We start from the raw sequence: 72,089 nt of genomic DNA, 5'->3' as shown, positions 1-72,089 counted from the left end.
GGACAATTACCTTCCGTGTTGTTGATCTTGATAGCACCGGAACGATATACTTCCTCAACAAGATAGGGACCTTCCCGTTTAGAGAGAAGCTTGTGTGCAAAGAATCTTAAACGAGAGTTATATAGCAAGACATGATCACCTACATTGAACTCACGCTTTTATATCCTCTTATCATGCCACCTCTTAACCTTCTCTTTGAACAACTTGGCATTCTCATATACCTGAGTTCTCCATTCATCAAGCGAGCTAATATCAAATAACCTCTTCTCACCGACAAGTTTGAAATCAAAGTTGAGCTCTTTGATTGCCCAATAAGCTTTATGCTCTAGCTCAAGAGGTAAATGATATGCTTTATCGTACACCATTTTGTACGGAGACATGCCCATGGGATTCTTATAAGCAGTTCTATAAGCCCACAGTGCATCATCGAGCTTCTTAGACCAATTCTTTCTAGACCTTTGACAGTCTTTTGCAGATTTAGTTTAATTTCTCTATTGCTTAGCTCTACTTGACCACTGGACTGAGGGTGGTAGGGAGACGCAATTCTATGGTTGACATCGTACTTAGCAAGCGTTTTACGGAAAGCACCATGAATGAAGTGTGAACCACCGTCGGTCATTAGATATCTAGGGACTCCAAATCTAGGGAAGATAACTTCTTTCAGCATCCTGATAGAGGTGTTGTGATCAGCACTACTAGTGGGGATAGCTTCTACCCACTTAGTGACGTAATCAACAGCAACTAGGATATGAGTATACCCATTGGATTTGGGAAAAGGTCCCATATAATCAAAGCCCCAGACATCAAATGGTTCAATGACAAGTGAATAGTTCATAGGCATTTCTTGACGTTTGCTAATATTACCTATTCTCTGACATTCGTCACAAGACAAGACAAACTTACGGGCATCCTTGAAGAGAGTGGGCCAATAGAAACCTGATTGCAATACCTGGGGTGCAGTTCTATCTCCCGCATGGTGTCCTCCATAGGCCTCGGAGTAACACTTTTGTAGGATCTGTCATTGTTCATGTTCAGGTACACAACGTCTAATAACACCATCTACTCCTTCCTTATAAAGGTGAGGATCTTCCCAAAAGTAGTGTCTCAAGTCAAAGAAGAATTTCTTATTTTGCTAGTACGTGAAACTAGGTGGTATATATTTAGCAACGATATAGTTTGCATAATCAGCATAACACGGTGCACTACGTGAAGCATTGATGACATTCAATTGGTCACCAGGAAATCTATCATCAATAGGTTGTGGGTCATTAAGAACGTTCTCCAACCTAGACAAGTTATCTGCTACGGGGTTATCAGCACCCTTTTTGTCGACAACGTGCAAATAAAATTCCTGTAGCAAGAGAACCCATCTAATAAGTCTAGGTTTAGCGTCCTTCTTCTCCATGAGGTACTTAATAGCAGCATGATCAGTGTGAATAGTGACTTTAGAATCAACTATGTAAGACCTGAACTTTTGACATGCAAACACGACTGCTAAAAATTCCTTTTCGTAGTATCATAGTTTCTTTGGGCACTGTCTAGAGTTTTACTAGCGTAGTGAATAGCATTCAACTTCTTATCGATTCTTTCCACTAGAACAAGACCAACGACATAATCACTAGCGTCACACATGATCTCAAAAGGCAAGTTCTAATCAGGTGGTTGACCAATAGGTGTAGTTATCAAATCCCTCTTAAGTATTTCGAAGGCTTCCTCACAATCATCATCAAAGACAAAAGCAATATCCTTTTGTAAGAGATTGGTAAGAGGCCTAGAAATCTTAGAGAAGTCTTTAATAAACCTTCTATAGAAACCAGCCTGACCAAGGAAACTTCTTATACCTTTGATATCTATGGGGTATGGCATTTTCTCGATTGCATCAACCTTAGCCTTATCGACTTCAATACCTCTTTCGGAAATTTTATATCCTAAGACGATGCCTTCATTAACCATAAAGTGGCACTTCTCCCAATTCAAGACAAGATTGGTGTCTTTACATCTCTGTAAGACTCGATCAAGGTTGCTGAGGCAATCATCAAAAGAAGACCCATAAACGTAAAAGTCATCCATGAAAACCTCGACAATCTTTTCACAGAAGTCAGAGAATATAGCCATCATACATCTTTGAAAGGTGGCAGGTGCATTACATAAGCCAAAATGCATACGTCTATAAGGAAAGGTACCGAAAGGACAGGTGAAAGTGGTTTTCTCCTGATGAGATTGTGCAACTGGTATTTGGTCTAGAAAGCAGAAGTGTGTATTTTTAGACAACCTTTCTAGCATTTGGTCGATAAAAGGCAAAGGGTAATGATCTTTCCTAGTGGCCTTATTCAATTTCCTAAACTCGATCACCATTCTATAGCCAGTCATAATCCTCTGTGGGATCAATTCATCCTTATCATTAGGGACAACGGTAAGGCCTCTCTTCTTAGGGACGCAATGCACCGGACTCACCCAATCGCTATGAGCAACAGGATAGATAATACCCGCTTCCAGGCGCTTTAGTATTTCTTTTCTTACTACCTCTTTCATCTTAGGATTTAATCTCCTTTGATGATCAGAAATTGTTTTGAAATCAGGATCAGTTTTAATCTTGTGTTGGCATAGAGTGAGACTAATGCCCTTAAGATCATCAAGAGTATATCCAATAGCAGCACGGTGCTTCCTTAGAGTTTTTAGTAACTTCTTTTCTTCATGCTTTAAGAGGCTAGCACTAATGATAACAGAATATATCTCTTTTTCATCAAGATAGGCATACTTAAGAGTATCAGGCAACTGTTTAAGCTCGAACACAGGATCACCCTTTGGTGGGGGTGGATCCCCAAGCAGTTCAGCAGGCAAGTTATTCTTAAGGATAGGATATTGTTCTAAGACAACTCTATCTATTTCATCCCTTTCATCCATATGCATATAATTTTCATGATCAAGCAAGTATTGCTCTAAGGGATCAGTAGGAGGCACAGCAATAGAAGCTAAGGCAATAGTTTCATCCTTACTAGGCAACTACTTTTCATGAGGTTGTCTACCAAACTTGGAGAGATTGAGCTCATGTGACACGCCTTCAAAGCCAACAGTGACAGTTTGCTTCTCACAATCAATATGAGCATTGATAGTATTGAGGAAGGGTCTTCCAAATATGATGGGACAAAAGCTATCTTGTGCGGTAGCAAGAACGAGGAAATCAGCAGGATACTTCAGTTTACCACACAAGACTTCAACATCCCTAACAATGCCCACAGGGCAAATAGTATCTCTATTGGCAAGCTGAATAGTGACATCAATAGGCTCTATATCAACAGGTGCAATCTCGTCTTTAATTTCATTGTATAAGGATTGAGGTATTGCACTAACACTAGCACCCACATCACAGAAACCACATGCATGCCAACAACAGGCCTATGTTTGTCTCTAACGTGAGGTTTAGCAATTCTAGCAGCGTCTTCAGAGAAGTGAATATTATGTCCCTCAACATCGTCAGACAGAAGATCTTTGATAATAGCAATGCTAGGTTCAACTCTAATTTTCTCACGGGGTGTAGGTGTTCTAATATAGCCTCTACGTATCACAATTGAAGCTTTAGACTGATCCTTTATCCTAACAGGGAAAGGTGGTTTCTCAATGTAAGCACTGGGAACAAGAGGATCATTATAGGCAATGACTTTCTCTTCAACTAGAGTGAGTTTAACTACATTTACTTCTAATGGAGAATGATATTTAAACCACTTATCTTTGGGAGATCAATATGAGCAACAAAGGATTCACAAATGAAGCTACTATCTCAGAGTCAAGTCCATACTTAGCGCTAAAGTCACAAAAAGTATTTGTCTCAACAAAGGATTTAACGCAATCAAACGTAAAATTCATACCTGACTCCTTACCTTCTTCAATCTCCCAATCTTCAGAGTTGCGTTTAATTCTCTCCAATAAATTCCACTTGAAGTCAATATCTCTCTTCATAAAAGAACCGGTACAAGAAGTGTCGAGCATGGTGCGATCATCATGGGAACGCCGCGCATAGAAGTTCTGAATGATAATTTCTCTTGAGAGCTCATGACTGGGGCGTGAATATAGCATTGATTTAAGCCTCCCCAAGCTTGAGGGATTCTTTCTCTGTCACGAGGCCAAAAATTGTAAGTATAATTCCGATCACGATGTTGTAAATGCATAGGATAAAACTTTTGATGAAATTCCAATTTCAACCGATTGTAGTCCCATGATCCAGTATCATCACATAGCCTATACCATGTCAACGCATTATCCTTCAAAGATAAAGGAAAGACCTTCTTCTTGACCTCGTCCTCGGGCAAACCTGCAAGCTTAAATAAACCACAAACTTCATCTACATAGATCAGATGCAAGTCTGGATGTGATGTTCCATCTCGTGTAAAAGGATTAGCCAACAGTTTCTCAAGAATACCCGAAGGAAATTCAAAGAAAATATTTTCAGTAGGTGCAGAAGGTTGAGGAGCAACTCTTTGTGCTTCCTTTCGAGGTGAAGATACCCCGAACAAGCCCCTCAAAGGATTAGTATCCATAGTGACAAGTGACAACAAATTTCAGCACACTATATGAATGTTTCCTTACCAAGTTCCACTTACCAAAGGCGCTTCACTCCCCGGCAACGACACCGGAAAAGAGTCTTGATGACCCACAAGTATAGGGGATCAATCGTAGTCCTTTTGATAAGTAAGAGTGTCGAACCCAACGAGGAGCAGAAGGATCTGACAAGTGGTTTTCAGCAAAGGTAAAATCTGGAGGCACTGAAATTGTCGGTAACAAGTGATTGTGTGGTGAGATGATTCGTAGCAAGCAACTAGTAACAAAAGTAGGAACTAGCAAAAAAGTGTCCCAATACCTTTTGTAGCAAGTAACAAGCCTAGACAAAGTCTTATAGGAGGAAAAACGCTCCCGAGGACACACGGGAATTTCTGTCATGCTAGTTTCATCATGTTCATATGATTCGCATTCGTTACTTTAATAGTTTGATATGTCGGTGGACCAGCGCTTGGGTACTGCCCTTACTTGGACAAGCATCCCACTTATGATTAACCCCTCTCGCAAGCATTTGCAACTACGAAAGAAGAATTAAGACAAAGCCTAACCATAGCATTAAACTAGTGGATCCAAATCAGCCCCTTATGAAGCAACACATAAACTAGGGTTTAAGCTTCTGTCACTCTAGCAACCCATCATCTACTTACTACTTCCCAATGCCTTCCTCTAGGCCCAAATAATAGTGAAGTGTTATGCAGTCGACGTTCACATAACACCACTAGAGGAAAAACAACATACGACACATCAAATTACCGAACGAATACCAAATTCACATGACTACTACGAGCATGACTTATCCCATGTCCTCAGGAACAAAAGTAACTACTCACAAAGCATAATCATATTCATGACCAGACAGGTAATGAGTAGTATCAAGGATCTGAACGTAAACTCTTCCACCAAGTAATCCAACTAGCATCAACAACAAAGAGTAATCAACACTACTAGCAACCTTACAAGTACCAATCGGAGTCGCGAGACGGAGATTGGTTACAAGTGATGAACTAGGGTTTGGAGATGAGATGGTGCTGATGAAGATGTTGATGGTGACGAGCCCCCTTCGATGAGAGGATTGTTGGTGATGACGATGGCGACGATTTCCCCCTCAGGGAGGGAAGTTTCCCCGGCAGGATCGTCCTGCCGGAGCTCTAGATTGGTTCTGCTCAAGTTCCGCCTCGTGGCGGCGATGAATCCACGAAAAAGCTCCTCTCTGATTTTTTTTCCAGACGAAACCCTTCATATAGCAGAAGAGGGGGGCCAGTGGGCCAGCAGGCTGCCCACAAGACCTCATGGCGTGACCTGGGGGTGGCCCCGCCGTGCAGGCTTGTGGGCACCTGCACGCGCCCCTCTGGCACTTCTTCTGCCCAATATTTTTTATAAATCCGGAAAAAAATCCTCGTTGATTTTTACGGTGTTTGGAGTTGTGCAGAATAGGTATCTCAAACTTGCTCCACTTTCAGGCCAGAATTCCTGCTGCCGGCATTCTCCCTCTTCATGTAAACCTTGCAAAATAAGGGAGAAAAGGCATAAGAATTGTACCGTGAAGTGAAATAACAGCCCAAGAAACGATAAAAGCACCAATTAGAGAGCACCTCTGTCATTTTTATGCTTTGCTTTTAACTGTGATTGAGTATGACTGTGACTGGATCTTCTTTGCCATGAATTACAATGTTTAGTCAGCCCTTGGTCTTTGAAGGTGCTCTGCATTTATGTTTTGCGGTCTCATAAAGAGCTAGCGAGATACCATCTGTTCGTACTGATTCATGATTGTTTTGATTGAAGTGTTGACGTTTTAGACTTATTTTTATTTGCTTGCTAATTGATTATGCCATTGATATGAGTTTACCGTGAGACCTAGATGTCATTTGCTTATATGGTTAGCTTGTGATCTTGCTGAAATTCTGGTTATGAGTTAGACATAGTTGCAACAACAAGATCAAACAAAGTTCGTAAAAGTTTTTCTTTTGTCTCTTTAAGTTTGTCAACTGAATTGCTTGATGACAAGCAAGGTTTTAAGCTTGGGGGAGTTGATACGTCTCCATCGTATCTACTTTTCCAAACTCTTTTGCCCTTGTATTGGACTCTAATTTGCATGATTAGAATGGAACTAACCCGGACCAACGTTGTTTTCAGCAGAATTGCCATGGTGTTGTTTTTGCGCAGAAATAAAAGTTCTCGGAATGACCTAAAAATTTACGGAGATTTTTTGTCGAATATATAAAAAATACTGGCGCAAGAATCAGCGGAGGAAGTGGAGCGTGGAGCCCACAAGCCCACCAGGCGCGCCCCCTGGCCACGCCTGACAGGCTTGTGGGGCCCACAAAACTCCACCGCCTCCAAGTCCAGCTCTATTTAGTCCGTTTCGCCCGGAAAAAAACAGAGAGAAGAGTTCATCGCGTTTTACGATACGGAGGCGCCGCCAACCCTGTTCTTCCTCTGGAGGGTAGATCTGGAGTCCGTTCTGGGCTCCGGAGAGGGGAGATCGTCGCCATCGTCATCACCAACCTTCCTTCATCGCCAATTCCATGATGCTCTTCACCGTTCGTGAGTAATCTCATCGTAGGCTTGCTGGACGGTGATGGGTTGGATGAGATCTATCATGTAATCGAGTTAGTTTTGACGGGGATTGGTCCCTAGTATCGTTCTGAGATTTATGTTGCTACTACTTTGCCATGCTTAATGAATGTCACTAGGGCACGAGTGCCATTATTTCAGATCTGAACCTATTATGTTGTCGCCAATATATGTGTGTTCTTGATCCTATCTTGCAAGTTGTAGTCACCTACTATGTGTTATGACCCGGCAACCCCGGAGTGACAATAGCCGGAACCACTCCTGGAGATGACCATAGTATGAGGAGTTCATGTATTCACCAAGTGTTAATGCGCTGGTCCGGTTCTTTATTAAAAGGAGAACCTTAATATCCCGTAGTTTCCATTAGGTCCCCGCTGCCTCGGGAGGGATGGACAATAGATGTCATGCAAGTTCTTTTCCCTAAGCACGTATGACTACATACGGAATACATGCCTACATTAGATTGACGAACTAGAGCTAGTTACATATCTCTCCGTGTTATAACTGTTGCATGATGAATAGCATCCGGCATAATCATCCATCAACGATCCAATGCCTACGAGTCTTTTACTATTGGTCCTTGCTATGTTACTTTGTTGCTACTGTTGTCACCGCTGCTACTGTTACTGTGTTGCTACTGCCGTTACATTGCTGCTTCTGGTTACTGTTGCTACTGCTTCTATCATACTACCTTGCTACTGATACTTCGCTGCAGATACTAAATCTTTCACGTGTGGTTGAATTGACAACTCAACTGCTAATACTTGAGAATATTCTTTGGCTTCCCCTTGAGTCGAATCAATAAATTTGGGTTGAATACTCTACTCTTGAAAACTGTTGCGATCCCCTATACTTGTGGGTTATCAAGACTATTTTCTGGTGCCGTTGCCGGGGAAGCACAACTATATTGTCTGAGTCACTTGGGATTTACGTCTGCTGGTCACTATGAGGTAGCCGAAAGATCCAAGAACTAAATTCTTGCCCTCAACTACGAGGACAGGTAAGGAACTGCCATCTAGCTCTTCACTTGATTCAACTTGAGTTATGAGTAAGTTTGCGACACCACCACCTGCTAGAAATCTTGATATGTCGCCTGTGCTTGATGATGCTACTTCTTCTGCCCATGATGCTTATGATGATGCTATGCTTGATACTGCTTTGCCACTAGGTGCATTCCATGATGCACAAATTGCTAGAGTTGCTGCTAGATGTGATGATACTTCTGAAACTACTGATACTATTGATGTAGAACCTGCTATTTTGCCTGCTAGAACTAGCTCTGCTAGATATGAATTGCCTGATATGCCTGAGTGTTATGTTATGGAGGAGAGATAACTGAGGACTTTCTTGCTTGTAAGGATAGCTATGATGTTGAGGAATTACTGCTCAAGTGGAAAGAAAAATCTCTGAACACTAGGATGAAATACGACCCGAAGTTTGCTACTTCGCCTATCTTTGTGACCGATAAGGATTATGAATTCTCTGTCGACCCTGAGTAAATCACTCTTGTCGAATCTGATCCTTTTCACGGCTATCAGTATGAAACGATTGTAGCCCATCTTACCAAACTGCACGATACAGCCACCCTATTCACGAGTGAGGAAAAGATCCACCACTACTATATCCTCAAGTTGTTTCCTTTATCGCTAAAGGATGATGCTAAGACTTGGTTCACTTCTCTTACTCCTGGTTGTGTGCGTAGCCCCCAGGATATGGTCTACTACTTCTCTGAAAAATATTTCCGTGTCCTTAATAAGCAAGCTGCCTTGCAGGAAATATACAACTTTGCGCAAGTTGAGGATGAGAGTCTCCCACAAGCTTGGGGGAGGCTAGTCCAACTACGGAATGCTTTGCGTGATCACCCTTTTGAGAAGAATGAAATACTTGATATCTTCTATAATGGACTTACCGATGCTTCTAGAGACCACCTAGATAGTTGTGCTGGTTGTGTTTTTAGGGAACGAACTGTAAAACAAGTTGAGATCCTATTGAATAATATCTTGTGCAATGAGAATTCTTGGACCATTTTCGAACCACCTCCGAAGCCAACTCCGATGAAAAGAGGTATTCTATTCCTCAGTCCTGAAGATATGCAAGAAGCTAAGAAATCTATGAAAGAGAAAGGCATTAAATCTGAAGATGTCAAAAATCTACCACCTATCGAAGAGATCCATGGTCTTGATAACCCGATACAAGTAGTAGAAGTAAATTCTCTGCGTAGATTCGATGAGAGTGATATTCCTTTTGATAAACCTGCTAGCTTATGCTTGGATGAATTTGATAACTTCGTTGCCAAACAACAAAGTTTCAATGATTATGTTAGCAGACAATTGGAACAGAATGCTCGTATGCTTAGTCATTTAAGTGCTTGTGTGGACAGAAATGTCAATGATCTTAAGCTTCTGAGTAAACATGCCTCTATGGTTACTACTCAGGTAGAACAAGTACTTAAGGCTCAGAATGACTTACTCAATGAGTTGAACGATAATTCTATCAGAGTCATCACTAGAGGCGGTAGAATGACTCAGGAACCTTTGTAACTTGAGGGTCATCCTAAGAGAATTGAACAAGATTCTCAAGGAGTTAGCACTTATGCACCTAGTCATCCTAGGAAGAAGAAGAAAGATGATAGGGATTTGCACGCTAGCAACCCTGTTGCTGCTACACCTGAGAGTTCAAACGATGTCTTTGTCTCTGATGCTGAAATGTAATCTGGTGATGAACATGAGCCTAATGATAATATCGATAGTGATGTTCACGATGATGCTCAACCTAGCAATGATAAGGATGTGGAGATTGAACCTATTGATCTTGATAACCTACAACCAAAGAATAGAAGATACGATAAGAATGACTTCATTGCTAGGAATCATGGTAAAGAAAGGGAACCATGGGTTCAGAAACCCATGCTCTTTCCTCCCAAACCATCCAAGAAAAAGGATGATGATGATTTTTAGCAATTTATTGAAATGATTAGACCTGTATTCATGCAAATGCATTTGACGGATATGCTCAAAATGTCTCCGTATGCTAAGTACATGAAGGCTATTGTGACTAATAAAAGGAGGATACCTGAGGTTGAGATTTCCACCATGCTCGCTAATTATACCTTCAAGGGTGGAACTCCTAAGAAACTAGGTGATCCCGGAGTGCCACTATACCTTGCTCCATTATAGGCAACTACGTTAGAACTGCTTTATGCGACCTTGGAGCCGGTGTTAGTGTTATGCCTCTCTCTCTTTATCGTAGGCTTGAATTGGATAAGTTGACACCCACTGAAATCTCTCTGCAAATGGCCGACAAATCAACTGCTTTCCCTATCAGCATTTGCGATGATGTGCCAGTTGTGGTTGCGAATGTCACTATCTTAACAGACTTTGTTATTCTAGATACCCCTGAGGATGATGCCATGGCAGTCATCCTTGGAAGACCCTTTTTAAACACTGCAGGGGTTGTTATAGATTGCAACAAAGGAAATGTCATTTTCCATGTCAATGTTAATGAGCATACGGTGCACTTTTCGAAGAAACAATATCGAGTACATTGCATCAATGCTATCGAAAAAACTTCATCGATTCTTATTGGGAGCTTTCAATGCCCTATACCTCGTGTTAAGATGAAGTATGATTTGATTGTCGGGGATATGCACATCCCCATTGAGGCGACCTAGTGACTATTCGAAAATTCTCCGTTCTCTTTTGCGATTCGAAAAAGTTTGTCAAGGAGACTTGATAAACCTCATTGACAGATTTCTTTCGATGACCATGAGATGGATGAATCGAGGAGTCACAAACCTCTGTTCCAAGCTTTCACCTTCGGTTGCTTAGAAGAAAAATGATAAATTTAGTTTAGTTTTCCCTGTTTTCTATTTTAGCGTCCCGTGGAAAAGTACCCCGAAATAAAAGTTCTTCGAATGCCGTGAAAATCAAGTATGATTTTTTCTGGAATTTTTGAAAAATACTGAGACGAAGAGCTAGTCTGGGGGCTGCACCAGTGGCCCACAAGCCCTGGTGGCGCGGGCACACCCCTGGCCGTGCCACCTAGGCTTGTGGGGCCCACATGCACCCCCTCCACTCATTCTAGCTCCCATCTGCTTCTCCTACCTCCAGAAAAAATTGTTTCGTAGCTCAAACCCGTGTTCTTGCTCTTCTATCTAGGATTTTTGATCTCCTTGTGCAAAGCACCATTCACCAAGCTGTTTTGGGGAAATTGCTCCTTGGTAAGTGACTCCTCCATTGGTCCAATTAGTTTTTCCTCTAGTGCCTTATACTTTGCGTATTTTTGCTGCCTTGGTGACCCTGTTCTTGAGCTTTGCATGCTAATTTTAGCTGGTCCCAAGTAGTTTTGATGCATAATATGGCTTCTAGGCACTTGTGGGAGTAGTTGCTACGAGTTTCGTTGGGCCTTATTCACTTTTCCTTAGAGTCACTAAAATTTCAGAAATTTTCAGAGATAGAAAAGGGAAAAGATGAGGAGGTTCTTAAGAGGTTCTTCAAGTCGTGACCCCAAGGATAATGGAAGTGAGAAGAAGAAGCCCAAGTATCCGGTCCCTCGAGTTGCAGAAGTTCGAGCGTGCGAGTGGCCAAGCGATGTGTTCTTACGCGCCGCCGAACTTTATGAGGACTTTTATTACTTGGTGGAGAAGTAGGCCTTACTGCCTTCGTTGAAGATAAGTATCTGCAATACGTCCTCCTCACCAATATTTTCGTGCAAAATTTTAATTTCTATCCAAGGAAGAATCCTCCTATGGTTGAGTTCAAATTATATGATATCCCACAGCGAATGCCACTCCGGGATTTTTGCAATGTTTGCAAATTGCCTTTTGTTGGGGATATTCATGATCCTCGTCCATGGGACTTGGAGGCTTTCATAGATACAATTGCTATAGGAGAGGAGAGAGGAGTGTCTTGCGCTAGAGCTGCTAGCATACATTTTCCCGTGCTTTGGTACTTCTCATTATTCGTGGGAAAATGCTTGATTGGCCGTGGGAAGGCTGGGTCCCTTAGCTCCCCAGATCTTGCGGTCTTGCGCGAAGCCCTTTATAATGATAAAAACTTATAGCTTGGGCGCTATAGTAGCTCAATGGTTGAACACAAACTGTTCTAAAGGCATTGTCTATGGAGGTATCTATGCTACCTGTCTTGCTAGACATTTTGAGATACCTATTAGACTGGACGAGGAAAGAGATTCTTCTTCCCGAGAGATATCTAGATTATGATAGCATGGTTCGCCATGACTTTCTTGATAGAGATATAAATAGAAGGATGATTTACAACCTAGTATTTAGTCAGGGTACTCGTGAGACTATTGCTTTGCCTGCTCCTTCTTTGTTCAATCTTCATGCACGTAGGTACATTATTATGCCCTCAGACATCTACGCATATTGGGGCATAGCCCAACCACAGGTGCCCGCGTCCGAGCCACCAGTCGAGTACCAGACGCCAGTTTATTAGTGGGAGCCAGAGGAGCTCATACTGCAGTGGCATCCTCAGTCTACTCCGGAGTACCCCGGAGCTGGTTATTTCTCTCCGGAGTACCAACTTAGGCCAAAAGCCTAAGCTCGGGTGAGTACGTGTTTCTCACCGACTTTACATTCTTGCTTATGCTTTCACTTTGTTCGTCGGTGTTCACACATTGCCACTGTGTCATCCATGCTAGTTTATTTTCTTTTTCTTGTTTTCTTTTCGTGTACTGTCTAGTTTGAGAAAGCCCAAAAAGATTTTCTTGTTCTTCTTTTGCTTGTCGGGAGCTTTCCCGTGTAAATAGTTTTCTTTTTCTTTGGGTCAAGGTAGAAGACCATGGTTACAATGTTTAATGGCTCTCGCATGCATATCTGTTTATCTGTCAAAGAGCCATATTACTTTGTCTTCTCCTTTGTGTTTGCTTGCAGATTCCAGCTTAGTCCAATGCACGAGCACTCTTATTATTGTTCACATCATTTGTTTGTGCAAGTGAAAGGCAATAATGACGATATATGATGAAGTGATTGAGCCTGGGAAAGCTGGTATGAACTCGATCTATTTTGTTTTCGTAAATATGACTAGGTCATCGTTCCTGATTCAGCTTTGTTGTGAGAGAAACATGTTTGCTATGACAACTTAGAGATCATAGTTTCTGATGCCATGCTTAATTAGCAAGGAGCTTATAATGGTTTGCCTTGGATGCCAACATGAATTTTGAGATGACTATGATGTAGTATGATAGGATGGTATCCTCCTTTGAATGTTTCAAGTGGCTTGACTTGGCACATGTTCACGCATGTAGTTGAAACAAAATCAACATAGCCTCTATGATATTCATGTTCATGGTGATTGATTCTGTGACAACAGACCTTCCCCGGCAACGGCACTAGAAGAATGCTGCTAGCACTCCCCGGCAATTAAACTAGAATAATGTTGTTGACAGCCCACCAGCGCGTGGGTTCGCAGCAGTTTTCGAGGGTAGAGTATTCGACCCAAATTAGCAGCTGAATGTGTCAGATTCAACCACACCTAAAAGATTAGTATCTGCAAGCAAAGAGTCAGCAGCAAAGTAGTATGATAACAACGGTGTCAGAAACGATCTGTTGACGGCGGACTATTCCTAACGATTGTATCAATGGCGCCAGAAGTTGCCCGTTGACGGAAATTGTCTGTTCCCGTCAACGACCAGCATATCAAGATTGTAGCAGGTAGCAGCAGTGTAACGAGTAGCAGCAGTGGCAAGGAACAACAGTAGTGAAAGCGGTAGCAAGTAGCAACAGTAGCAAGCGATAGTAGTAGCAACAGTAGCAGCAGAGCAAGACAAGTAACAGCAGCAGAGCAAGACAAGTAACAGCAGTAGTAGGACAAACTCATAGGCAATGGGTCGGTGATTCGTTTGGGGCTAGGGCAAATACGTGCTTAGTCTATTGTCCATCCCTCCCGTGGCAGCGGGGTCCAAAATGATACTACAAGATATTAAGGTTCTCCTTTTAATAAAGAACCGGAACAACGCATTAGCACTTGGTGAACACATGAACTCCTCAAACTATGATCATCACTGGGAGTGGTTCCGGTTATTGTCACACCGGGGTTGCCGGGTCGTAACACATAGTAGGTAACTACAACTCGCAAGATCGGATCTAAAACACACATATATTGGTGACAACATAATAATTTCAGATCTGAAATAATGGCACTCGGGCCCTAGTGACAAGCATTAAGCATGGCAAAGTAGTAGCAACATCAATCTCAGAACATAGTGGATACTAGGGATCAATACCCGTCAAAACTAACTCGATTACATGATAGATCTCATCCTACTCATCACCGCCCAGCGAGCCTACGAATAGATTACTCACGAACGATGAAGAGCTTCATGGAATTGGAGAGGGAAGAAGGTTGATGATGACGATGGCGACGATTTCCCCTCTCCGGAGCCCAAAACGGACTCCGGATCTGTCCTCCAGATGAAGAACAGGATGTGGCGGCGCCTCCGTGTCGCAAACGCGACGAAATCTTCTCTTCTGATTTTTTCTGGGAGAAAGTGAATTTATAGAGTTGAGATTGGGGGCGGCAGAGCAATGTGGGCCCCACAAGCTTGGTTGCCATGGCCAGGGGGTGGCCGCGGCAACAGGGCTTGTGGCCCACTAGCCCACCCCCTCTGGTGGATCTTTGCGCAGGTATTTTTCATATTTTCCAAAAAAATTCTCCGTAAATTTTCAGGACGTTCCGAGAACTTTCATTTCTGCACAAAAACAACACCATGGCAATTTTGCTGAAAACAGCGTCAGCCCGGGTTAGTTCCATTCAAATCATGCAAACTAAAGTCCAAAACAAGGGCAAAAGAGTTTGGAAAAGTAGATACGACGGAGACGTATCAACTCCCCCAAGCTTAAAACCTTGCTTGTCCTCAAGCAACTCAGTTGACAAACTGAAAGAGAAAGAAAAACTTTGACAAACTCTGTTTGATCTTGTTGTTGCAACTATGTCTAACTCATAACCAGAATTTCAGCAAGATCACAAGTTAACCACATAAGCAAGTGACACAAAGGTCTCACTGTAAACTAATATCAATGGCATAATCAGCTAGCGAGCAAATAATAATGAGTTTCAGATACCAACAATTCAATCAAAACAAGCATGAAGCAATATGAATAGGTGGTATCTCGCTAGCTCTTTCTGAGACCGCAAAACACAAATGCAGAGCACTTTCAAAGATCAAGGGCTGACTAAACATTGTAATTCATAGCAACGAAGATCCAGTTATAGTCATACTCAATATCAATCAAAAGCAAAGCATAAAAATGATAGAGGTGCTCTCTAATTGGTGCTTATAAGAAGAGGATGACTCAACAGGAAAATAAATAGACAAACCCTTCACAGAGGGAAGCATTGATTTGCAGAGGTGCCAGAGCACAAGCTATGAAAACAGAGATAATAATTTTGGATGGCATGCTTTCATTGTCAACGCAATGACCAAGAGTTCTAAATATCTTCCACACTTCTCATGCTATTGGCGGTTCCCAAACAGAAAAGTAAAGTTTTAACTCCCCCACCATCAATCAATCACACTCAACGGCTAGCCGAATCCTCGGGTACCGTCCATACTAACATCAATCCGGGGGGGTCTTGTTTTACAGTTATGTTTTCGATTTAAGCGTGGAACTAGGCATTCCAATTACCGGCCCCTTTCTTGTGATTGACAGTGAATAAACGCATGTCGAGGATAACATGCCTGGCATGGAAGATACCAATAGCCCCCTGTCACCACATAAGCGGTTCGGGAATGCAAAACAGATTATTTCTTGAAGGTTTAGAGAATGGCACATGCAAATTTACTTGGAGCGGCACGTAAATACCGCACATAGGTAGGTATGGTGGACTCTCATGGAAAAACTTTTGGGTTTATGGAAGTGGATGCAAAAGCAGTATTCCATTAGTATAAGTGAAGGCTAGCAAAAGACTGGGAAGCGACCAACTAGAGAGCGACAACGGTCATCAAGATGCAATGAGTTTGACTAACATAGAGTGCAAGCATGAACAGGATACAAATCACCATTAACACGAACATCATAGAGGCTATGTTGATTTTGTTTCAACTACATGCATGAACATGCGCCAAGTCAAGCCACTTGAATCATTCAGAGGAGAATACCATCCTATCATACTACATCATAGTCATCTCAAAATCTATGTTGGCATTCAAGACAAACCATTATAAGCTCCTAGCTAAATAAGCATGGTATCAGAAACTATGATCTCTAAGTTGTCATTGCAAACATGGTTCTCTCACAACAAAGCTGAATCTAGGACGACAAGCTAGTTATATTTACAAAAACAAGATAGATAGAGTTCATACCAGCTTTTCCAGTCTCAGTCACTTCATCATATATCATCATTATTGCCTTTCACTTGCACGGTCAAACGATGTGAACAATAATAAGCGTGCTCGTGCAATGGACTAAACTGAATTTGCAGGCAAACACAAATGAGAAGACAAAGTAATATGGCTCTTTGAAAGCTAAACAGGTATGCATGCAAGAGCCACTAAACAATGTAACCAATATCTTCTACCTTGGCCCAAAGAAAAAGAAAACTATTTACACGGGAGAGCTCCCAACAAGCAAAAGAAGAAAGGAAAATATTTTTGGGTTTTCTCAAAAGGACAGAAAACAAGAAAAAGAAAACAAAAATAAACTAGCATGGATAATTCAGCGGCAAAGTGTAAACACGGGGGAACAAAGCGAAAGCATGAGTGTAAGGTCGGTGAGAACACGTACTCCCCCAAGCTTAGGCTTTTGGCCTAGCTTGGTCTACTCCCAAGGCGGGAAATAACCAGCTCCGGGGTACTTCGGGGCAGACTGTGGATGCCACTGTTGTGTGAGCTCCTCTGGCTCCCACTGATAAACTGGCGTCTGGTACTCGACTGGCGGCTCGGGCATGGGCACCTGTGGTTGGGCTAAGCCCCAATATGCGTAGATGTCCGAGGGCATAATAGTGTACCTGCCTGCATGAAGATCGAACAAAGAAGGAGCAGGCAAAGTAATACTCTCTTGAGTACCCTGACTAAATACCAGGTTATAAATCATCCGTCTACTAGCATCTCTATCCACAAAATCATGGCGAACCATGCTGTCATAATCTAGATATTTCTTAAGAAGAAGCATCTCTTCTTCCTCTCGAAGTCTAACGGGTATCTCAAAGTGTCTAGCGAGACGAGTAGCATAGATACCTCCATAGACGACACCTTTGGAACGGTTTGTGTTCAACCGCTGAGCTACTATAGCACCTAGGCTATAAGTCTTAGTGCTATAAAGGCCTTAGTGCAAAACCGCATGGTCTGGAGAGCTAAGTGATCCAGCCTCCCTACGGCCAATCAAACATTTTCCCACAAATAATGAGAAGTACCAAAGCACAGGAAAACGTATGCTAGCAATTCTAGCGCGAGACACTCCTCTCTCCTCTCCAACAGCAACAGTCCCTATGAAGTCTTCCAAGTCCCGTGGACGAGGATCATGAATATCCCCAACATAAGGTAATTTGCATGCATTGCAAAAATCCTGTAGTGTCATGCACTGGGGGATATCGTACAACATGAACTCAACCATGGGAGGATTCTTCCTCGGATAAAAGTTGAAGCTTTCAAAAAAATATTGGTGAGGAGGAGGTATTGTGAGCACTTATCTTCAACGAACGCGGTAAGACCCGCGTTCTCCACCAAGTGATAAAAGTCTTCATAAAGCCTGGCGGCGCGTAAAAATTCATCACTTGGCCACTCGCACGATCGAACTTCTGTGACTCGAGGAACCACGTACTTGGGGAGGTTCTTCTCATCCTCCTTGGGGTTACGGCTTGAAGATCCTCTCAAGAATCTCCTCATCTTTTTCCTTTTCTAGCTCAAGGAGAAATTTCCCCAAAACGGTTCGGAGAATGATTCTTTGAGCAAGGAGATCGAAAATCACAGCCAAATGAGCAAGAACACGGGTTTTGAGCTGCGAAACATTTTTTTCTGGAGGAAGAAGAAGAGGATGGGAGCTGGAGTGAGTGGAGAGGGGCCTTGTGGGCCCCACAAGCTTGCTCCCCGCGGCCAGGGGGTAGCCCGCGGTGACAGGGCTTGTGGCCCACTGGGGTGGCCCCCAGGCCAGCTCTCTGTCCCAGTATTTTTCAAATATTCTAGAAAAAATCATACTGTATTTTCAGGACCATCAGAGAACTTTTATTTTCGAGGTATTTTTCTCCGGGACGCTAAAACAGAAAACAGGAAAAACTAAACTAAACCTATCATTTTTCTTCTAAGCAACAGAAAGTGAAAGCTTAAAACAGAGGTATGTGACTCTTTGGTTCATCCATTTCATGGTCATCGAAAGAAATCCATCAATGGGGTTGATCAAATCCTTATGACAAAACTTTTCTTGAATCGCAAGAGAGAACGGGGAATTTCCAAATAGCCACTAAGTCACCTCAATGGGGATATGAATCTCCCCAACAAGCAATTCATACTTCATCTTGACACGAGGAATAGGGCATTCAAAGCTCCCAGTAAGAATCGATGAAGTTTTTTCGATAGCGTTGATGCAATGTACTTGATATCGTTTCTTCGGAAAGTTCACGGTATGCTCATTACCGTTGATGTGGAAAGTGACATTGCCTTTGTTGCAATCTATAGCAGCCCCTGAAGTGTTTTAAAAGGGTCTTCCAAGGATGACCCCCATGGCATCGTCCTCGGGAATATCCAAGATAACAAAGTCGTTAAGATGGTGGTGTTAGCAACCACAATAGGCACATCCTCGCAAATGCCAACAGGGAAAGCAGTTGATTTGTCGGCCATTAGCGGAGAGATTTCAATAGGTGTCAACTTATCCAGTTCAAGTCTACGATAAAGAGAGAGAGGCATAACACTAACTCCGGCTCCAAGGTCACATAAGGCAGTTCTTACGTAGTTTCCTTCAAGGGAGCAAGGTATAGTGGGCACTCCGGGATCACCAAGTTTCTTAGGAGTTCCACCTTTGAAAGTGTAATTGGCAAGCATGGTGGAGATCTCAAGATCTGGTATCTTCCATTTATTGGTCACGATGTCTTTCATGTACTTGGCATACGGAGACATTTTCAGCATATCAACTAACCGCATCTGCAGAAAGACGGGTCTTATCATTTCAATAAAGCGCTCAAAATCCTCATCATCCTTTTTCTTGGATGGCTTAGAAGGAAAGGGAATAGGTCTCTGAGCCCATGGCTCCCTTTGTTTACCATGCTTCCTAGCAGTGAAGTCATTCTTATCGTATCTCTTAGGTTGTGGGTTATCAAGATTGTCCGTAGGTTCAATCTCCACATCCTCATCATTGCTAGGTTGAGCATTATTATGAACATCGCTGTCCATATTGTCACCAGGTTCATGTTCATCACTAGATTGTGTTTCTGCATCAGACGCAGAAATATCATTTGGTTCTTCAGGTGTGATAGTAGTTGGTGAACTAACATGCAGGTTTCTATCATCCTTCTTCTTCTCCTTAGGATGACTGGGTGCATCTGCATTAATTCCTTGAGAATCTTGATCAATTCTCTTAGGATGACCTTCAGGATACAAAGGTTCCTGAGTCATTTTGCCTCCTCTTGTAATGACTCTGACAGAGTTGTCATTTAATTCATTGAGCAGGTCATTATGAGCTTTAAGTACTTGTTCTACCTGAGTAGTCATCATAGAGGCATGTTTACTCAGAAGCTTCAGATCATTGACATTTCTGTCTACACAAGCACTTAAATGACTAAGCATACGAGTACTTTGTTCCAAATGTCTGCTAACAAAATCATTGAAACTCTGTTGTTTGGCAACAAAGTTGTCAAATTCATCAAAGCATAGGCTAGCAGGTTTATCAAAAAGAAATATCACTCTCATCAAACCTACGCAGAGAATTTACTTCTACTACCTGTATCGGGTTATCGAGACCATGGATGTCTTCGATAGGTGGTAGATTTTTGACATCTTCAGATCTAATGCCTTTCTCTTGCATAGATTTCTTGGCTTCTTGCATATCTTCGGGATTGAGGAATAGAATAGCTCTTTTCTCCGAAGTTGGCTTAGGAGGTCGTTCGGGAAGAGTCCAAGCATTATCGTTGATCAAGATGTTATTCAGTAGAGTCTCAGCTTGTTCTACAGTTCGTTCCCTAAAAACACAACCGGCACAACTATCTAGGTGGTCTCTAGAAGCATCGGTACTTCCGTTATAGAAGATATCAAGTATCTCGTTCTTCTTAAGAGGGTGATCAGGCAAAGCATTCTGTAGCTAGACGAGCCTCCCCCAAGCTTGTGGGAGACTCTCTTCTTGGAGTTGAGCAAAGTTGTATATTTCCTGCAAGGCAGCTTGCTTCTTATGGGCAGGGAAATATTTCTCATACAAGTAATGGACCATATCCTGGGGACTACTCACACATCCAGGAGCAAGAGAAGTGAACCAGGCTTTAGTGTCATCCTTTAGAGAGAAAGGAAACAGCTTAAGGATATAGTAGTGGCGGATCTTCTCCTCACTAGTGAAAAGGGTGGCTATATCATGTAGTTTGGTAAGATGGGCTACGACCGTTTCAGACTCATAACTGTGGAAAGGATTAGATTCGACTAGAGAGATTATCTCAGGATCGACAGAGAATTCATAATCCTTATCGATGATAAAGATATGTGAAGTGGCAAACTTTGGGTCGTATTTCATCCTAGCTTTCAGAGATTTTTCCTTCCACTTGAGAATTAATTTCTCAGCGTCATAGGCATCCTTACACACAAGAAAATCCTCAGCTATCTCTCCCTCCATAACGTAACCCTCAGGTATATCAGGCAATTCATATCTAGGAGAGCTAGATCTAGCAGGAGAAAAAGGAGGTTCTATATCAATAGTATCGGTAGTTTCAGAACCATCACGAGCATTGGCAATAACTCTAGCAATATGAGCATCAAGGAACACTCCTAGGGGCATATCAGGCAAATTAGTATCTCTAGCAGTATCAAGGATTGCATCTCTAGCAGTATCAAGCATAGTATCATCAGGCAAAATAGCATCTCTAGCATCATCATCCAAAGCAGTATCAGGCATAGCATCTGTAGCAGTACCAGGCATAGTATCAAGCATAGCATCTCTTGCAGTAGCAACACAAGCATCATCAAGCACAGGCGACATATCAAGATTTCTAGCAGGAGGTGATGTCGCAAACTTACTCATAACTTAAGGTGAATCAAGTGCAGAGCTAGATGGTAGTTCCTTACCTCCCCTCGTAGTTGAGGGCAAGACTTTGGTTTTTGGATCCTTCACATTCTTCATAGTGATCCACAGATATAAATCCCAAGTCACTCAGAGAATATAGCAATACCTCCCCGGCAACGGCGCCAGAAAAAATGTTGATTCTGTGACAACACACCTTCCCCGGCAACGGCACCAGAAGAATGCTGCTAGCTCTCACCGGCAATGGAACTAAAAGAATGTTGTTGATGGCCCACCAGCGCATGGGTTCGCAGCAGTTTTCGAGGGTAGAGTATTCGACCCAAATTTGTTGGTACGCCTATAGGAGGTGAGAGGATACTCTCAAGTATTAGCAGCTGAATGTGTCAGATTCAACCACACCTGAAAGATTAGTATCTGCAAGCAAAGAGTCAGCAGCAAAGTAGTATGATAAAAACGGTGTCAGAAACAATCTATTGACGGCAGACTATTCCTAACGATTGTATCAATGGCACCAGAAGTTGCCCGTTGACGAAAATTGTCTGTTCCCGTCAACGACCAGCGTATCAAGATTGTAGCAGGTAGCAGAAGTGTAACGAGTAGCAGCAGAACAACAATAGTGACAGCGGTAGCAAGTAGCAACAATAGCAAGCGACAGTAGTAGCAACAGTAGTAGTAGAGCAAGACAAGTAACAGCAGCAGAGCAAGACATGTAATAGCAGTAGTAGGACAGACTCGTAGGCATTGGGTCGGTGATTCATTTGGACGATATTCATCATGCAACAGTTATAACACGGAGAGATATGTGGCTAGCTCCCGTTCGTCAATGTGATGTAGGCATCCATTATGTATGTAGTCATACGTGCTTAGGGAAAAGAACTTGCATGACATCTATTGGCCATCCCTCCCGTGGCAGCGGGGTCCAAAAGGATACTACAAGATATTAAGGTTCTCCTTTTAATAAAGAACCGGAACAACGCATTAGCACTTGGTGAACACATGAACTCCTCAAATTATGATCATCACTGGGAGTGGTTCCGGTTATTGTCACACCGGGGTTGCCGGGTCATAACACATAGTAGGTAACTACAACTCGCAAGATCGGATCTAAAACACACATATATTGGTGACAACATAATAATTTCAGATCTGAAATAATGGCACTCGGGCCCTAGTGACAAGCATTAAGCATGGCAAAGTAGTAGCAACATCAATCTCAGAACATAGTGGATACTAGGGATCAATCCCCGTCAAAACTAACTCGATTACATGATAGATCTCATCCTACTCATCACCGCCCAGCGAGGCTACGAATAGATTACTCACGAACGATGAAGAGCTTCATGGAATTGGAGAGGGAAGAAGGTTGATGATGACGATGGCGACGATTTCCCCTCTCCGGAGCCCAAAACGGGCTCCAGATCTGTCCTCCAGATGAAGAAGAGGATGTGGCGGCGCCTCCGTATCGCAAACGCGACGAAATCTTCTCTTCTGATTTTTTTCTGGGCGAAAGTGAATTTATAGAGCTGGGATTGGGGGCAGCAGAGCCACGTGTGCCCCACAAGTTTGGTTGCCGCGGCCAGGGGGTGGCCGCGGCAACAGGGCTTGTGGCCCACTGGACCACCCCCTATGGTGGATCTTTGCGCAGGTATTTTTCATATTTTCCAGAAAAATTCTCCGTAAAACAACACCATGGAAATTCTGCTGAAAACAACGTCAGTGCGGGTTAGTTCCATTCAAATCATGCAAATTAGAGTCAAAAACAAGGGCAAAAGAGTTTGGAAAAGTACATACGACGGAGACGTATCAGTGATTTATGTTCTACTGATGCTTGCACTCAATGTTGGTTAATCTCAATGCACTTTGATGACTGTTGTCGCTCTCCAGTTGGTCGCTTCCTAGTCTTTTGCTAGCCTTCATTTGTACTAAGAGGGAATACTGCTTGTGCATCCACTTCCATAAACCCAAAGTTGTTCCATATGAGTCCACCATACCTACCTATATGCGGTATCTACCTGCCGTTCTAAGTAAATTTGCATCTGCCACTCTCTAAACCTTCAAGAAATAATCTGTTTTGCATGCCCAAACTGCTCATGTGGTGACAAGGGGCTATGAATATCTTCCATGCTAGGCGTGTTATCCTCGATATGTGTTTATTCACTATCATTCACGAGAAAGGGGCCGGTAATTGGAATGCCCAGTTCCATGCTCAAATCGAAAAGATAATTACAAACAAAACTCCCCCTGGATTGATGTTGGTATGGACGGCACCCGAGTATTCGGCTAGTCGTGGAGTGTGATTGATCGGTGGTGGGGGAGTCAAAACTTTACTTCTATGTTTGGGAACCGCCTATAGCATGTGTAGCGTGGAAGATGGTGAAAACTCTTAGTTATTGCGTTGACAATGCAAGCATGCCACCCAAAATTAATTATCTCTGTTTTAAAAGCTCGAGCTCTCGCACCTCTGCAAATCAATGCTTCCCTCTGCGAAGGGCCTGTCTATTTATGTTCCTGTTGAGTCATCCTCCTCTTATAAAAGCACCAATTAGAGAACACCTTTGTCATTTTTATGCTTTGCTTTTAACTGTGATTGAGTATTACTGTGACTGGATCTTCTTTGCCATGAATTACAATGTTTAGTCAACCCTTGGTCTTTGAAGGTGGTTAGCATTTATGTTTTGCAGTCTCAGAATGAGCTAGCGAGATACCATCTGTTCGTACTGATTCATGATTGTTTTGATTGAAGTGTTGACGTTTGAGACTTATTATTATTTGCTCGCTAGTTGATTATGCCATTGATATGAGTTTACCGTGAGACCTAGATGTCATTTTGTTATGTGGTTAGCTTGTGATCTTGCTGAAATTCTGGTTATGAGTTAGACATAGTTGCAAGAACGAGATCAAACAGAGTTCGTAAAAGTTTTTATTTTGTCTCTTTCAGTTTGTCAACTGAATTGCTTGAGGACAAGCAAGGTTTTAAGCTTCGGGGAGTTGATACGTCTCCATCGTATCTACTTTTCCAAACTCTTTTGCCCTTGTTTTGGACTCTAATTTGCATGATTTGAATGGAACTAACCTGGACTAACACTGTTTTCAGCAGAATTGCCATGGTGTTGTTTTTGCGCAGAAATAAAAGTTCTCGGAATGACCTGAAATTTGACGGAGAATTTTTGTGGAATATATAAAAAATACTAGCGCAAGAATCAGCGGAGGAAGTGGAGCGTGGAGCCCACAAGCCCACCATGCGCGACCCCCCTGGCCGCGCCTGACAGGCTTGTGGAGCCCACAAAACTACACCGCCTCCAAATCCAGCTCTATTTAGTCCGTTTCGCCCAGAAAAAATCAGAGAGAAGAGTTCATCACATTTTACAATACGGAGGCGCCGCCACCCCCTTTTCTTCCTTTGGAGGGCAGATCTGGAGTCCGTTCTGGGCTCCGGAGAGGGGAGATCATCGCCATCGTCATCACCAACCTTCCTTCATCGCCAATTCCATCATGCTCTTCACCGTTCTTGAGTAATCTCATCGTAGGCTTGCTAGACGGTGATGGGTTGGATGAGATCTATCATGTAATCAAGTTAGTTTTGACGGGGATTGATCCCTAGTATCCACTATGTTCTGAGATTGATGTTGCTACTACTTTGCCATGCTTAATGCTTGTCACTAGGGCCCGAGTGCCATGATTTCAGATCTGAACCTATTATGTTGTCGCCAATATATGTGTGTTCTTGATCCTATCTTGCAAGTTGTAGTCACCAACTATGTGTTATGACCCGGCAACCCCGAAGTGACAATAGCCGGAACCACGCCCAGATATGACCATAGTAGGAGTTCATGTATTCACCAAGTGTTAATGCGTTGGTCCGGTTCTTTATTAAAAGGAGAACCTTAATATCTCGTAGTTTCCATTAGGACCCCGCTGCCACGGTAGGGATGGACAATAGATGTCATGCAAGTTCTTTTCCCTAAGCATGTATGATTACATACGGAATACATGCCTACATTAGATTGACGAACTGGAGCTAGTTACATATCTCTCCGTGTTATAACTATTGCATGATGAATAGCATCCGACATAATCATACATCACCGATCCAATGCCTACGAGTCTTTTACCACTGGTCCTTGCTACTTTACTTTGCTACTACTGCTGTCACCGCTGCTACTGTTACTCTGTTGTTACTGCCATTACTTTGCTGCTACTGCATTCACGTTGCTGCTACTGGTTACTGTTCCTACTGCTGCTATCATACTACCTTGCTACTAATACTTTGCTGCAGATACTAAATCTTTCAGGTGTGGTTGAATTGACAACTCAACTACTAATACTTGGGACTATTCTTTTGCTTCCCCTTGAGTTGAATCAATAAATTTGGGTTGAATACTCTACCCTTGAAAACTATTGCGACCCCCTATATTTGTGGGTTATCAATAATCTAGATGGTATTTAGAAGAACTGGTTACAGATATCAATATATCTGATGTGGGCGGAACACTCCGGGTTCACCCCATATGCCAAGTCACCAAACTTGGTCATATCGACTCTTTCTTAGATAACACCATAATACACACACACACTTGGTTTATGCGGAAACGAATGGACATAGTTTAAGCAGGATTACCCAACTGTCCTTGACCGTGGACATGGCTATTCGAGTAGTTTTACACTCTGCAGAGGTAGTACGCTAGACCCACGAGATCCGGGAAACTTCCGTGTCATCCACGACTCGCGGTATATAACATACCCGAGGTAAGTACCCGGTCAATGGCTTTCCCCTGACGATACTAGACAAAGAGGTCCACTCGATTGGTACCCAACCCACATGATGTACGTCTTACGAGCATCGACTCTGGATAGTATCATCCATGCGGGGACCAACGGTGTGCCCGGAACACGTAAAAACGGCATAGTCATCCTACCTGGTACGACCCCATCACGAGAGTGACCACACATCACTCCCGCCACTAGTAATGTGGCTCTTTGCTAGCACCGACCAGAGTAATCAACAAAGCCCCGTCCCATAAAGGGGTAACGTGGACACCTCATAAATATATTCCCATTTCCAAAACCATACACACACAAAATACGCGGTGCACCACGTCACCAAAAGTGGCCACCTAACTCATCATCACCCTCGGGCATTAGTGGCACCCGACAGGGTTTTCATAAACCTTTGATATTTAGCATCATCATTCTCATGCTTCTACTATGCTTAGCTCTACATGTCAACATGGTATTAGCGTGACCCTCATAGATGGTAGGATCATGCTCAGAATGCAAGTGCTCCGGAGGAGCCATCGGTAACATCACTTCAATGATTTACCAACACTTATGATCGTATGCAACGGAAATATTTGCTAACTAGCATGCAATATAACATCTTCTCAAACATGGTCAAAGGGTTGCTTGCCTTTTCTCTCATAAGTTCTTGGGGCTTCGAGGTCTTCCGATCCCATTTCGAGTACTCCGTCTACCCGTCACTATTGTCGGAAACAACCACGGTAAGCCACACAGCAAGTAGAAATAAAAGTGCTATAAGAATGGAAGTTATATTTTTCTTGGACCTCTCTGTTCATAAGAAAAATACGCGAAGCTTGCTATAGGAGATTTGGATCATCAGGGAATTTTGAATGCATGAAAGGAAGAATAGGTGATCCTTATAGAAGCCTATAGAAAATATCATGATAAAAATGAGTGGAGGCACTCATTTCATAGAGCATAATTTTAGAAATATTTAGGAAGTTGCTTCACTGGATTTGGAGTTGAAATGAATATTCTAGGGATTTTACAATATGGAAAGAATAGGAATAGGAACTATTTATTTAATGCAACACAAACAAGGCACAGAAAAATGTCCACCTTGGCTAGGAAATTAGGGAAAGATTTAATGTGTCTCTGGAAATTGGAATCACTTCATTTGGAGTTGATTTGGATCCTCTAGGAATTTCACAAGGTGGGGTTTAAATTATCCAGATTTGTATTTAAATAAAAGCACCACAGAAAGTTGCTCCCGAAAAAAGTGCTATGCACATATTTGGCTAGATCTTGAATTTAGGAACCTGCCAAAATTTGAATCATCAGTTTGGAGGAAGAACGAATTTAATATGGGATTTTGAAGTTTTAGGGAAAAAGAAAATCAAAATGAGGGCTACCATGGAGGCTATATCGCGCTCAGGGCGATGTTTGGCCACTGGGCCAGCCCAACTGCGCTAGCTGCCAGCGAAGCGGCCACGCTGAAGGTGCACGACACCCTTTACGTTTCTAGTGCGGGGAGGCACACACGGAGGAGCCCGTCTTCACTTAACAGGTGGGCCTCGACCCTGTCTCTCTTACAAGAGGGCCTCCGTTGCCAGGTCCATCCCCTACCTCCCGCACAGTAGAGGACGACCAAGGGAGAGGCCGAAGCTTCGACGGCTCATGACGTCGCTGGCGCCGCTCCGGCCGTCGCTGGCGCCGCTCCGGCCACCGACGCACTTGGGGGAAAGCGCTGCGTCGGCCTGGGGGTCCCATTCCAGCCGGCGAAACGAGGTCGAGCAGGGCCTTGGCCGTAGTGGTCGACCGACGGTGGCCCGGGTTGTAGCCCTCTGCTGAGGGAAGGAAGAGGAGGGAGGAAGGTTCAGGGGAGTCCCGGGGGTTCCTAGGTGGCTGAGGAAAAGCTCAAAAGAGAGGTGGAGCACCCGGGGTGCTCAGATTTTTCTCGAGGCCGAGGCGGCACCCTTGCGGGCATGAGAGGCATGGGGAGCTCGGGAGATCAAATGGCTCCATCTAGGGGCCCCTGGGAGGAGGGGAGAAGGGTATGTGGTGCAGAAGGGCTCGGGGCACGGTCAAATGGAGAGGGGCGACTGAAGGAAGATTCAGGAGCTGTGTGTGGACTCTGGGCATGGCGGCCACGCGTGCTTGAGGAAGCTTGGAAGATAGCTAGTGGATGGAAGTGCTTGGAACAGTCAAAAGGAAGGGCTTTGACATGCTGAGACAAGGTTTGGCTGCCAGATTCAGGCTGTGGGGCAAGGTTAAGGTGCAGAGCACCAGTTTTGCATGCCAAGAAGGTGGTCACCATGGCCACTTATGTCTAAAGTAGCATTTTGACCAGTCAAGGATGTCCTACAGGTAGGGCATACATCCAGGAAGATGATTCTGGAGGTTGTTGCATATGGGGCTGATTTGAATTGGTTTTGGGTGTGGTTAAGATTCCAGCAGGAAATTTGGGGATGGCAAAGGTCGTTTTTTGAGGGGGGGGGTCTTGGGGTGAAACCATGTCTAGCAGCATCCGGTATGGAAGGACTAGACCACTGCAAAGTTTCAGCTCAAGCAAAGGAGGTAGCTAGTACTTGTTGTACAAAGCTACATTTTATCCAGAAATCTATTTATAGATGTGTTGCTCATTTTCTGCACATGAGCATGCCATCTCTTGGTTTGAAATGATGCCTTAGGATGCTAGGGACTCTCTGGAAATAGGTGGGGGCTTTGGCTTAAGCAAAAGTGAGACATGAGGGGTAAAAAGGGTGAACCAAGGGTAAAAATGAGAGGTAGCTACAAGGGGTCTCTCTCCAACAATTGACTAGTGACCATGGAAAAGCTACTGGAGTAAAAAGGTAACTAGGGGAGGATGTGGTAGAAAGTTGAGCTTGAGGGTAAAAGTGGAAGGGGTCAAACTACCAACTTTAGTGAGTGCACACAAGGTGTTTGATGAGTGTCAGAGCTACCAGATGAACTTCAATTGATGTGAAACTTAACAGGATCAAATAATAGATGAAAATAAGCTTGGACACCAAATTTGGGATTTGGTGGAGAAGGCTTCCAACGTAGACTTGGAAAACCAATGAAATGGGCAGAAATGGCCTTCTGCTTACAAAGCTATTCAACTCAATGTCACAAATCCAATATTTGGTGTGGGGGCATTATTTGAGCATTAAAGCATGCCCAAAAAGTTTGGGTCAATTGGAGAAACTTTATAATGTAAAGTTTCCCAAAGTTAGAAATCAACAGAGAGGGTTTTGAGAGGCTTGGAACAAGTTCTTCTATTCTCCTTGGTGTACCACTTGGTGTGGATGCATTATTGGAGTATCAGAACATGTCCACCAAATTTGACCACAATTGGAGGCACTTGGCAATGTAGAGTTTCTCAAATTTGGATCTAGACAGATAGGGTTTTAGAATAATTAGGGGAATCAATCAACTTGGATTGAGATGAAACTTGGCAAGATCATCACATATATCATATGTGGCATGCTAGAATTTTAGAGTAATTTATTGAGAATATTTCTGATAGAAATATTCCAAAAGCTTGAAATAGGCAGGAAGGGTTTTGAACAGGTTTGCCCATTATTTTGAATATGACCATTTGTGGAAACTCACATATATGGAATATATATGTCCACTCAGTTTCCCTAAATTTTTTAAATATTTTGAAAGCAATAAAAATAACTTTCCTTCATAAGAGACCATTTCTGGCCTCACAGAAAGGCATTTAAATAGATTAGTAAAATAACCTTTAAAATAATAATATTGTGGTTTTGGGAAGTAATGTTGGTAATAGGTTTTAAATAAAAAATTGGGGAAGAATATCTTCCCTAAGTTGAGGACTTATAGAGAAAATCCCAACTCAGGGGTTTTGAAAGATTAAATCACAAAAATGTTTTTTTATGAAAATAATATTTGGTCAAAATTAGTATTTGGTCCTAAACACATAGTATGCTCATTATGCAGAATTTTTGGGCTAGGGAGGTGAGTCTCGAGAGTAACGTGAATTATTGAGAATCAACACAACCATACCAACAATCAAGCAAACAACAATCACTTCAAGCATCACAAGTATTCATAATTTTCTTAATTGGTCCTAAATTTTGAAATAAGTTAACTAGTACGGAAAGATAAACACAGGGTGTTACATATGATAGAAGCATTACACACTGCATTGGTGATAAAACTATTGTTTTCTCAAACTGGTAATATACATATGTTCTCTTGAATGATGTAAAGTTAATGGATTGCCAAGCGAGGATCAATTTGATTTATAATAGGTTCATATGCATCAATGGTGACATGAAGCTCGTACCACATGGATCTTATTTCTTTCTTATCTTTTATGCGACCCTTTTCTATTCAACCAACCAAAGATTTATTATTTTCAAACTCTTTGAGCATATAGAGGATGATGGAATTGTTGAAGATAAATAGTTATATGTGGTTTTCATATGTGAGTAATTTGCTCTATTTTCTTCCTTCAGATTGATTGCGGTTTTTATTAGCAAAAATAGTGCTTAATGGCCATGGTAGAATCTGGGTTCCAATGTGTATATTCTTACTAAAATAAACTCGTGACATTATTGCAATGTCCATGTTGTTTGACAATCAATTGTGAACTTGAAAGCACAACTTGCCCCTAGGTGGTTTTGCTACTTAATAATAACATATATTTCGTTGTACTAATGGTTCTACCAAGTATATTTCAGGAAAATTTCAATGAATGGAATGGCTAAGGATTGTGAGGAGATCCTCTAGATGCAAATAACATCTATTGGCAACAAGCTTCAAGACTCTACATTTTCCTTCTATGTGAGAAATCACAATTGAGTCCATAGGAAAGCCAGAACTATTAAAAGGGGGTGAGGTGTCTATGATGATCTTGTTTCTCAAGTGCTTTGAGATTAGCCACCAAGAATACTCGAAAATTCTCCAAAAAATATTATGTCCAAACCCTAAAGTCCAAATTGGGTGCCACCAATATTTACCATTTGGCCCTACCGAGTTTTACCCTAGACAAATCCAAACCCAACCCTAACATCTCGGTACCACCAAGTTTGATTCCGAACTGACTGAAAAATAGTGAGCAGCTCCCTAGTTAGGCATTTGCTAAAATTGGAATCTCTGAGTTTTGCAAATCAGTGCCACCGAGTTTTGGTAACTACCTAGGCCAGCCAGAATCGGACTGATACCTACCATATAGATACGAAGGAATGCAAAAGCATTAGATCTTCATAGAAATCCTAGGGAAAATTGGACAGCATAACGTTTGTGAATGCTAAAAAACGAGACATCTTGCAAAATATTTAGGTGGCACGACACCTTATCATCACAATCTTAAGATTATGATCATACTAACAACCTACACAGAAAGCACTCAAGGATTGGAAAGCGACTCACTTCAACCAGTCCTATAAGTCTATGGAGTAGTAACTCGAGATCTTGGTAGATAGATCAGAAGCCTAGTTCTTAATCCCCGTAGAAAAGAAGAGGGTGGCTCTGATTCAGAAGAACATGGGAAATGAGTAAAAGAGCCTTATGTTCCCTTCCACAAACAATTCCCACATATAACTAAAGAGTTGCTAGACTCAACTTCGACCCATTTGGCTTGGTAATCCTATAGTCAGTCAAGCTCCGATACGAACAATGTCGGGACACCAATCCTAAGCCACACAGATCTAGCATGTAATACATCATATAGCTTTGCGGCCTCACGCATGGTTGATACGTCCCAAAGTATCTATAATTTCTGCTTGTTCCATGATCTTTTGGGTGACATTGTTATATGTTTTGCTACACTTTTATACCATTTTACACATATTTGGACTAACCTACTAACTCAGTGCACCCATTGCTAGTTTGTGTTTGCTGATGTCTATTTTAGAAGGGCTTTTACCCAATTTTTTGAAGCCCGAAAAAATCCACAAAAAATATAAAAAAAATCAGCAAAACAGAAGCTTCTGAATCATCGAAGACACGCCACGGGCCTCCCAGGCGGCATGCTGGCACGGCCAGGCCCTAGGTCGCGCCAGGAGGTCATCTAGGTGCGTCCCACCTCCTCTGGTGCCCTCTTTTGACCTATATTTAGAGTCCCGAGAGGAAACCCTCGCAGACTTTCTGGAATCGCGAATTTCTCCATCATTCCACCGCCACAGCGCTTCCGAGATCGTGAGCATCAGGAGACCCCTTCCCGGCACCCTGCCGGAGGGAGGATTGACCTCCGGGAGCTTATCCACCGCCATGGAAGTTTCTCGGACGTGGGGTGAGTAGTCCTGCTTGGACCATGAGTCCATCACCAGTAGCTATGTGATGTCTTCTCTCCAATCTTGACGGCTAGTCCTTGTGAGCTGCCCTACATGATCAAGGCATCTACGTAATTCTCTTGCTATTACTATGCTCGGTTTGTTGGGATCCGATAGATTATGATATTATGTTCAGATTTTTATGAGTTATATATTTGATTATCCTTTTATATTATGTTCCTTAGTGATTCATGCATGTTCTTTATTGCTATTTATTGCTTTGGCCGAGTAGTAGATTGTAACTCCAAGAGGGAGCGTTATGCATGATTGTGGGTTCATGCCCCTCGATGTCTAGCTTGAGTGATAGAAACACGAGACTAGGGGATGTGCTTGTTGCCACCAGGGAGAAAACAACGGTGCTTGTGACCACAGTTGCAAGGATTGTTTACCTTATGCCTAGTTCGTTAATGCAGTTGTTCGTTGCTTTGAGTTTACACTTTGGGTGGGGCTCTCAACTTAATACCTGATAGATATTCTGGATAGATATCTCAAGGTGGATGATTTGTATGTAGATGCTGATGAATAAACGGTCTACTTGTCTTGGTGTACTGCCCATTACTAGTGAACCTCTAACTATCAAGGAGCATAATTAGCATTGCGGTGCGATCATATTTCTATCAATTGCCCAACTATGATTTGTTTACCCAAGCATAGTTGTTTATCGTCTTTTGGGAGAGAGACATCACTAGTGAACATCATGTGACTCCGGTCCATATCACCATCATTGTTTACACCTCCGCCATTTACCGCTTTCATTTACTTTTCTGTTGCAATCACTATTACCTTCCCGCTTGTGTTTTGATCCTTTGCAAACTACAAGGCCGGAGAGATTGACAACCTATCTGTACTCGTTGGGAGCAAGTTTATTTGTTGTGTGTGTAGGTCCACGTCTTCTGCTAGCGCCAGGGTGGAAGACACCTACTGGTTGAGCCTAGGAGTCCTCCTGGTTCGATAAACCTTACAGTCTCTGTGTAAGGGAAATCTGATGCTGACTACATATCCACCTTTCACTTGGGGTATCGAACGAGGGGCGAGAAGTATATCCATCAACTGATCATCAGCGGTACACAACGACTTCCTCCTTACGTTGGCCGGACCGTTTGCGCCTTTTGGCTCACGTATATGATCATGTCACTAGCATCCATTTGTCAGAGAACCCGGGTCGACATAACTAGCTATAGACCCAAGTGGCACCAGCATACATGGATAGGCATACATTACCCAACAATGTATGTGTCAGTCATCAGCGTGTGTAGTCCAGTCGTAGCAAGCTACAAGGACTCCATTACACCGTGTGACATTTCCCCATAGGGACAGACACAACAATAAAGAAGGATACATGCTGGTCAATTAATATGTCCGGAGCTATAGAAAGCTACCAAGGCTCGGTGGAAGCACAAAGAGGCATTTCCCCGTATAGAATGACACAAAGGCATACAACTAGGTGTCGAATCCCACACATACCAATGCATTTCAGACAAACGCACATTATGCACGATATGCGTAGATACAAGATCGCATCACAACATAACTCTATGACTCAAGTATTTATTAAAGGATCATAAGAACCAACATAGTGTGATATTACAAGCAGGGGTCACAATACCAAACACTCAAGTTATACAAGGAACAAGCGGAAGCAAAACATGTCTTGGTACACACATCTAGAAAGTAAAAGGTTGAGAAAGCTTGTCTATCTACAAGACCCTCCATAGGAGCCAGACCTCTGTCTGGGATTCCCAAGCTACTAAGTCAACATCGATCTTATCACAGAAACCACTAGCAAGACTGGAGTCTCCTGTGCAAAAACATAAATTAAGTAACAATGAGTTCAGAGGTACTCAGCAAGACTTACATTGGAACTAACTACATACGCATCAGTATCAATGAAGGGGGTTGTGGGGTTTAATGCAGCAAGCCAGCTTTGACTGTGCCTATTTTGTACTACGAGTACCAGCAGTTCTATATTATGAGAAAGCGCACACGAGCCCATTAGCTAGTCACCACAACAATACACCACTATGGATCCACTCCCATCTCCCTACGAGAAGGCCATCCATAGCACTCACACTTATATTGCGCATTTTACAGTATCCTCTACAAGTTGTCTATGACCATATAAGTATCCAACATTCCATATCCACGGACGCGACCATCCGAATAGATGATTACCCTATAGGGGTGTACTTCTTCACACACGCCCTTACCACTTACCACCATATGCACGTCATGCATCTCGACAACCTTCAAGCAGAAGCACTGGCGTGTGCATTGGCCATGACCTGACTAACCACACAAGACTCTAGTCCAGGTTTATCACCTATTTGAGACAGAACCCACAAGTAAGTCCTGCCGAACTTTCCTCTATTGCCCCAAACGATGTGTACACGGTTCCCAAGCCCACCTCGACGTATGGTACTACACTGGGTACACCGGGCCATGGTGCCTAGTGTGTCCCAAGCCCACCAGTATGGGGTGCCACTCGTTACACTACTAACACGACCTACAAACACTAGAAACTAGTTGCAACTCCTAGACAAAGGTCAAGGTGATTAATAAGTCGAGAGGGTCAATTAAGGCTCCCAATGTGCGGTAGTAGCTAGTCTTGGATAACATACACACGACTCGGTTCTTAAGGACGGTCTCAATCATACAACCCACCATGTACTCTTACATGAGCTCTCATCACTACCTTTACCAAACCGGGTCTACAAACTTAACTTTCATCATTAGGACATGATCACATTAATTCCAAACCATCACCCAGATGGATCACACCTGACATGACTCTAAGCATAGCAAGCATAGCAAGGTAATGGCACAACATGGCTCAAGCATCTATGAGGTATGCTAGGTTGCTTGGTTCAGCTATTTACTGTGAGAATGATAGGTCATGCAGAGGAATGGGTTCAACTACCGAAATAGGAAGCATTTGAAGCATATTGTCCTAATCCAATAAATGAGAGCAAGAGCGAGAGAATGGGACTGTATCGGTATTCTCAACGGGGTTTGCTTGCCTGATGAAGCATCAACACATTACTACTCCTCAGATGGATACACGATCGTACCCTCCGAAACAGGCCTAACACGAAGAACAATCATCGAAGGGGGAACAAATCAGTACACATCAAATGCAACAATATGATGCATGAATATGACATGGCAATATGTTGTATTTGAGCTAATGCATCTAGCAACAGATTTAAATGTAGTAGGTTTTAACCCAAGTTCAAATTCAAACTCCATATGTGAGGTTACATATTGCATTTGAACAAAATGTCCGAATTCTCCTATTTAGGTTTCTCTATCATGCTTGAAAATAATACAAATGTATTCTTTGGATTTTTCTGATCATTTTCATATATAATTTATTTTATTTGGAGTTATGATTGATTTTCTATAACTTTTAAAGGTTCGAACTATTTTTTGAAATTACTAGAACATTTAGTTTTAGTTAAATCTAGAAAAACAGTTATTGCATCCGCTATGCGCGAGCAAGATGTCATCCGGGGCACCTTACCGTTCTGGGTCAAACTGGCCGGTTAGGCCCACCTGTCAGTGATCCTGGGTTAAGCAGGGGGGTAATCCCGCGCTAACCAAGATTGACCCACCGCGGGGCCCGTTGTCAGCCTATAAGGGTGGGTAAATAGCAAGGGGGTTGGTCCCTAACGAGGGAGCCACGCCATCTGTCGCGGTTTTATCACGGTAGATGTCCTCGTGAAAGGACTTAGTCGTGAATCCATCAAAACTATATGGTGACTCAAAAGGGTTGATCGGGAACGAGAGACGAGTTTACCCAGGTTCAGCCCCTCCGATGGAGGTAAAAGCCTACGTCCTACTTTGTGCGTATTGATGATGATATCGATTACAAGGGTGTGGTTTCGCCTGACCTAGCTGTCGATTGATTGAAACTCAAGTCTATCAGCACATTATGATTCGTGACCTATTTATGTTTCTAACTTGCCTTGCTCCTTTAAACAAGGAAACTCCTGGCGAGCTTCTCCCTTGTGGGGCAAGAGTCGCCATCTTCGTCTCCTGGGCCACCGTCGGCTCTCTTTAATAGGCTGCCTTGCGCCTCCTGCCTTGTATGTTAGGGCCTACCTTGAGTATGAACGTTAGGCGCTATCATCTTGACCCGACATCATAGGCCCCAGATCGACTTGAATTTATTCATGTCAATAGTCTTTACTTTAATCTTGGCGGCTCGTGTGCAACCCATGTTTTGTCTTCCGAGGCAGAAATGCTGGCTTCAAATGTGTTCTAAAGTTCTCGCTCTGTTTTTCAATGTCGTCACCCGCCCTAGGATCCTAGGGTTTTAATGATGTCATCGTAACGGCTCCTTTGTCTTATCCATTCAACACGAAAATCAAGGCACCATCAGCTCTAAAATTTACTTCACCTCCTGGTTTCATGCACATGCCGTTTTCATTTCAGCTATGAGTCTTTAAATACCCATGAGGGTACCTTTTATTTTTACCTTGATCCCCTCTTCTTCTTCCTGCTCGATCTTGATTCTTCATCACGCCGCCGTCGTGCGACCCCCATCATCGAGCAATCTGATCCAGGAACACCGCACCATGCGACTTCACCTCCGTATCGCGGGTCTTCTCCACTGCCATTAGTGCCGTCACGTAAGTCATTTCTTCTTCCCAGATCTGTCCATTAATCCACTATAGCTCAGTAGAGTTCGTCGGAGTTCATCCCGTGTTCGTCAACATTGCAGACCTTCTTGATTCTCCAATGAATCTTTTCCCACCGTTAGGGTGTGGTATATGTAGCGATCTAGCTCCCTGTATAACTCCCCTAGATGCTTTGTGAGATCTATTAAATAATGAATTGCCAATGCTTCCATATTTTTGTTGTCATCTAGGGCTATTGAGTTTTTCTTTTCTGAACCATTGGTAGATCTGTATTTTCATGCACTTTGGTAGAAACTTGTGTGTCCCATACTTAGTAAAATATTAAATTGTTTACCCCTTTTGTAATCCACCTTTACTTTTATACTGGATTCCTTGATAAGATTGTAACTCGCCAACTTCGTAAGCTACCTTCATATTAGGACGACTTGAGTATTGTAGATTGCTTTATCATTTCTTTCTCGAGTCCCCTGCTCTTCAAACAAGTTTTGTTCATTTGGATAACCTGCCAAACATATATCTGCAGCTCTTTTACCATCTGAATCCATCATCATGTCAAAACCTTCGAAATACGGCTGACTGCCTTTGGAGATTTCTGAAACCGCACTCTAGCAGTGCGTGACTGTAGGAGTGTTGTCACCCAAGGAAGATATCAGATGGCGAGCCGTCGCTGGGGAAGTACGTCCGCAACCCAACGAAGGGGAAGTAGTAGTTTTCATTCATCACCTCGAACGAGGCTTTTCACCTCTTTGCTTATAAAAGATTGAATTTGAATTCACCGAAGAAGGGGAAAGTCATTTTATTCCCTCTCATTCAAAAGTTTCGAAAAGTTTCAAATTTCACACAAGTTTCAATCACTCAGGCAAACAAACAAACAATCAATCTAATAATTATATTAACATTCCAAAATTTAAAATTTTGAGATGTTACAAACTACCACACTTAAAATGAATCTCGTCCTCGAGATTCGAAGAGGCTAGAAAGAAAGGTTAGGGTTTGGGGGTCTTCTAACAAATCCAATCTCCGGCAAGGTGGGATGCTACCACACTTAAAATGAGAGGTACTGGTCCCTCAAAATGTTTTAACGATCCTCTGGGGTTTTGGCAACTGACATCGCACAGTCTTCATATTAAATCCTTTGGTGATGCTCTCCCATTGATATAAGCTTCTTCTGTCACTGGGTCTTCTTAACTGACAGTATCGTGATCAATTCTAACTAACATATCGATGGTTCTCATGGTGGTCTACCATTTGTGGTTATCCTGCAGAGAGAGGGGTCTTGGTTTCATTCTCATCGTAAAATTTCCTACGCGTGACAACAAGTGCCATGTACATGGGGCGTTCCTTGTACCATTCTAAGGCTTAAACAAAAGCTTCAAAGAACGTCGTCTCTCTATATGGGTAAGTCTCTCAGATTTACCATTCCGACTAGCAAGATAAATGATAAGAGTAAGTCATCATGGTGATCAATCCATTCCGCACCCAAATCATTTCTCTGTATAAGGTTTAGCAAATCTCGCATTCTAACACTTGGGCATCCTCACAAGCGTTGCAGAATTTCTCTTGTCCACGAACGAAGTTCGGATAATCCATTGGTTCTGCAGGCTGAACGAAACCTCTATCGTATCTTCACAACTCTCAGGTTTTCGTATGCTCCTAAGAAAACATTTGCTGATCCATCATAGCTTCTTCCATAAATCATATTCATTTCATAATTAATCCTTTATTACATCCTTAATTTCTCCTCAAAAACTCCAATTCAAAAGTACTCTATTACAAATGCTGCCATCCACATTGTTCGGTATGGTCGAGCATTTCTGCCAACTTTATTCATCTGCCTCTCTTGGAGGTACTTTAGTTCCACTGGAACTTTCCGAGGTGCTCCTTGAAATCATCCATCTTTTGCTTCATCATGGTGATCATGAGCTTCATCTCCATCATCTCCGCACGTACTTCACTTAGGTATTCCTGGGTATGACGGAGTCTTGCTTCAAGTATCTCTCCAATTTGACATATGGCTTCCATGGCAGCTTCACGAACAGCATCAAAGAAGGTTGCTCGTGGTACACGCGAAATGAAAAAGTATTGCCCCATAGTCTTTGGACAAACTCCTTTCACATGGTGGAGGTGTACTTCCACATACCAAAGTTCTACTCCACTTTCCATGAATGGGTAGCCTTTGTAGACTGCATCTCCTTCAAGATGAATGTGCTTCATCATGTCCTTCAGGATTTTCGGGTAATCATGATCACTGGTGAGGGTCATGATCGTTTCTGGGCCCTTGAGGAATGACTCGTAGAGAGTTGTCATCTGCAGGTGTCAGTAAATAGGTACTCAGAGAAATGTATATGTCTCCTTGGTAATCATGGTACATTCCTACTCAGTGGATCCTGTGGGGTTTACCGATTACTACCACACTTAAATGAATTATACTCATGCCTGCATAGACCATATTTTCTCTTATCCTCATAAATTTCAGAGATATTTGCTCGTAGAGAAACAACGCATACAGTTTCAACATAGACAATCATGAGACAATAAATTCCTTTTATTCATGATGTTATTACAATCTCAGGGACTTCTGTTACAAAAATTTCACTCCATGATCTCATGAAAAATAAGAGTGCTTCAGATTACACTTATTGCCATGGTCAAAACTTAACTACTCCATTCTAGCTTTCTTCCTTTGTGGACAATCGCTGGCAAAATGTCCTGCTTCCTTGCAACAAAAACAAATGAGTTCTGACAAGTCTCGAGGCGTCTTAGTGTTTGCCTTTGCTCCGTGGGTTCCCGGCTTCCTTCCTGAGCACATGTATTTGTGGTGGCCAAATTTCATACACTTGTAGCATCTGACATGAGTCAGGTCTATGTCTGCAGAGATTTGGTTCTTCCGAGGGTACTTGTTCTTCTTTCCGGACTCCTTTATTTTGGCCAGTTCCTCTATTTCAAGAGGATCAAACTTCACTTCTTCCGTCGGGAAGTTTCCCAGATACTCTTAGCTTCTCTTCACGCAGTCTTGTGAATAATGTCCTTCTTCTCCACATGAGTAGCATGCATTGGAGAAAAATCTGGTCAGACCTTGTCCATCAGGGTCTTCAATATTTTCAATCATCACAGGTTCTTCTAGAATCTGCTTCTTGAGGGTTTCCTTAACTGCATCTTTCTGCTGCTTGACAACTTTTTGCACCTTGGGGTAAATGTGACACTGAGCTGGGTAGTGGGTGGTTCCCTCACAAAGGAAAAAAGTCACCTGACTACTTGGGCACTCCTCAGCTGGGTGATTTTCTTCACAATGAGTGCATCCATCCGTGTGTTCTTCCTGGGTGTGTCCTATTTCTCCATAGATCTTGCATGCACAAGTCCTCTTCTTCGGATAGCCCTTCTGAATGAGACGGGATCTTAACAGAGTCTTCTTGAATTCTTCCCAACTTTCTGCTCCACTAAATCCTTGTATGGCATGGTGCATTTTCCACCAGATAGCAGCACTTTGGGTAAAGTACTGGAGAGCGTGTTCCACTTCATACTTCCTTGAGATCAAGTTACTCCCGAAGTGGTTCTCCATGTTCTGAATCCATATTTCAGCCTCCAGCTGGGTCATTGGTCCAGAGACTACAAGTCCAGCTTCATACTCCATCTGGTAGGGTTGAGGTTTTGGGGATGAGACGGTTAAGAGAGGGAGGAAGATACACACAATACAAACAATATTTTTGAGAATAGATTTTAGTTGTGGTCGTCGGAAAACACACACCAATGACGGCTCCCAATTCATCGTATCTAACGTGGGTACATAAAAGGGGTTTGGACTTCCAATGGTCATATCATTATTCGGACACTTCGGGGTCTTTGAGTTCTTCGGGTCTTGAGAGTCTACTGTTCGTGTAGCTTCAATTCTTCAAACGCGTGGTGAAATCCTCTTTACTTTGAAGTAGAACTCCGTTGATTTTTCATGAGGTCGAAGGGGTAAGGGGATTGTATAACTATTGGAGGTGAGGGAGAAAATTTGATGAAGTCAGAAGAGATGAGAAGTAAAAGGTGTTCTTGAAAATAAAGTTTTTTGAGAGATCCTATCCTAAGAAATTTCCAGTTTCTAGGCTCACGTCCTACAGTCAACATGTGCTTTGAATACCATTTCTGTAGCGGCCCGACTCAAGACGAGTCAAGCCTCTGTGTTTCTGTGCCATCCCTGGATCAGTATGCTGGCACACACAGTACATCAATGTATATATCAAAGTGCAATCACATGTAAAATAGCGTAAAACTAATATAAACCTTAAATATCTCAGCGGAAGCGGTCAAGGGAGTGGAGTCCCAATAAACACCAACGGCAAGTTGAGTGTAGACCGTAACCCTGAATTGTACTCTTACTCATCGAAGAAAAATATCTGCAACATAAGACGTTGCAGCCGTGTAGGTCAGCATATTGAATATGCCGGCAAGTCACATAAGAGAGGGGTGAAAAATAATCATCTATACTATATGCATATATGGCACGTGGGGGTTGTAAATTTTAGCGTAAAGCAAATTTTTCTCCTACAACAAGAGAGGGCTAAAAGCAAAATGTTACTACATTGTTGGTTGTTAACGAGATGGTTCCGCCAACCAGTTCTCGTACCCGAGTTGTCAATAATTACCCTCATCAAATATATTTAATGGTGTTGAGAAATCCAGATAACTTCAGTTCCTTTCGCTCAAGTTGTCCATGACCGTGGACACGGCTAATCGATTAGGTTTGAGTACTCTGCAGAGTTTTGCACACGTTCCCCACAAGATTTGATCGCCTCCGTGTATGTCCTCGCACTTCAGGGTGTTTGAAGACCGGATGATCAAAACATGGTCTTTCAACGGGTCCCTCTGAATCCCTGTCGGTGCCCATCCATTCCTACCGTTCTTCTACATCTGCTAGCACCGCATGTCCAGAGTCGCCGCGTTGTCCAACCAAGCCAGAGCCCATAATGACTTGTGGCTGTGCAGGTAAGCCTTGGGTCTTGAAAATATCCGTCCGTCTCTTTGAGCCTGGGTGAAGCTTTCCGCAGGATGTCATGAACTCTCCAGCATCCCGGATCATCCACTGGGTTCTCCAGGGAGCCGATCAACCGTCCTTCACCCAGAGTTGCATTGCGTCCGAGGTCTTGAAAATCTTGTCTTAACCGGTCTTGATTATTTAATCAACCTCGCATCACTCGTGTTATGCCCTCGACCGAAGTCCCGTCTACTCAAGCATAGCAATATGAGATTTGTCGTCCCGGGGCCAAGTATCGGGGTTGTTGTGTGCCTACCACATGATACTACAATCTATACTAAAATTTCCAAGTACCTACTCAACATGCAATTGGGCATAGGATGGTAGAACTACGATGCATAAAACATAGGGATAGTATGATCAAAGTGACTTGCCTGGTGATGTTGACGAAGAAGAATTTCTCGAGAAAAACTTGATAGACTACTCGTCACTCTCAGATGAAATCTATATAACAAACATATCATTCACATAAGCACTCATACTAGCAATCATTCTAGCAATCAAAACAAAAGAGAGAGCGAAATAGAATCCGAAAGAAACTTCAGATAAGACTAGGGAGTCTTCTACTACGTCAACCACTAAATAGTTTTGTCTAACAGAAAGTAATAACAAGGAACTAAGATATAAGTTTAACTAAGATAAAATAAAATAATTTTCACAAAACTCTTTGAAAGTATTCCCAAACGGGATTTGAAACAGTGAAGAAACCAATTGCAAGTTACTAAGGAACTAGAATTGATTTCATGATAACAAATAAAAATAAAATAAAAACTTGTTGCAAAACTACTGTTTAACTAACAGAAACAAAACATAATATTTCTGAAATAATAAAGAAAATATTTTAAAATAAAAGTAGAAAAGGAATTAGCCGAAATCCTAAAAGAGGTGAAACAGAAATTTTTCCACAAGAAACAGTGATCTAAAGTACTCAAACAAATCTGAAATTTTTACCAATGATAAATAAGATCACTAGTGATCAGTACCAAAAGGAATCAAATTAAAATCTATTTTTAAACTCCTGGAATAAGCAAAACAAGGTTTAAACTAAATCTGATCTAACTTATATTTCAAAATTTGCAACATAGACAAATTATATGTTTTTAAAAACTACAGGAAATTTGTGAGCTACTGGAAAACGAATCACTATCATTGGACTTCGGGATCAAAAGTTATGGCCAAAACAAAACAGAAACTTTGCTGTTTTTGGAACTAGACAGAAAAAGAGAATAATTGCTACAGACACGTGGCGCCCACTGATTGGCTAAGGGTGTTTGCTGCATAGGCTAAACAGCAAATGGCCGCTAAATAAGAAAAGTTCTCTGGCTAAAAGTTAAGTGAATAAAAACCGGCGGTTTTTGTTTAAAAACCGAAAGGTTATCCTACTCTAATCTACACCGTTGAAAATAGATCTAAGGGTAAAACTAAAAAAACAAGTAAAAAAAAGAAAGGAAAGAGGGGCCTTACCGTGATGGAAGTTGCTCCCATGCTGGAGCCTTCTCCGGCGAGGGTGGGGGTGGCCGGCGAGGGTGGGGAAGGGCCGGTGGAGGAGGGGACCCGGCGGAGGAGGGTTGGGGGTGGGGCTCCTGGGGGAGGGAGTGCGGCGAGGTGGAGGGAGTGCAGGGGGGCCGACGGGGAAGTTTCTGGCTGCTCGTGCTCCTGACAATGGGGCGATGGGGAGGGGTGCAGCGAGGTGGAGGGGTGGTGGAGGAGGGGCCGAAGGGTGGAGGGTTGGGCTCGGCAGGGAGGGGAGGGTGCAGCGAGGTGGAGGAGGGGGGGTGCAGCGAGGTGGAGGAGTTCCTAGCGAGCTTCTGGTGACCGACTCCGGCGAGGGGGCGCGCGAGCTAGAGGCGAGGAGAGGGGGTGGTTTCAACGGGAATGGAACGAGGAGACCTTGGGGGTTCTTATAGAGGCGACGGGAGGCGCTGGGAGGGAAGGTGCTTCGCGAATCCCGGAGGTGGAGATCCTCTGCCCATGGAAGGAAAACTTGCTGTGACGTGAGAGAGACAGAGGAAGAAGATGATTCTGTGTTGGGCCAGTTTGGAAAGTGTCTTAATGGGCCAGCAGGTCTTTCCAAAATAAAGGGATTCCTTTCCTATTTTTAAAACTAGGAAACTAAAACGATAAAAAGGAAATCAAATCAATTCGGAATAAAGAGTTTCTATATAGTAAAATTATCAAAAAAATAAAATATAGATGATGGGCATTTTTCCACGGCAAAAGTAAAAACTTCAGAAAAAAATATTTTCACAAAATTGCCTAAAAGGTTTATTTTCTTCTGCAAATAATTTTCAAATGACCCTCTAAGTTTTAGGGTTCAAATAACTTTCAAAATGCCCGTGGGTTTGAGGGTCATGTTCCTCCTCTCTAGAATGTATTTCCCGGCATTTCTTGCACGAAGAAAACAAATGGAAATGCAAAAGAATTCAAATGCAAATATCTCCGTTCAAATTATTTATAGTTGAAGAAGTCATGTCATCTTCTCTCTTTGCTTTTAAAAGATTGAATTTGAATTCACCGGAGAAGGGGAAAGTCATTTTATTCCCTCTCATTCAAAAGTTTCGAAAAGTTTCAAATTTCACACAAGTTTCAATCACTCAGGCAAACAAACAAACAATCAATCTAATAATTATATTAACATTCCAAAATTTAAAATTTTGAGATGTTACAAACTACCACACTTAAAATGAATCTCGTCCTCGAGATTCGAAGAGGCTAGAAAGAAAGGTTAGGGTTTGGGGGTCTTCTAACAAATCCAATCTCCGGCAAGGTGGGATGCTACCACACTTAAACTGAGAGGTACTGGTCCCTCAAAATGTTTTAACGATCCTCTGGGGTTTTGGCAACTGACATCGCACAGTCTTCATATTAAATCCTTTGGTGATGCTCTCCCATTAATATAAGCTTCTTCTGTCACTGGGTCTTCTTAACTGACAGTCTCGTGATCAATTCTAACTAACATATCGATGGTTCTCATGGTGGTCTACCATTTGTGGTTATCCTCGAGAGAGAGGGGTCTTGGTTTCATTCTCATCGTAAAATTTTCTACGCGTGACAACAAGTGCCATGTACATGGGGCGTTCCTTGTACCATTCTAAGGCTTAAACAAAAGCTTCAAAGAACGTCGTCTCTCTATATGGGTAAGTCTCTCAGATTTACCATTCCGACTAGCAAGATAAATGATAAGAGTAAGTCATCATGGTGATCAATCCATTCCGCACCCAAATCATTTCTCTGTATAAGGTTTAGCGAATCTCGCATTCTAACACTTGGGCATCCTCACAAGCGTTGCAGAATTTCTCTTGTCCACGAACGAAGTTTGGATAATCCATTGGTTCTGCAGGCTGAACGAAACATCTATCGTATCTTCACAACTCTCAGGTTTTCATATGCTCCTAAGAAAACGTTTGCTGATCCATCATAGCTTCTTCCATAAATCATATTCATTTCATAATCAATCCTTTATTACATCCTTAATTTCTCCTCAAAAACTCCAATTCAAAAGTACTCTATTACAAATGCTGCCATCCACATTGTTCGGTATGGTCGAGCATTTCTGCCAACTTTATTCATCTACCTCTCTTGGAGGTACTTTAGTTCCACTGGAACTTTCCGAGGTGCTCCTTGAAATCATCCATCTTTTGCTTCATCATGGTGGTCATGAGCTTCATCTCCATCATCTCCGCACGTACTTCACTCAGGTATTCCTGGGTATGACGGAGTCTTGCTTCAAGTATCTCTCCAATTTGACGTATGGCTTCCATGGCAGCTTCACGAACAGCATCAAAGAAGGTTGCTCGTGGTACACGCGAAATGAAAAAGTATTGCCCCATAGTCTTTGGACAAACTCCTTTCACATGGTGGAGGTGTACTTCCACATACCAAAGTTCTACTCCACTTTCCATGAATGGGTAGCCTTTGTAGACTGCATCTCCTTCAAGATGAATGTGCTTCATCATGTCCTTCAGGATTTTCGGGTAATCATGATCACTGGTGAGGGTCATGATCGTTTCTGGGCCCTTGAGGAATGACTCGTAGAGAGTTGTCATCTGCAGGTGTGAGTAAATAGGTACTCAGAGAAATGTATATGTCTCCTTGGTAATCATGGTACATTCCTACTCAGTGGATCCTGTGGGGTTTACCGATTACTACCACACTTAAATGAATTATACTCATGCCTGCATAGACCATATTTTCTCTTATCCTCATAAATTTCAGAGATATTTGCTCGTAGAGAAACAACGCATACAGTTTCAACATAGACAATCATGAGACAATAAATTCCTTTTATTCATGATGTTATTACAATCTCAGGGACTTCTGTTACAAAAATTTCACTCCATGATCTCATGAAAAATAAGAGTGCTTCAGATTACACTTATTGCCATGGTCAAAACTTAACTACTCCATTCTAGCTTTCTCCCTTTGTGGACAATCGCTGGCAAAATGTCCTGCTTCCTTGCAACAAAAACAAATGAGTTCTGACAAGTCTCGAGGCGTCTTAGTGTTTGCCTTTGCTCCGTGGGTTCCCGGCTTCCTTCCTGAGCACATGTATTTGTGGTGGCCAAATTTCATACACTTGTAGCATCTGACATGAGTCAGGTCTATGTCTGCAGAGATTTGGTTCTTCCGAGGGTACTTGTTCTTCTTTCCGGACTCCTTTATTTTGGCAGGTTCCTCTATTTCAAGAGGATCAAACTCCACTTCTTCCGTCGGGAAGTTTCCCAGATACTCTTAGCTTCTCTTCACGCAGTCTTGTGAATAATGTCCTTCTTCTCCACATGAGTAGCATGCATTGGAGAAAAATCTGGTCAGACCTTGTCCATCAGGGTCTTCAATATTTTCAATCATCACAGGTTCTTCTAGAATCTGCTTCTTGAGGGTTTCCTTAACTGCATCTTTCTGCTGCTTGACAACTTTTTGCACCTTGGGGTAAATGTGACACTGAGCTGGGTAGTGGGTGGTTCCCTCACAAAGGAAAAAAGTCACCTGACTACTTGGGCACTCCTCAGCTGGGTGATTTTCTTCACAATGAGTGCATCCATCCGTGTGTTCTTCCTGGGTGTGTCCTATTTCTCCATAGATCTTGCATGCACAAGTCCTCTCCTTCGGATTATCATAGACCTTATGAACGAGACGGGATCTTAACAGAGTCTTCTTGAATTCTTCCCAACTTTCTGCTCCACTAAATCCTTGTATGGCATGGTGCATTTTCCACCAGATAGCAGCACTTTGGGTAAAGTACTGGAGAGCGTGTTCCACTTCATACTTCTTTGAGATCAAGTTACTCCCAAAGTGGTTCTCCATGTTCTGAATCCATATTTCAGCCTCCAGCTGGGTCATTGGTCCAGAGACTACAAGTCCAGCTTCATACTCCATCTGGTAGGGTTGAGGTTTTGGGGATGAGACGGTTAAGAGAGGGAGGAAGATACACACAATACAAACAATATTTTTGAGAATAGATTTTAGTTGTGGTCGTCGGAAAACACACACCAATGATGTCTCACAATTCATCGTATCTAACGTGGGTACATAAAAGGGGTTTGGACTTCCAATGGTCATATAATTATTCGGACACTTCAGGGTCTTTGAGTTCTTCGGGTCTTGAGAGTCTACTGTTGGTGTAGCTTCAATTCTTCAAACGCGTGGTGAAATCCTCTTTACTTTGAAGTAGAACTCCGTTGATTTTTCATGAGGTCGAAGGGGTAAGGGGATTGTATAACTATTGGAGGTGAGGGAGAAAATTTGATGAAGTCAGAAGAGATGAGAAGTAAAAGGTGTTCTTGAAAATAAAGTTTTTTGAGAGATCCTATCCAAAGAAATTTCCAGTTTCTAGGATCACGTCCTACAGTCAACATGTGCTCTGAATACCATTTCTGTAGCGACCCGACTCAAGACGAGTCAAGCCTCTGTGTTTCTGTGCCATCCCTGGATCAGTATGCTGGCACACACAGTACATCAATGTATATATCAAAGTGCAATCACATGTAAAATAGCGTAAAACTGATATATACCTTAAATATCTCAGCGGAAGCGGTCAAGGGAGTGGAGTCCCAATAAACACCAACGGCAAGTTGAGTGTAGACCGTAACCCTGAATCGTACTCTTACTCGTTGAAGAAAAATATCTGCAACATAAGACGTTGCAGCCGTGTAGGTCAGCATATTGAATATGCCGGCAAGTCACATAAGAGAGGGGTGAAAAATAATCATCTATACTATATGCATATATGGCACGTGGGGGTTGTAAATTTTAGCGTAAAGCAAATTTTTCTCCTACAACAAGAGAGGGCTAAAAGCAAAATGTTACTACATTGTTGGTTGTTAACGAGATGGTTCCGCCAACCAGTTCTCGTACCCGAGTTGTCAATAATTACCCTCATCAAATATATTTAATGGTGTTGAGAAATCCAGATAACTTCAGTTCCTTTCGCTCAAGTTATCCATGACCGTGGACACGGCTAATCGATTAGGTTTGAGTACTCTGCAGAGTTTTGCACACGTTCCCCACAAGATTTGATCGCCTCCGTGTATGTCCTCGCACTTCAGGGTGTTTGAAGACCGGATGATCAAAACATGGTCTTTCAACGGGTCCCTCTGAATCCCTGTCGGTGCCCATCCATTCCTACCGTTCTTCTACATCTGCTAGCACCGCCTGTCCAGAATCGCCGCGTTGTCCAACCAAGCCAGAGCCCATAATGACTTGTGGCTGTGCAGGTAAGCCTTGGGTCTTGAAAATATCCGTCCGTCTCTTTGAGCCTGGGTGAAGCTTTCCGCAGGATGTCATGGCCTCTCCAGCATCCTGGGTCATCCACTGGGTTCTCCAGGGAGCCGATCAACCGTCCTTCACCCAGAGTTGCATTGCGTTCGAGGTCTTGAAAATCTTGTCTTAACCGGTCTTGATTATTTAATCAACCTCGCATCACTCGTGTTATGCCCTCGACCGAAGTCCCGTCTACTCAAGCATAGCAATATGAGATTTGTCGTCCCGGGGCCAAGTATCGGGGTTGTTGTGTGCCTACCACATGATACTACAATCTATACTAAAATTTCCAAGTACCTACTCAACATGCAATTGGGCATAGGATGGTAGAACTATGATGCATAAAACATAGGGATAGTATGATCAAAGTGACTTGCCTGGTGATGTTGACGAAGAAGAATTTCTCGAGAAAAACTTGATAGACTACTCGTCACTCTCCGATGAAATCTATATAACAAACATATCATTCACATAAGCACTCATACTAGCAATCATTCTAGCAATCAAAACAAAAGAGAGAGCGAACTAGAATCCGAAAGAAACTTCAAATAAGACTAGGGAGTCTTCTACTACGTCAACCACTAAATATTTTTGTCTAACAGAAAATAATAACAAGGAACTAAGATATAAGTTTAACTAAGATAAAATAAAATAATTTTCACAAAATTCTTTGAAAGTATTCCCAAACGGGATTTGAAACAGTGGAGAAACCAATTGCAAGTTACTAAGGAACTAGAATTGATTTCATGATAACAAATAAAAATAAAATAAAAAATTGTTGCAAAACTACTGTTTAACAAACAGAAACAAAACATAATATTTCTGAAATAATAAAGAAAATATTTAAAAACAAAAGTAGAAAAGGAATTAACCGAAATCCTAAAAGAGGTGAAATAGAAATTTTTTCACAAGAATCAGTGATCTAAAGTACTCAAACAAATCTGAAAATTTTACCACTGATAAATAAGATCACTACTGATCAGTACCAAAAGGAATCAAATTAAAAGCTATTTTTAAACTCCTGGAATAAGCAAAACAAGGATCAAACTAAATCTGATCTAACTTATATTTGAAAATTTCAAACATAGACAAATTATATGTCTTTAAAAACTACAGTAAATTCGTGAGCTACTGGAAAAATAATCATTATCATTGGACTTCGGGATCAAAAGTTATGGCCAAAACAAAACAGAAACTTTGCTGTTTTTGGAACTAGACAGAAAAAGAGAATAATTGCTACAGACACGTGGCGCCCACTGATTGGCTAAGGGTGTTTGCTGCATAGGCTAAACAGCAAATGGCCGCTAAATAAGAAAAGTTCTCTGGCTAAAATTTAAGTGAATAAAAACCGGCGGTTTTTGTTTAAAAACCGAAAGGTTATCCTACTCTAATCTACACCGTCGAAAATAGATCTAAGGGTAAAACTAAAAAAACAAAACAAGTAAAAAAAAGAAAGGAAAGAGGGGCCTTACCGTGATGGAAGTTGCTCCCGTGCTGGAGCCTTCTCCGGCGAGGGTGGGGGTGGCCGGCGAGGGTGGGGAAGGGCCGGTGGAGGAGGGGACCCGGCGGAGGAGGGTTGGTGGTGGGGCTCCTGGGGAGGGAGTGCGGCGAGGTGGAGGGAGTGCAGGGGGGGCCGACGGGGAAGTTTCTGGCTGCTCGTGCTCCTGGCAATGGGGAGATGGGGAGGGGTGCAGCGAGGTGGAGGGGTGGTAGAGGAGGGGCCGAAGGGTGGAGGGGTGGGCTCGGCAGGGAGGGGAGGGTGCAGCGAGGTGGAGGAGGGGGGGTGCAGCGAGGTGGAGGAGTTCCTGGCGAGCTTCTGGTGACCGACTCCGGCGAGGGGGCGCGCGAGCTAGAGGCAAGGAGGGGGTGGTTTCAACGGGAATGGAACGAGGAGACCTTGGGGGTTCTTATAGAGGCGACGGGAGGCGCTGGGAGGGAAGGTGCTTCGCGAATCCCGGAGGTGGAGATCCTCTGTCCATGGAAGGAAAACTTGCTCTGACGTGAGAGAGACAGAGGAAGAAGATGATTCTGTGTTGGGCCAGTTTGGAAAGTGTCTTAATGGGCGAGCAGGTCTTTCCAAAATAAAGGGATTCCTTTCCTATTTTTAAAACTAGGAAACTAAAACGATAAAAAGGAAATCAAATCAATTCGGAATAAAGAGTTTCTATGTACTAAAATTATCAGAAAAATAAAATATAGATGATGGGCATTTTTCCACGGCAAAAATAAAAACTTCAGAAAAAATTATTTTCACAAAATTGCCTAAAAGGTTTATTTTCTTTTGCAAATAATTTTCAAATGACCCTCTAAGTTTTAGGGCTCAAATAACTTTCAAAATGCCCGTGGGTTTGAGGGTCATGTTCCTCCTCTCTAGAATGTATTTCCCGGCATTTGTTGCACGAAGAAAACAAATGGAAATGCAAAAGAATTCAAATGCAAATATCTCCGTTCAAATTATTTATAGTTGAAGAAGTCATGTCATCTTCTCTCTTTGCTTTTAAAAGATTGAATTTGAATTCACCGGAGAAGGGGAAAGTCATTTTATTCCCTCTCATTCAAAAGTTTCAAAAAGTTTCAAATTTCACACAAGTTTCAATCACTCACGCAAACAAACAAACAATCGATCTAATAATTATATTAACATTCCAAAATTTCAAATTTTGGGATGTTACATTGGTTTTACTACAAGAATACTGCACCCTCTGACGAGAACCCTCTACCGGGTTTTAGAGAGGAACGCCTCCCAATGAGTTTTGAAATTCCTGGATCACTAACTTTAGAAGAGCAGGCCACCTTTGCCTTTGTACGACCAAAGCTCAGGGCCTTGATAGCGAGTGGTTTAACCGGGATTGACCTGATCCGGTGTTGGGTAGATTGACGGATCATGCCCGTGAGTCATCGGAGCACCCTGATGTGCGAGTATGATGGCGACTTAAACAATACGCAACGCTTCACCAATGTCATGCTCGATTTTGACGAAGTCAATAAAATTGTAAAGAGACTATCAGGCGAGCCCAGAGAGGTCTGTTGCAAAATTGGACTGAAGCCTTTTTGTACTCAAAATCCGACTCCTGAGGTAAACAACCTTAACCATCTTGTGCCTTGTTGATTCTTCCTTTACTTGTTTGAAGTTTGCTTCCTTATCAATATTGTTGCAGACAAATTCGCCCTTCTGGAGGCGGAAACAAACAAAAACGTGTGTCAAAAAAGTTAAAGTCGCCCCGAAGAAGAAGAAGAAGAAGAAGAAAGCGGCTTTAGACGAGTCGTCTGTTATGGGCGAGTCACAAATCGCCTAAGACCAATCTCAGGTAAATGTTTTATCTTCCCCCTATTTTTGATGTATGCTGTACTAACTGTCTGTTTAATCTTAGGAGGAGGATGTTGATAGCCAGGACGAAGATGTTGAGGTAATTTCAATCTCTTTCGACTCAGATCTTTCCTTCACAATACCACCAAGGCGGGTTTGTAGGAACATTCCCATGACTCATCCGGATGCTTATTTGGATCCTAATTTCCTTTTGAAGAAAACTATGTACACACCAAGGCGCCATATAACAGGGTTGCCCAAGAAAACAACCAATCCCAAACGCCAAAATGAGGTGCCTTTCACCCTAACTTTTTCTTTCCCAAGAGCCGACTTTATTTTTTAATCACTTAAATTTTCCGGGTTTCCCCTTAATAGGCATCACCACCTTCATAAGGCGACTCAACTGCTTCAAAGTTTCCACCCCTTGATCATCTTCCAGGGTAACTCCTTGTTTGTATGTCTAATACTTGCTTTAGTACTTTTAATCATCGTATATGTCTTTACCTTTATCCTTGAGGGCTAAGGCGAAGAAAAGGAAAACTGGCGGGTCGTCAAGCAATCCTGAAGTACCTTAACAGGTGGAAATGGATTTTACTATCGCTAAAACTCATGTTGAGCCGGCTGACACTCGGACCGAGTTTCCTGCAACTCTTCAAGACGCAGTTGATGATCTTCTTGATATTCATGTTGAAACTACAAACGTTCATGACACGGCCATGGAAACAAGTCCGAAGGCCAATCTTAACCTGCTAAGTCCCCCAAGAGAAACAAAAGATGCTATACCTGATGAAGAGAGGGCTGAGATTATTGGGATGGGTTATACAGTGCCTGTCTTCACCGTGCTGGCCAAGCACACTGCCGAAGGTGCAACACATGAAGTGGATAAAGGGAAAGCTAAACTTGAGCTTCCCAACATAAAAAAACTCAATTTTGAAGAACTGCATGCTGGATATCTCGGCCGCCTTTCCACCAGTCGGGATCTGGAAGGCAGCCTGGTTAATATGATGAGGAAAAGACATGAGGTATGTTGTCCTTTAATAACGCATTCCATTTATCTTTACATAGTCCCCAAGGGCCGGGTCATCTTCTTCGAGATTATCCAGGTCTTGATGAAATTGCTCATAATCATCCTGTAGCCCCCAAGGCCCGGGTCATCTTGTTGAAGATGAACCAAGTCTTGTTAATACTTACTTAAAGAACTTAGACCTGTAGCCCCCAAGGGCTGGGTCATCTTCTTGAAGTTGAGCCAGGTCTTGTAAATACTTACTTAATAAACTTCGACCTATAGCTGTCGGATTTCGGGCTCCGCAAAACCCTAATGATTCGAACTCAGGGGCGTGTACAAAGATCTCTCACGGCTTGTCTCACCTAGCCCACTACTCGAGGAACAAGGCAGAGAACTCACTCGATGGTGAGGGAAACACAGAACACAAAAATTTACCCAGGTTAGGGCCGCTGCAAAGCGTAAAACCTACTCCTACTTTGGTGGATTGCCTCTTGGTGGATGAACTAGTACAGTGTTTGGGAGCCTCCGTATGGTGGGTGGCTTTGCGTGGTGCTCGTGGGCGAATGAATGGCTCGCATCCCCTCCCTACGAAGAAACATATCCTCTATTTATAGTGGCGGCCCTGGTCCTCTTCCCTTATAGTTTCGGTGGGAAGGGATCCCACAACGACCAATTTCGAAGGGGGACAAGGGAACATGCTTCCCCTATCCAAAGGCGGTCTTCGTCTGAAAAGTAGCTGCTAGCACTTCAGGGGTGGGTTCAGGGATGATGTTCGTCCTGCCGGCGAGCGGCCACGATCTTGTTGCACCAATGGGGAAACCTTTAAAAGATGCCTTGGGAACCTGCGTTCGTCCTTGCCCCTTTGCACCAAAGGGGAAACTGCACCATCCTGCTGTCTGCCGCTCGTGTGTCCTTCCTCTACGTCAGCCTTCACTCCTGAGGCCGGGCATCACTCCGCCGCTCCGGAGGGGTCTTGGGGAGGCCCCCTACGGGTCTTGATGTCGCTCCTCCTCGCGAGGCTTGGCCCCTTGCGAGGGCCTTGTCTCGGGTGGCGCCGGACCCGTTGGTTTTAGGTCAACGAAGTGGGCCAGCCGTGGGCCACAAGAAAGAAGGTCTGGGTACCACCATTCCGCGAACACCGACAGTAGCCCCCGGGCCCAAGGCGCGCGAGGTTTAGCTTCTGGGCGAATCCTTGAGGGCGGCCTGAAGCGTCGCGCACCCTATTTGCTTCCGGGCCACGCGGCACACGTGCCTAGCAGCCATGCGATGACGCTCTCACTCCTCGAGGTGTCTGGAGTGTGATGACCCACAAGTATAGGGGATCAATCGTAGTCCTTTAGATAAGTAAGAGTGTCGAACCCAACGAGGAGCAGAAGGCTGTGATAAATGGTTTTCAGCAAGGTAATAACTGCAAGCACTGAAAGTAGCGGTAACAAGTGATGGTGTAGTGAGGTGAAACGTAGCAAGAGAAAAGTAACAAGTAACAAGTAGTAGCAACGGTGCAGCAAGTGGCCCAATCCCTTTTGTAGCAAGGGACAAGCCTGAACAAAGTCTTATAGGAGGAAAAACGCTACCGAGCACACACGGGAATTTCTGTCATGCTAGTTTCATCATGTTCATATGATTCGCGTTCATTACTTTGATAGTTTAATATGTGGGTGGACCGGCGCTTGGGTACTACCCTTACTTGGACAAGCATCCCACTTATGATTAACCCCTCTCGCAAGCATCCGCAACTACGAAAGAAGAATTAAGACAACGTCTAACCATAGCATTAAACTAGTGGATCGAAATCAGCCCCTTACGAAGCAACGCATAGACTAGGGTTTAAGCTTATGTCACTCCAGCAACCCATCATCTACTTACTACTCCCCAATGCCTTCCTCTAGGCCCAAATATGGTGAAGTGTTATGTAGTCGACGTTCAAATAACACCACTAGAGGAAAAGGCAACATACAGCATATCAAAATACCGAACGAATATCAAATTCACATGACTATTATCAGCATGACTTATCCCATGTCCTCAGGAACAAACGTAACTACTCACAAAGCATAATAATAATCATGATCAGAGGTGTAATGAATAGCATCAAGGATTTGAACATAAACTCTTCCACCAAGTAATCCAACTAGCATCAACTACAAAGAGTAATCAACACTACTAGTAACCTTACAAGTACCAATCGGAGTCGCGAGACGGAGATTGGTTACAAGAGATGAACTAGGGATTGGAGAGGAGATTGTGCTGATGAAGATGTTGATGAAGATGCCTCCCTTCCAACGAGAGGAGTGTTGGTGATGAGGTGGCGACGATTTCCCCCTCCGGGAGGGAAGTTTCCCTGGCAGGATCACCCTGCCGGAGCTCTAGATTGGATCTGCTCAAGTTCCGCCTCGTGGCGGCGGCGAAACCACGAAAAAGCTCACGATTGATTTTTTTTCTGGAACGAAACCCTTCATATAGGAAAAGAGGGGGGCTAGTGGGCCGTCATGGAGCCCACAAGCTTGCCAACCGCCACCAGGGGGTGGCGGTGGCAGGGCTTGTGGCGCCCTAGTACCTCCCCTCTGGTACTTCTTTCGCCCAGTATTTTTTATATAATCCCAAAAAATTCCACGTAAATTTTCAGGGCATTTGGAGTTGTGCAGAATAGTGGACTAAGATTTGCTCCTTCTCCAGTCCAGAATTCCAGCTGCATGAATTCTCCTTCTTCAAATAAACCTTGCAAAATAAGAGAGAAAAGGCATAAATATGGTACCACAAAGTAATATAACAGCCCATAAAGCAATAAATATCAACATGAAAGCATGATGCAAAATGGACGTATCCACTCCCCCAAGCTTAGACCTTGCTTGTCCTCAAGCGAAAACCAAGTTCCATAAACATGTCCACATGTTTAGGGGCGAAGGTGTCCGCCTCAGGTGGAACATTCATGGAAATCACGTTAGGAGACACTACAAAACTCCTAGAGAATATCATGACCAACTACTCTCAGTGGCATACTGAAAGGTCGCCTGCTAGCAAAAAGGTACACGTTGTAGAAGAAATTAACTCGCTTAGTGCTAAGATGGACGAGTTGATGAATTTGGTTGCTAGTAGAAACGCTCCTTTAGATCCTAATGACATGCCACTATCTTCCTTGATTGAGAGTAGCAACGCTAGTTTGGAAGTTAATTTTGTTGGTAGGAACAATTTTGGCAACAACAATGCTTTTAAAGGAAACCTTGTTCCTAGGCATTTTCCTAGTAACTCCTCTAACAATTATGTCAACTCCTACAACAACACTTATGGAAATCACAACAAATTACCCTCTGATTTAGAGAGTAATATCAAAGAGTTCATCAACTCTCAAAAGATTTTCAATGCGTCCATAGAGGAAAAACTACTCAAAATAGACGATTTGGCAAAGAGCGTTGTTAGGGTGTCTTGTGATATTGATGCTTTGAAAGTTAAATGTGCTCCTCCCAAGGTCAACTTGGATGAAACTTTGAAAGCTATGCGTGTCTCCATGAATGAGAGCAAAGAAAGAACCGCCCAAATTCGCGCTAGGCATGAATGGTTTAAAAGGGTGCGTTCTAGTGATGCAAATCACAAAGATCTTAAAGTCCTTGGATTGTCTCCTCTTGAATCTTTGTTTTCGCCTGCCAAACCTATTGATGAAGGGGCTGGATATGAATCCACTTTGGTTGAAAAACGCCCCAATGATTCGGAGTCCACCTATCTTGATGATAAAGGTGTGGAGAGTGGAGTAGAAGAAATCAAAATTTTGGGTAATAATGAAACTCCAACTTTGGATTTCAAGGAATTCAATTATGATAGTTGTTCCTTGTTTGAATGCATTTCTTTGATGCAATCCATTGCAAACTCTCCACATGCTTATAGCCAAAGCAAAGCCTTTACCGCGCATATCGTAGATGCTATGATGAAATCTCTTCAAGAGAAGCTCGAACTAGAAGTCTCTATACCTAGAAAACTTCATGATGAGTGGGAACCTACTATCAAAATCAATATCAAAAACTATGAGTGCAATGCTTTGTGTGATTTGGGTGCTAGTGTTTCCGTGATTCCAAAATCTTTATGTGATATTCTTGGTTTTCATGAGATTGAAGAGTGTTCTCTTAATTTGCATCTTGCGGATTCTACTGTCAAGAAACCCATGGGAAGGATTGATGATGTTCTTACTGTTGCAAATAAGAACTATGTACCCGTGGATTTCATTGTACTTGACATAGATTGCAATCCTTCATGTCCCATTATTCTTGGTAGACCTTTCCTAAGAACTATTGGTGCTATCATCGATATGAAGGAAGGGAATATTAGATTTCAATTTCCCCTAGAGAAGGGCATGGAGCACTTTCCTAGAAAGAAAATAAGATTGCTTTATGAATCTATGATGAGGTCTACTTATGGTTTGAGCACCAAAGATGACTATACGTGATTCCATCACCTTTTACCTAGCTAAGGGCGTTAAACAATAGCGCTTGTTGGGAGGCAACCCAACGAATCTATCCTTTTCCTTTCTGTTTTATGTTTTCCACACTTTCATAATTCTGTTATGATTGTGTTTTTTGTGTTTCTTTTTGCGTTTGTGCCAAGCAAAACCGTTATGATTAGTCTTGGGGATCATCGTTTGGTCATGCTGGAAAAGACAGAAACTTTCTACTCACGAAAAGAATTTTCATTTTTTTCTGTAAGAGCTTTTGAGTTGATTCTTTTTGCTGCTGATTGCTATGCAAATTCTTCAGACTTCCGTAATTTGTCATAAGTTTTGAAGTACCAGAAGTATACGAAGTATACATATTGCTACAGACTGGTGTGTTGTTAACAGATTCTGTTTTTGTTGTGTTGGTTGCTTATTTTGATGAAACTATGGATAGTATCGGGGGGTATTAGCCATGGAAGATTGAAAATATAGTAACCCAACATCAGCATAAGTAGAATTCAAGTTTGCTACAGTACCTAAGGAAGTGGTGGTTTGCTTTCTTATACTAATGTTATCACGAGTTTTTGTTTAAGTTTCGTGTTGTGAAGTTTTCAAGTTTTGGGTGAAGTTCTTATGGACAAAAAGATAAAGAGTGGCAAGAGCTCAAGCTTGGGGATGCCCAAGGAACCCCAAGAGATTCAAGGATGTCGTAAAAGCCTAAGCTTGGGGATGCCCTCGGAAGGCATCCCCACTTTCGTCTTCAATCCATCGGTAACGTTACTCGGGGCTATATTTTTATTCACCACATGTTATGTGTTTTGCTTGGAGCGTCTTGTATCGTAGGAGTCTTTTATTTTTGTTGTGTCACAATCATCCTTGCTTCACACCTAGAGAGAGAGAGACATGCACTCATCGTGATTTTGTCGAGCTTCACTTATATCCTTTGGTAGACAATTCAGCTCACATGTGCTTCACTTATATCTTTTGAGCTAGATGATTTTGCTCTGTGTGCTTCACTTATATCTTTTAGAGCACGGAGGTGTGTGGCTTGGTAGTTGATATATGCTATGAAAGTATTCTCAAAGGGGTAGTTATCCAAAGGGATACGAAAACTTCCACCTTCATGTGCATTGAATAGTTAGAGAAGTTTGATTCATCTCAACTAGTTTTGAGTTGTGGTTATGGTAATATTGAAGCTATATTAGTAAGGTGTTGTGAATCTAGAAATACTTGTGTTGAAGTTAGTGATTCCCGTACCATGGACGTATGGTGAACCGCAATGTCATGAAGTCTGAGCATGATTAGTCTATTGATTGTCATCCTTTGTGTGGTGGTCGGGATCGCGCGATGGTTTATACCTACCAACCCTTCCCCTAGGAATATGCGTTGAATGCTTTGTTTCGATTACTAATAAAACTTTTGCAACAAGTATATGAGTTCTTCATGACTAATGTTGAGTCCATGGTTTAGATGCACTTTCACCTTCCACCATCACTATCTTCTTTAGTGTCGTGCAACTTTCGCCGGTGCACAAAAATCACCATTAGCCTCCCTCAAAACAGCCACCTTACCTACCTACTATGGCTTTTTCAAAGTCATTCCGAGATAGATTGTCATGCAACTACCACCATGACATGTGCCACCACGTCTACATTGCCATTGCATGATCATAATTAGCTAGCATGATGTTTCCATTTATGTCTATGCCATGCTAGATCATTGTCACGGTACACTACCGAAGGCAGTTCATATAGAGTCATCGTTGCTCCAAGTTTTGAGTTGTAAGTGTGATGATTATCATTGATGGAGCATTGTCCCATGTGAGGAAATAAAAGAGGCCAAAGATGCCCACCAAAATACAAAAATAAAAAAAAGAGGCCAAAGAGCCCATCCAAAAAAATGAGAGAAAATGAGAGAAGGGACAATGCTACCATTTTTCCACACTTGTGCATATTAAGCACCATGATCTTCATGATTGAGAGTCTCTCATTTTGTCACCACCATATAGCTAGTGGGGAATTTTCATTATATAACTTAGCTTGTATATTCCAATGATAGGCTTCTTCAAATTTGCCTTAGGTCTTCGTGAGCAAGCAAGTTGGATGCACACCCACTAGTTTTCTTTAAGAGCTTTCACAACTCTTAGCTCTAGTGCATCATTTGTATGGCAATCCCTACTCATTCACATTGATATCTATTGATGTTAATCTCCACAGCTCATTGATATGCCTAGTTAATGTGATCATCTTCTCCTTGTTTGTCTTGCAACCTCCACAACACTCCACACCACTTATAGTGGTAAAACCATGGCTCACGCTCATGTATTGCGTGAGAGTTGAAAAGGTTTGAGAAAGTAAAGGTGTGAAAACGATTACTTGTCCAATACCGGGATTGTGCATTATTTAAATTCGTTGTGCAATGATGATAGAGCATAGCCAGACTATATGATTTTGTAGGGATAACTTTCTTTTGGCCTTGTTATTTTTAAAGTTCATGATTACTTTGCTAGTTTGCTTGAAGTATTATTGTTTCCATGTCAATAGCAAACTATTGTTTTGAATCTAATGGATCTGAACATTCACGTCACATAAGAGGAGTTACAAAGGACATCTATGCTAGGTAGCATGAAAGCATCAAAAATTCATTCTTTATCACTTCCCTACTCAAGGACGAGCAGGAGTTAAGCTTGGGGATGCTTGATACGTCTCAAATGTATCTATAATTTTTGATGGTTTCACGCTGTTATCTTGTCAACTTTGGATGTTTTGTTTACCTTTTATATCTTTTTTGGGATTAACTTATTAACTCAGTGTCAAGCGCCAGTTCCTGTTTTTTCTATGTTTTTGACTCTTTTCAGATCTGATTTCGGAACGGAGTCAAAACGGAATAAAATCCCCAAAATGATTTTTTCCAGAACGGAAGAAGATCAGGAGGCTTGAGGGCCAAGCAAGTGGGCCCACAGGGAGCCCACAAGCCCTGGTGCCGCGGCCAGGGGGGAGGCCACGACAACCAAGCTTGTGGCATCCCTGGCGCCCCATAGGTCTTTGGCCTATATATTCCCTAAAAATCTAGAAAAAATCAGGGTGTCCACGAAAACACTTTTCCGCCGCCGCAAGCTTCCGTTTCCGCGAGATCTCATCTGGAGACCCTTCCCGGTGCCCTGTCAAAGGGGACTTTGGAGTTGGAGGGCTTCATCATCAACATCATCGCCCCTCCAATGACTCGTGAGTAGTTCACTTCACACCTGCGGGTCCGTAGTTAGTAGCTAGATGGCTTCTTCTCTCTCTTGGATCTTCAATACAAAGTTCTCCATGATCTGCATGGAGATCTATCCGATGTAATCCTCTTTGGCGGTGTGTTTGTCGAGATCCGATGAATTGTGGATATGTGATCAGATTATCTAGGATATATATTTGAGTCTTTGTTGATTTCTTATATGCATGATTTCATATCCTTGTCAGTCTCTCGGAGTCTTGGGTTTTTTTGGCCAACTAGAACTATGATTCTTGCAATGGGAGAAGTGCTTGGTTTTGGGTTCTTACCGTGTGGTGACCTTTCCCCGTGATAGTAGGGGTAGCAAGGCACACATCGTGTAGTTGCCATCAAGGGTAACAAGGTGGGCTTTGCCGTAGATATGATATTGTCCATCTACACCATGTCATCTTTCTTAAGGCATTACTCTGTTCTTTTGGACTTAATACACTAGATACATGCTGGATAGCGGTCGACGTGTGGAGTAATAGCAGTAGATGCAGAAAGTATCGGTCTACTTGTTTTGGACGTGATGCCTATAGATATAATCATTGCCATAGCTGACGTCACGACTTTGCACGGTTCTATCAATTGCTCGACAGTAATTTGTTCACCCACCGTCTACTTTCTTTCATGAGAGAAGCCACTAGTAAACACTACGACCCCGGGGTCCATTCACACCTATCGTTTACACCTCCGCTTTTACTTTGCTTTGTTACTTTGTTGCTTTCAGTTCTCACTTGGCAAACAATCTATAAGCGATTGACAACCCCTTCATAGCGTTGGGAGCAAGCTTTTTGTGTTTGTGCAGGCACTTGCGATACTCCTTCACTGGATCGATACCTTGGTTCCCAAAACTGAGGGAAATACTTACCACCGCTGTGCTACATCACCCTTTCCGCTTCGAGGGAACACCAACGCAAGGCTCCAAGGCCACGGGGAAATCCTTTGCATATTTGCCTAGGAAGTCCCTAAAGGCGTAGCCGTAGCAGAAGGATTCCTGGTGCCGTTGCTGAGGAGTACCAAGAACAGTCTCCCGTCAGCACGTGTTTCTGGCGCCATTGGAACGTCTTTTGTTGCATCAGCAGAAGTATTTCTAGCGCCGTTGTCGAGGAGTATCAAGAACAGTCTCCCGTCGGCACGTGTTTCTGGCGCCGTTGGAAGGTCTTTTGTTGCATCAGCACAACCAACAAATACTTTCGGAGATACCCGTAGTGCACCTTTATAATCACCCAACTACATTGTGACGTTTGATACACCCAAAGCATTCCTATGGTATCCAGGAGTTGGACAATCTCACGGTCGAAGGAAAAGATACTTGACATTAGAAAAGCTTTAGCATACGAACAACACGATCTAGTGCTATGCTTAGGATTGGGTCTTGTCCATCACATCATTCTCCTAATCATGTGATCCCGTTATCAATGACATCCAATGTCCATGATTAGGAAATCATGATCATCTATTGATCAACGAGCTAGCCAACTAGAGGCTTGCTAGGGACACATTGTGATCTATTTATTTACACATGTATTACTGTTTCCTGTTAATACAATTGTAGCATGAACAATAGACAATTATCATGAACAAGGAAATATGATAATAACCATTTTATTATAGCCTCTAGGGCATATTTCCAACAGACCAGTGATGTGTTTGGCAAGTATTTGTATGTAAAACTTTCAGTTGCACCTTTTGTAGAAAAACATGACCCGCCGGGCGACTTATGCTCCTTTAAATTGTGTCGTAGGTCCTCAGTCAGCCAATCTGCGGGACAACTGTGCACTGAAGATGAAGGTTTTGTACACCTTAGTAGAGCAACTGTATGCTGGCGGATTGTTCACCATCAAGGCTGTCATGAGTGACAAGGAACCGATGAAGTTCATTAGTGACATGCTCAAGCGTCTCTCAACCATGCCTAAACATATCGAAGCATTAAAGAAATCATCTGCACGTAAAGGGGTAATCACTGCGCTGAGCCAGGCTCTCACTTATGCACCATAACTCAATCCGGAGGAAATAGCAGGCAGGTTCCCTGAATATAAGGATGATGGATCAGATTTCACTCAGGAAGACAATGCCCACTGCATGAGGGTGGCTTGTCCACCGGTTAGTCAGCTTGCTGAAGCTATTGATCTAACAAAATACCAGGCAACTTATGATGAGAACAACAAGCGTGTGCCACCTCCCACATTTGAACCAGTGGGCCTTACTCCTTAGTATTGTAAGCACCTTTTCGCATCTGATGTTGACCCGTCACCCATCTTGAATGAAGAAGATGAATTCCATGCTTTAATCCATTGCAACTAGGATATGGGCGACATGTGAACCAGTGGGCCTTACTCCTTAGTGTTGTAAGCACCTTTTTGCATATGATGTTGACCCGTCACCCATCTTGAATGAAGAAGATGAATTTCATGCTTTAATCCATTGCAACTAGTATATGGGCGACCTCCAGATCCAGGACCCCAAAGGCTCGGCGCAGCATAACCCGGAGGCGCCTTGATCAAGGTGTCTCCTCAAGATTAACCCGGAAGATTCTAACCCAGAGGAACTGTCCACTGGGTTGATATGTTGAAAAAAACTTTGGCCTTCTATAGCCATGTAATATGTTTAGATGTAAAGACTGCTATTTTGCATTATACCTTTGTGCATGTTGAAGCTTTTGGCATCGCTTTTTCTAATATAAGCTGCCTTTCTGAAATGTACTGTCTTGCAATTGGATTTTTCCTTCATAAGAAAAAATAACTTCATAGCCACAATGCTTTGCGTGAGCTGGCAAGAATACTGAATCCTTCCCTGGAAAACATAACAACATATAGGGCGTCAAATTAGTATAAATAAGCTGGCTCAGTGAGTCGTGGAAGGTAGACAAGCTTGCAAGGCTCTAGTCGTACCCTAAGATAGGTTTGTGCAATAACCTTTACAATTAGGCTGGCGGATCAGGCTCAAGTCAAGCTTAAATGAAGCAAGTTACATGAACCCATGGTTTGTCTATTTTCCATATGTCGGCTCTCACACGACACCTCATTGTTTTAACATTGACAAGTCAGGGTCCACGATGGATTGACTCACCAAGAGTACACGGGCCAATAGGGGGAGTCGCAAAGGCATACAGTCTAGTATAACCGTTCTAAAGCGGTAATTTTTCACAAGCCAAGAGGGTAAGAAAGCTGAACTCAATGAATTGGAAGCCCCCAAGTGACCTATGATCAGGGAAAAGCCAAGCATAGGATTGCAGAAGACAATGCTATTACTGCTAAGCAACTTGGGGACTAATAGCCCTCGGGTAAGCCGACTTGATTCTTTGGAACATAAATTGGCACCTATGTCTGAACCATGCATCATCGCAACTCGTCCTCTTTGGCTTATTAGCATCCATGTTTGAACGATCGCAACATGGCGGCTCATCCTCTTTGATACTAATAGCGTCTGTGTTTGAATGACCTCCTTGGTGGCGGCTCATCCTCTTGGGCGGCTTATGAAAACAATAAAGACTCGTGCTTATTATGTAGGCTAAAACGGCATAAACCCCGAATTTCATGGGTGTCGGCTTTATTGTCTTGATAAAAATAATACAAAATATTGAACTATGTACATGGATAAGGAGCCAAAGGCTCTAGGTAGAGTAAGGCCGAAGGTGGGCAATATTCCATGGCCGGGTCGTCTCCTCCTCCGAAGTTGGCTTATCTGGACGAAGGTCTAACACATAATATGAACCATTATGAAGACTTTTACTAATGACGAAAGGACCTTCCCATGGGGGTGATAGCTTGTGCATGCCTATGTGATCTTGAATCAATCGAAGTACTAAGTCGCCCTCTTGGAAAATCCAGTTCTTAATTCTATGGCCGTGATAGCGGCGTAGGTCTTGTTGATATATAGCTGACCGTGCTGCAACCAAATCATGCTCTTCCTCCAAGGCATCCAAGGAATCCTGACGTGCCTGCTCATTGTCTGCTTCCACGTAAGCAGCGACTCGAGGAGAATCATGCCTTATATAACTGGATAAAACCGCCTCGGCCCCATAAATGAGAAAAAGGGTGTGTAACCAGTGGATCTGTTTGGCGTAGTCCTGATACTCCAGAGAAATACTGGGAGTTCCTCGACCCAACAACCCAGAGTGCGCTGTAAAGGAAACATAAGCCGGGGCTTGATCCCACAAAGAATCTCCCGATTAGCGCGCTCAGCCTAACCATTGGACCGCGGATGTGCTACCGCGGATACATCAAGCCAGATATGCTCCAGTTGGCAAAACTACTTCCCGACGCCTTTGGATAGATTGGTACCATTATCAGTAAAATTAATGTGAAGATAACCAAAATGAAAGATTAGCTTTTTGAGGAACTTGATAGTTGTTTCTGCTTCACAATTGCTGACCGGCTCTGCGTCAACCCACTTGGTGAATTTGTCAACCACCACGAATAGATGAGTCTTTTTGGCGGAAGACATCTTGAACGGGCCAACCATATCAAGCCCCAAGACCACAAAAGGCCACGTGATCGGGATCATGCGCAATTCCGGAGCCGGCATATGAATTTGACGGCCAAATTTCGGACATCCATCACACTTGCGCACTATATCCTCCGCGTGTGCATGAGCCGTCAACCAATAGAAACCATGTTGAAAAGCCTTTGACACCAAGCATCGTGACCCGGCGTGATACCCACAGTTGCTAGCATGTATTTCATTGAGAATTTCTCGTCCTTCTTCAGGGCAAACACATCGCTGAAAAATCCCGCAAGTGCTTCATTTGTGTAATGCGCCCCTTATGGATAATCATAGACTTGCACAACCGTATTATCTGCCGAGCGGCGATCTCGTCCACCAACAACTTGCCTCGGGATAGATAAGGCATATAAGGAACCGTCCAGTCAGGAATTGCATGGAGAGCCGCCACCAACTATGATTCTGGGTCAGGAACTTCTATGTCCTCTTCACAAGGCAACTTCACAGAAGGGTTGTGTAGGACATCCAAGAACACATTGGGGGGGACATGCTTGCGTTGAGATCCGAGTCGTGATAAAGTGTCAGCCGCCTCATTATGTCGATGATCAATGTGATCAACCTGGTAGCCGTGAAAATGACCCACCACCTCGGTTACTGCACGCCTATAAGCCGCCATCAGCGGATCTTCAGAGTCCCAAGTTCCAGAGACTTGTTGAGCTACCAAATCTGAGTCGCCCAAGCATCTGACCCGGCTAAGGTTCATCTCTTTAGCTATTCTGAGCCTGTGTAAAAGATCCTCATACTTAGCTGCGTTGTTAGTGCAAGGAAACATGAGTCGTAAGACATAGAAAAACTTGTCACCTCACGGATAGGGTAACACCACGCCAGCTCCTCAGCCCTCCAACTTCCTGGAACCGTCCAAGTGAATAGTCCAGTACGTGTTATCCGGCCTATCTTCTGGAATCTACAACTTTGTCCAATCGTTGATGAAATCCACCAAAGCCTAAGACTTGATGGTTGTGTGGGGCATATACTTCACGTGATGGGAACCAAGCTCAATTGCCCACTTAGCAATCTGTCCAGTAGCCTCGCGGTTCTGTATAATGTCCCTAATTGGCGCTGAACTGACCATAGTGATTGGGTGCTCCTGAAAGTAATGTTTCAGCTTCCAGCTTTCCATAAAAATCCCAAAGACGAGCTTCTGCCAATGCATGTATCGTTGTTTAGACAAGGTTAACACCTTGTTGACAAAGTACACCGGCTGCTGAACTAGATACTCCTTGTGTTCGACAACCACCGCTACACTCACCGCCTTTGAATTAGCGATAATGTAGAGGAGCATGGGCTTCTTATCAGTCGGGATGGCTAACACAGGTGGCTCATCAAGTTGTTTCTTGAGGGCTTCAAACACCTCATTAGGTGCATTTCTCCAAACGAAGTTATCTGTCTTTTTGAGCAGCTGGTAAAGTGGAATGGCCTTCTCATCGACGCAACTTATGAAGCGGCTCAACACCGCAATGCGACCCACCATGCACTAGACCTGGTTGATATTAGCCGGCTTACCTAGCAAAGTTATCGCCTTGATTTTTTCCGGGTTAGCCTCAATGCCTCGCTCAGACACCAAGAAACCCAATAACTTGCCAGTAGGAACACCAAAAACACACTTGGCCGGGTTAAGATTCATCTGGTACACGCGGTAATTATCAAACGTCTGCCTGAGATCTTCCAAGAGCGTCCCCTTCTTCTAAGATTTCACCACGATGTCATCAACATAGGTGTGAACGTTGCACCCAATCTGACTATTCAAGCAGTTCTGAATACAGCGTTGATAAGTCGCCCTCGTGCTCTTAAGTCCAAAGGGCATAGAAACATAGCAGAAATCACCAAAATGGGTTATGAAAGACGTCTTTTCCTGATCCTTCTTGGCCATCTTGATCTGGTGGTAACCAGAGTACGCATCCAGAAAGCACGAACGCTCGCAACCCGCCGTAGACTCAATGATTTGATCGATACGGGGGAGAGAGAAAGGATCCTTCGGAGAAGCTTTTTTGAGATCGGTGTAATAAATACACATATGAAAAGTTTCGGTCTTCTTGAAAACCAAAACCGGGTTAGCCAACTATTTTGAGTGAAAGACTTCGATTGTGAACCCGGCGGCCAAGAGACGGGCGACTTCTTGCCCTATTGCCTTGCGTCTCTCCTCATTAAATCGTCGGAGGTATTGTCAAACTGGTTTCATCTTCGGATCCACAATTAGGTGGTGCTCAGAGAATTCTCTCGTTACTCTTGGCATGTCACAAGGTTTCCATGCAAAGATGTCCCGATTCTCACAGATGAATTCGATGAGCATGCTTTCCTATTTAGGATCCAGGCCAGCCCCAATAGTGAACTTCTTAGAAGAATCACGTGGGGTGAAATCGACTTGCTTGGTTTCATCTGTTGGCTTGAACTTGAGGGGCAGCTCAGAATCGACATTGGGTTTTTTGAGGGGACTCATGTCGGCCGGGTCCACATGAGCCTTGTGAAACTTCAACTCTTCAGTCGCGCATGCCGACTCAGCGTAGGCAGCGTCTCCTTGCTCGCACTCCTGTGCTATCTTTTGATCTCCATTGATTGTGATGGTCCCTTTAAGACCCGACATCTTGAGCTTGAGGTACACATAGCAGGGTCGGGCCATAAAGTGGGCGTAAGTCGGCCTTCCGAACAAGGCATGGTAAGGACTCTTGATCTTGACCACCTCAAACATCAAAGCCTCACTCCTATAATTGGATTTGTCACCAAAAGAAACGTTTAGTTTGATCCGCCCAACTGGATATGCTGACTTACCTGGGACAATGTCGTGAAAGTCCATGGTTGAAGGCATCAAGTCGCCCTTAGAAAAATTCATTCGCAGGAAGGTGTCATAGTATAAAATATTGATGTTGCTTCCTCCATCCATTAGAACCTTGGAGAGGGTATATCCCCTAACCTATGGAGCCACCACCAATGCTGAGTCACCAGGATTATCGACCCGGGGCGGGTGGTCATCTCTACTCCATGTGATGGGATGTTCTGACCAACTGAGGTACCAAGGAACCACCGGCTCAGCCATGTTGATCGCCCTGTGCCTGACTTTCTTATCCCGCCTGCAGGTGTTGGTGGTGAAAACATGGTACTCACCACTGTTCAATTTCTTAGGGTTGCTATGAAATCCGCCCTTGTTGTTCTGCTGCTGGAAACCGCCCTGGTTATTATACTGCTGGAAACTGCCCTCGTTGTTGTACTGCTGGTTACCTTGACCAGAATTTTGTCCACCGCCATTATTCAAGTCGCCCTGCCCGTGAGGGCCGGAGCCAGGGAACCCGTCGGCTGAACCCCCTTGCAACCCGCCAGAGCCAAACTGACCTAGGTGTCCACCATTGTTACCCCCTTGGTTATCCCTGGACGCTTGGAGACGAAACTCCTGCATCACATAATAGTTTTCCCAAGAATGAGTAGATGGGGCATATGGGGTACTGTGCTTAGTACAAGGCCCCTTAAGCATCTCCTCGTAATTACATGGTTTTCTCACACTGTAACCTCGAGATTGACCCGTATTCCGTGCTGGTTTCTAGGCCTGGCGCTGGTCTTGGCAACAAAATCTGACCCGCCATCTTGCTGCCTTCTCTTTCCTTGACCTCCCTGGTTACCATTGCGTCCATGAGCATGAGAAAGACCCTTGATTCCATCCCCTTTCTTAAATTCACTTGCTTTGTCATCATCTGAGCCGGCGTCCTTCGTGCCGTGTGACTCGGCGTACCTGGTGAGAGTGTCCATCAACTCGCCCATATCCTGCACCTTTCGCTTCAAACGATCAAGCTTCAAGACTAGAGGTTGAAAATGACAGTTCTTCTCCAAGATCAGCACGGCTTGAGCCGCCATGATGCCATCCGATGAGTGGATGATCTCTGCAACCCGGCGTGTGCAGTGGTGAGCCGACTCATCCATACACTGAACGCAGTGCTGCAGATCCACAATCGTCATTGGGGGCTTGCAAGTTCCTCGAAAGTTTTGAATAAATTGCTCCTTCAATTCCACCCAAGTGTTGATGGAGTTGGGCGGTAGGTTTTTCAACCACATTCGAGCCGACCCTTGCAACATCATCGTGAGATACTTGGCACACACTGCATCACTAGTATCAAGCATGTCCATAGCAAGCTCATAACTCTCAATCCATGCACCTGGCTCAAGATCGGGCGTGTAATTGGGCACCTTGCATGGACCTTTGAAATCTTTAGGCATACGCTCATTGCGAAAAGCGAAAGACAAACAGGGGACTCCTATGGTCCTTCCACCCAACTCGCTATATGCAGCTGTTGGATGTGCATAAGTCGGAACCACCTGAGTTGCCACTGTCACTGCTCCCTGTGCTTCTGCCTGACGGGCGGCTCTGGCCACGTTCATAAGCGTCTGGGTATTCAACATTGGTGGTATGGGCGGTTTGGCTTGGTGCTGCTATCGCCGACCGCTGTTGGAAACCTCCAGAGGATCCTCATGGCGACTCTTGGTGCGGCTGGCGTGTGGTGTGGAGTGCAACAAACCACGATTGTAAGAAAATAGTGCATGTTAAACCTCGACCGTCTTCAGCATCTTGATGGCGTTCCTAGCTTCCACCTCGATCAGGGTGTTTCCATGAATGGGGAGAGACTCCAAGTTGCATGTAGGAGTGATACATCCCAAACGTATCTACAATTTCTGCTTGTTCCATGCTCTTTTGGGTGACAATGTTATATGTTTTGCTACACTTTTATACCTTTCTACACATATTTGGTGTAACCTACTAACTCAGTGCACCCAGTGCTAGTTTCTGTCTGCTGATGTCTTTTAATTGCAAGGACTTTACCCCAATTTACAGAGCCCCCAAAACCCTGAAAAAATATATAAAAATCAGCGTGATGGAAGCTTCACGAAGCATCAAGGTGGGCCAGACGGGAGCCAGGGCCTGCCCAGACGGCCACCCTGCGCGGCCACCCTCCTGGCTACGCCACCAGGCCGCCTGGGTGGAGGTTCCACCCCCTGACGCCCTCCTTTGGCCTATATTTACCCCTCGGACGGAAAACCCCGATGACAGATCTAGAATCACGAATTTCTCCACTGTTCCGCCGCCATAGCGCTTTCGAGATCGGGAGTGCCAGAAGACCTCTTCCCGGCACCCTGCCGGAGGCAGGGTTGACCTCCGGGAGCTTCTCCACCAGCATGGACGCTTGCCGGACGTGCCGTGAGTAGTCCTCCTTGGACCATGAGTCCATGACCAGTAGCTATGTGATGTCTTCTCTCCAATCTTGTGCTTCAATGCTTAGCCCTTGTGAGATGCCCTACATGATCAAGGCATCTATGTAATTTATCTACTATTGTTATGCTGAGTTTGCTGGGATCCGATGGATTATGAGATTATGTTCAGATTGTGATGAGTTATATATTTGGTTCTCCTTTTATATTATGTTCTTGAGTATTTCATGCATGTTCTCCGTTGCTTTTTATTGATTTGGCCGAGTAGTAGATTGTAACTCCAAGAGGGAGCGTTATGCATGATTGTGTGTTCATGGCCCCTGATGTCTAGCTTGAGTGACATCAACATGAGACTAGGGTACGTGCCATTAACACCACGGAGAAAACAACGGTGCTTGTGACCACGGTTGCAAGGATTGTTTACATTACGCAAAGTTCGTTAATGCAGTTGTCCATTGCTTTGAGTTTACATTTTGGGTGGGGCTCGCAACTTAATACCAGCGAGATGTTCTGGATAGATATCTCAAGGTGGAAGATTAGAGAGTAGATGTTCATGGATAAATGGTCTACTTGTCTTGGCGTAGTGCCCATTACTTATGACCCTTTAACTGTTTAGTAGCATGATTAGCATTGTGGTGTGTTTATAATTCTGTCAATTGCCCAGCTGTAATTTGTTTACGCAACATAGTTGTTTATCGTCTTTTGGGAGAGAGACATCACTTGTAAACATCATGTGACTCTGGTCCATATTACCACGATTGTTTACACCTCCATCATTTACTGCTTTTATTTACTTTCCCATTGCAATCACTATCACTATTCCCGCTTGTGTTTTGATCCTTTGCAAACTATAAGGCCGGAGAGATTGACAACCTCTCTGAACTCGTTGGGACCAAAGCTATTTGTTGTGTGTGCAAGTACATGTCTTCTGCTAGCGCCAGAGCTGCGGACACCTACTTGTTGACCCTCGGAGTCCTCCTGGTTCGATAAACCTTATAGTCTCCGTGTAAGGGAAATCTGGTGCTGACAACACCTCCACCTTCCACTTGGGGTAACCAACGAGGGGCGAGAAGTATATCCATCAACTCATCATCAAGCAAGTTTCTGGCACTGTTGCCGGGGAGTCCAGTCTTCAAGATAGGGGAGATGCACACTATCTTTTACCTTTGCTTTTTAGTTTTGTTCGTTTGCTTTATAGTTTTTTCTTTAGAGTCTTACACCAAAAACAACAAAAAAATTAGTTGCTTTGTTCTTGCTTGTTGCTGTTGCTATGGGTTCCACTGAGAACACCAAGTTGTGTGACTTCACAACTCACAACAACAATGACTTTATCTGCACTCCTATTGCTGCTCCCGCCACCGAGGCGACCTCCTATGAGATTAAACTTGCTTTACCGAACCTTGTTTTGAAAGATCAATTCTCCAGTGCTGGAGATGATGCTGCTTTGCACTTGAATAATTTTGTTGAGCTTTGTGATATGCAAAAATACAAAGAAGTACGTAGATGGTGATATTGTTAAACTTAAGCTTTTTTCCTTTCTCCTTGAGAGGAGGAGCTAAAGTGTGGCTTCAATCTTTCCTAGGTCTAGTATAGATTCTTGGGATAAGTGCAAAGATGCTTTTATTGGGAAGTATTACCCGCCTGCTAAGATTATT

Source organism: Hordeum vulgare, chromosome 3H, assembly GCF_904849725.1.
Source record: "Hordeum vulgare subsp. vulgare chromosome 3H, MorexV3_pseudomolecules_assembly, whole genome shotgun sequence".
NCBI lineage: Eukaryota > Viridiplantae > Streptophyta > Magnoliopsida > Poales > Poaceae > Hordeum > Hordeum vulgare.
This window is presented reverse-complemented; position numbering follows the sequence as displayed.